This window comes from Alligator mississippiensis, chromosome 7 (assembly GCF_030867095.1).
Source record: "Alligator mississippiensis isolate rAllMis1 chromosome 7, rAllMis1, whole genome shotgun sequence".
Lineage (NCBI taxonomy): Eukaryota > Metazoa > Chordata > Crocodylia > Alligatoridae > Alligator > Alligator mississippiensis.
In genome coordinates, this window is record NC_081830.1 from 31,966,901 (window position 1) to 32,038,989 (window position 72,089).

The following is a 72,089-nucleotide window of genomic DNA, read 5'->3' on the forward strand; positions in this document are numbered from 1 at the left end:
ATTCCACACACGTCAACTGTTTAATATTGACACTGATATGGATGAGGAGGGGGCTCCCACTTGCCTTTCAGACTAATAGATTTGGGCACCTGCCCCAGAAAGGTGTGGTCTGAGTTCTAGGCCCCACTCACTCTGAAAGGGGTTTGAATCCACACGTGTGCAACTTATCAGGCCAGTACTCTGACCTGGGCTAGATAGGAGTGGACTTGCTTTCCGTCTCTGCTGTTGCAGCTGGGCCAGAAGGTGAGCAAGCAAGATGGACTGTAACTCTATGACAGGGGTGGGCAATTATTTCAGCTGGAGAGCCATTTAATGAGATTTGGTGAGCTAACAAGGGCCACAAGGGTAGCCCCATGCCTTGACAGGTGCCGTGCCCCCTGATCACCACCCTGGGACCAGATGTCCTACTCCTAACCACTGAATTTTGCCTCTGGAAGTCCCTCCCCTAGCCCCCAGAAGTAGTCCTTTTGGGAGGGGAGGCAGTGGTTACCATCTTGGAACTAGGAAAAAAATCTAACAAGTCATATATGAAGAATCAAACATCTATTATAACTTATATTAATTTTATTTCAAACAATATTTTTGTCATGATTGGTGTTTGCATAGTTTATATAGAAGTGATTGCATAATAACTCAGAAATAAAGTCTTACTCTTGTATATTGTGTGTTTGTGTGTGTGTGTGGCAGGGGGGTGTGTGGTAGGGGTTGTGAAGGGATGTGGCTGTGTTTGGGGTGGGTGTAGGGTGTGTGTATAAAAGATTCACAGAAGTTTAGGGCTGGAAGGGACCTTGTGAGATCATCAGGTTCAGCCTTCCAGCTCTGGGCAAATAACCCCAGCAAGGTGTATGTCCAGTCTCCTTTTGAATATTTCCAAGGTAGGTGCCTGCACCACACCCACTGGGAGTCTATTCCAGAGTCTTGTCACATGAAACATGAAGTTTTTTCCTTATATCCAGTTTGAAACCTTCTTTTAGGAATTTATGACCATTGCTTCTGGTTTCCTTTGGGGCACTTTGATGAATCTCAAGGGCAGGTGCCTGCACCACCCCTGCTAGGAGTGTATTCCAGAGTCTGGTCACATGAACTGTGAAAAAGATTTTCCTTGTATCCAGACTGAAACCTTCTAGGAGTTTATGACCATTGCTCCTGATTTTCCCCTGGGGCGCTCTGGTGAATAGTTGTTTGCCTAGCCCCTCATGCTTTCCCGTATTATATCTGTAAATTGTCACCAAATCCCACCAAAGTCTTCTCTTTTCTAGGCTGAACAGTCCCATATCTGTCAGCCTTTCCTCATACGGCTTGCTCTTCAGGCCTCTAAGCATACAAGCGGCTCTTCTCTAGACTCTCTCGAGCTTCTCCACAGCCTTCTTGAAGTGCAGCGGCCAGAACTAGATGCAGTACTCCAGCTGCGGCCTCACTAATGCTGAGCAGAGTGGAAGAATGACTTCCTTAATTTTATTGGAGATGCATTGGTTGATTCATGCCAGGGTATTGTTTGCTCTGCTAACTGTAGCATCACACTGGCGGCTCATATTCATTTTATGGTCAGTTATGACCCCCAGGTCCCTTTCAGATGTGGTGCTAGCTAGCATAACATCACCAAGCCTGTAAGTTTGTTGCAGATTTTTCCTCCCCAGATAGAGCACTTTACACTTCTCAGTGTTGAACAGCATCTGGCTCTGCTCCGCCCATCTAATACTAGTGTTATGGTGTTTGTGTATAACTGGCGGCGGGGGGTTGTGGGGGCATGGTGTGGATGTGTGAGGTTTGTGGGGTGTGAGGGAGGGTGGGGGTGTGGGGACCCCCCACACACTGGCCCCTCACACACTCCCCACCATGGATCAAAGCCCTGCAGCCAGCAGCAGGCAGTTGACCCTCAGGGTACTCATTGCCTGTGCAGGTGCTGCTGCCTAGAAGTCTGAGGCTCTAGCCAGTTCCAAGAGCTGTACGTGGCAGCAAAGAGTGCAGCCAGGCTGGTTCTCCTCTAGCGTGCACGGCTCCCTATGGTGCACATGCAGGTCCTGGGACTCTTCCAGGAAGCAGCAAGTGGGGCTCCCCTCCCATTGTGGTAGAGTGCCATAAGCTGCACATGGCAGCCGGGAGTGGGAAGGCAGCTAGCTGCATCACACGTGGATTCCCCCAATGGCGTGAGAATGCCAGGAGCCATACGCGTGAGGCAGGGAGCCTCTCATGATAGGTGTGGGCCAGCCTGGCTCTGCTCTTTGCCACCACATGCAGCTACCGTAACTGACTGGAGTGGCACACTGCTGGGTGGCAGTGCCTGCACAGGTCTTGAGCACCCCAAGGACCTGCCACCTGCTGCTGCTGCCACCGGTGGTGAGGGCTATGCATCATGGGGGGAGTGTGTGGGAGGTCCCCACACCCCCACACCATCCCCCATGCTCCACAAACCCCACACACTCACACCCAGTTCTCCCGAGCTCCACACTCCTGCTGCCCCCTCTGGGCATGGGCTCTGCACTCCTGACAGCCCCAGCTCTATCCTCTGTGCTCTTGCCCTGCTGCAGGTTCCCCACCGGCCCCTGCTGCTTCCCTACCTGCTGCCTGGCACTGCAGCAGAGACAGATGGAGGACCTGCTGGAGGCCAGGGAAGCCAAGTATGTTCCACAGCAGCTGCAGCAGTGGCAGCAGCAGCAGCCCCACCCGGAAGCTTTGTGCTGGCTGGGCCGGGGCCTTCCATGCACAAGGGTGGGACTGAGGCAGGCAGGCGGGGTACAATTAATTGGTGAGTGCCCATAGGCTGGATGAAATTGCCTGGTGGGCCAAATCCGGCCTATGGACTATATTTTGCCCACCCCTGCTCTATGACCTAGTGAGGTAGGCCCTGTCCTTGGATGGAAATAGTCCTGGGTTTTGGCTCCCACTCTTCTAGTCCCCACTGCTAATCATTCTTTTCAAGGTGTAATCCTGAATGTATTAGTAGCTTAGGGGTATGTGCACAAGGAATGTAGCCCAGTCAGTCCCCCATGGCCCAGCTTTCATAGGAGAAGTAGAAGATACTCTCAAAATTGCCTAGTTCATCGTTTGATCATTGGGCCATGTTCCTGCAAAGTAGGATGTGTCAGTTCAGATCCCCTCAGGGTCAGGTGGGACCAGAACCTGGACAGACGCCCTCACCACTAGATCATTGGGCCAAAAGTGCTCTGTCCTCCATTTTTGTAGCAGCGTGACACAGCTGGTAAACAGTTTTGCCATAACACCTGAATCCCAGTGGGACACTTCTCCTCTTTGCAACTCAAGAACAGTCCAAATTGCACCCAATGGAAGTGTATTAGGCTGTCCATAAATCCCCACAGTGAAGAAATGGGAAAGACAGGCATCTTAGTGGTGGAGGAGGATCAGCTGTCCAGAGGGAGGTGCCTAGTTTTAGGCAAGTGCCAAGTTTAGTTAGAAGCACCTTGGAGACACAATAGGACTTGAGCATAGGACTTGTTAAGTGTTCATTAACAATTCAAGATTATTACAGAAATATGCACAATACTTTCTGGTTAGAGAACACGGACTTTTCTTCTAAAGAACCTTTCCAACTGCATACCCAAACAAGGGACTGATCAAAGCAATATCTCGTAATAAGCATAACAAATATCTTTTTAAAAATAATGAGCTCTAAAAAGTACCTGCCCTACTCATGGTGCCTAGTATCTCAAACCTTAAGTTGTTCAAAGGTTTAAGGAACTGCACAGACTGTTTTGGTCATTGTTACTATAGTATCTGAGTATCTCACCATCTTTAATGGATTTATATATATATTCATGGAAATCTTTACAGAAAAGCTAAGCAGAAATTAATCCGTGATTCTTCAGAGATTACTGGACTTTATTAAACATGTTCACAGCTTCTCCGTTTTCTGGGTCAGCCAAGAATGGACACAATAATGCTGAAAATCCATTATTTTGCTGTATTTGCTCTCAGGGCAACACAAAGTTGCCATGGAAATATTTCAGAAACCCTGATGTTGTGAGAGTTCCAGCTCAAAGTTTACATAACTTTGACTACATTTCTATTTCCATGTGAATGGATACTGCTCTTAATATTCAAACGTAAGTATTAAGCAACCATGAATTATAAGCCACAAATCCTCATGAGATTGGCTTTAAAAGAGAGGTTTCAGGACCTTTGAGTTCTTATTCTTTAATGTCTTTGGAACATCCAAGCATTCCTGAGGTCAAGTATTTCTTAATAATCACAACTATTCAAAATTTATTTTTTTCTTCTTTAAACATGATTCTGGTAAAATCCTGATTCCTGCACCCAGGGATTAAATAAAAATAAAAAAGAAACAGCAAAACACTCACCATGATGATTTAGCAATTCTTAATCAAACTATGGCACAGATTATAAGGGAGTGGCCAGAAAGAGGTCATAGAATCATAGAAAGTTAGGGTTGGAAGGGACCTCAGGAGGTCATATCTAGTCCAGCCCCCCACGCAAAGCAGGACCAGCCACAACTAGATCATCCCAGCCAAAGCTTTGTCTAGTCAGGTTTTGAAATCCTCCAAGATTGGAGAGTCCCCAACCTGTCTGGGAAACCTGTTTCAGTGTTTTACTATCCTCCTAGTCAAAATTTTTGTCCTAATATCTAACCTAAACTTCCCTTGCTGCAGCTTGAGCCCATTGCTCCTTGTTCTGATATCTGCCACCACTGCGGACAGTCCAGCTCCGTCCTTTTTTGAACCCCACTTCAGGGAGCTGAAGGCTGCTATTAAATCCCACCTCAGCTTTCTCTTCTCTAGACTAAATCAGCCCAGATCTCTCTGCCTGTCCTCATAAGTCATGTCCCCCAGCCACTGAACCATTTCTGTTGCCCTCTGGTGGACTCTCTCCAATTTGTCCACATCTTTTCTGTAGTGGGAGGCCCAAAACTGAACACAGTACTCCAGAGACAGCCTCACCGGTGCTGAATAGAGGGGAATAATAACTTCCCTTGACCTACTGGCAACATACAGAACAATGAAGCCCAAGATGCTATTAGCTTCCTTGGCAACAAGGGCACACTGTTGTGTCATATTCAGCTTCTTGTCCACTGTAACCCCCATGTCCTTTCCTGCAGAGCTGCTGCCCAGCCAGTCAGCCCCCAGCCTGTGCCGGTATATGGGATTGATCCGTCCTAAACACAGGACTTTACACTTGTTCTCATTGAACCTCATGACAGTCCTTTTGGCCCAATCCTCCAATTTGTCGAAGTCACTCTGAATCCTAGCCCTACCCTCCAGCATATCTACTACTCCCCCCAGCTTGGGGTCATCTGCACACTTGCTAAGGGTGCACTCTATGCCATCTTCCAGGTGGTTGATGAAGACACTGAACAAAAGCTGCCCCAGGACTGATTCCTGGGGCACTCCACTTGAAAGGTCCAACTGTTAAATCAAGTTTTTGGTCACTTGGGACAAAGTCCTTTCTTTGGCACAGAAGTCATAGTTTCATAGTCCTCTGTGTCATTGAACAAGTCACTTTGGCCCAGCTCTTAAAAAGGTATTAGGCATCCAGTTCCCATGGGCTGTGCCTCAGTTCCCATTTGATAATAGCACTTCTCATGTAGTAGGGGTGCTGCGAAGATAAGTCCATTAAAACTACTGAGATATTCAGATACTCTAGTAACCAGGACCAAAGCAGGCTGTGCAATTCCCTAAACCTTTGAACAACTTAAGGATTGAGATACCCAGCACTATGAGTAGGATGGATACTTTTTAGAGCTCATTCTTAAAAATATATATATATATTTGTTATGTTTATTATGATAATGCCTAGTGATCTACTAAGATTAGGACGCCACAGTGTTCAGCATTGCACAATGTCAAGAGCAGTTTTTCCCAATATTCTGTGAAACATGCTTGCTCTTTTCTAGCTTCTGTATAGGGGTTGTTTTGACCAGCTGGCATTAGTGTCCTGTGAAATAGGCATCCCTCTGTACTTCAGAAGCATTTGCTTATTCTGGGTGCCTATACATGTCCACTGATACATGCCAACTAGAATTCAGTTAATTAAGTCTGCTCCGCATTCTAATTAGAATGCTCTAGCATCACCACAGCATCACTTGTATAAGCCACATTGAATGAGCTTTAGTTAAAATATCCCGTGGCCATTTTTAAACATGTAGGTGCTCAATACACATGACACTGTGGTGTTTTAATTAGAGTGATTCTCTGGGAACTGCTCTAATTAAAACATGCCCCCCCCCGCCAAGCACGTGTATAGGTAGCCTGTTTGAGCAAAGGCAAGGTTTTGGAAATCCTCTGAGTTATTCAATCCCTTGTTCCTAAGTACAGTACTTGTGTTTTGTAAATGATATGATAGGTATATGTATTGTTGTCACTTGCCTTCCCTAATTGGGATCTGAAATCAAGAGTGTTGTTTTTAGAATAGTGTGTGCATAACCTCTCAAATTAGCATCATGGAGCATAGATTTGGTGTTCTTATTCCACCGTTGATTAACAGGTTACTGCTTCCATTGGGTTGAGTGCCTTGAATATTAAAGGTTATAACTCACCATGTGATAACATATTGCTCACTTTGATAACCCATTATTATTAGGTTGATTCTAGGAAGTATTATTGCTCTTAAACTAAGCTGGCTTTCATTAGATCATGATAGGAGATGATTGATTTTCAGTTAAGGACATGGCTTGCAAAGTAATCACATTATTCAGTTGCTCCGGGAGGGGAGAAGAAAGGAAAGCAGGGGAGCACAAAGAAAGATGTTGTCAGTCCTAAGAGTCCAGACAGTTGCCTTGTCAGTTCTACCCCAATGTAAGAGACAGACAAAGGAGGAGATGAGAGGAAAGCACAGTTTTACCTTCTATTCGATTAATTATGGTGTGAGATTTAGCAATTCTAAACTCTGCTTCCCTCCTCGGTAGATAGTTCAGCTAGCACTAGATGTGTGATTCTGATTTATACTATGCAAGTGCCTGAGGACTCAGGTAAGATCAAGGAGCTGCTAGGCGGGCTGATAGAGAGGCACATTGTAAGTGACAGTAGCTGTCCCAAAAAAGCCTTCATTCTGAACAGGCAAGACCTGAAAAGGTCTTGGGAGTGGGAGGAACAGAAGTGACTTGCTGAAGGTCACATAGCAAGTTAGTGGCAGGGCCCAGGGGTGTGACACCAGTGCCCTGTTTGCTAACACATGGAGCCTCCTCGCCGCAGGTTTGTTCCTGTGACACGTACCAGCAAGAACTCTGACTTATTTTGTACATAAGCCTTATTTTGACATTTTTTTCACAAATGTGCCATTGTAACAAACACCCTTCCCTCTGCCTGGGCTGTCATCAAGCAGCTATTTGCATCAGAAATCAGGCTGTAAGCTTCAGGTGCTCAAATGTGCCCTCTACAAAGTGGCTCTCTAAAAATACCAGGGAGGGGTTTCACGCTTACCAGGTTTCAGTGATTCCATGTCAAATGTGCTCATATCAAAGACCAAAGCCACTTTCCTCCCACTTTAGCAGCTCCCTGGGCAGTTCAGCCCTTGCCCCTCTAAGGCCATGTCTACAAAGTGAGACTCCTGTGCTCCAGAGCAGTGTTCTCAAGTAGGCAGCATCACTCCAGCAAGGCTCTTATCTAGGCAGGCAGAGGGACATCCACATCCATGCAAGGTTGCAGGCTAATTGGTCTGAGGGGAGGCCAACCAGTGCTATCCTGCAGCAGTGTGCATTCATCTGCCCCATGAGCTGCACAGACACAGCTACACAGCATCTGGTTTAGGAAGCAGCTTGTCAGGCGCAGCACAGGGGGGTTGCAGATGCCATTCTAGAGCACACTGTACTCTATAGACATGACCCAGTTGTCTCCTGGCTCTGTCCTCCAGTTGCAAGCCTTGACTGGCTGCCATGCTTCCTGGGCTTCACTTCATGAGTGAAAGATCACTTGGGTCTTCTTGAAGATGGCTTCCCCTAGGTACCACCCCTCTGTGCTGTGTTCCAAGCAAGGGAAAATGAGGCACTGTCTGCTTTCTCCCATCCTGTGGCACCACAGCTCAGCTAGGAGCCTCTAACAGGAGTAGGGTTACAAACGCAAGAGGAAACATAATGGGAAGCTTTACCAGGGGAGTTGTTTTCAACCTGTGGTCCACAGAGGCCTGGGAGTATGCAGACTATGTCTTAGGGGTCCGTGAAAGATGACAGTGATCAATCAAAAGTATGTGCATACCCACACTTCCCATTCAAAGAGGTCTGCACTGCCATTCAAGAATTCCAAAGGGGTCTGCAAATGAAAAAAAGGTTAAAACCCACTGCATCAGCCATCTATTAATGCTCTGTGGGAGGATAGCAACACGCTCAGGTGGATTTAGGGTTTTGGAAAAGGGAGCGTGAGAGCAGGAATCAGCTCTGTCAGGCTGGCTGCTGCTCCCCCCACCCGATCCCAACTGGGTGTGGGAAGTGGAGACCTGCCTGCTGCTCCTGCCCTGCACCATCCGTGGCAATGGCAAGCAACTATGCAGGCAGCCAGGCTTGGCTGCAGGCAATAGCGGGAAAGTTCCCTCTTTACTCTGCCTGCTCCCAGGATGGGGAAAACACCCAAGAGGACTGGGCAGGGAGGGGAAGCCCACCCATCACCACTGCCATTGTTCCCAACCGAGCCCAATTCCCATGCAGCCCAGCTGGAGTGGGGCAGGAGGAGATCCAGAGCCCCCCTCCCTGCCCCAGGGTCAGCCAGGGACAGTGGGGACAGCAGCAGCAGTGGGCAAGGAGAGAGGAGGTCCCACTGAGCAAGGATAGGAAGTGAGTGGGGAATTCTTCCCTGCTTCAGGAACTTAAAGTCCCCAAAAGTACTGCACCCTCTCTGGATCAGCCTCTGCCAACATGGGAGAAGATGTATGGGCTTGGTTGGGAGAAGAAATAAATCCCTTTCTTTATGAGGCGTCCACCAAGAGAGTATCTGGATTTTGCAGCAGTGCCTGCTTTTGGCAGGCTCCACCTATCACACCTTCTTTCTCTCTGTAATGATAAGGTGTGGTGGTAGGGGGAAGTGATCAACCAGGCCAACACTGAGCACTTCAGGGGAACCCCAATCACTAGCTAAAAAATAAAATATAACAGCTGCACTTCTCATTCTCTTGAATTATTCCAGGGTGAATTATGCAGGCTGTCCAGACTGCAAAGCATCTCCCTTGGGACAGGGTGAATGCTGATGACTGCAGGGGTACTTACTGGCTCAGTATATCTGTTTCTGTAAGTTTCATTAGTTTGCTGCAGAACATAGAGGGAGCAAAGCCTGGGTAGTGAACAACATCTCCTTTAACCCCTGCTTGCTCTCTGCATCTGCCAATATAATCAGGCAGCACAGAACATGCGCATCAAGCTTCCAGCGTCAAACAGAAGTGCTTGTACACGGGGCTGCTTTTGCAAGCTCCTCCACATAAAAAGAGCGGCAGACATTTTCAAGAGGCTCATCAGGAATTCGGAGTACAAGTCTCTCTGAAAGCCAGTGGGATTTGTGCATCTAAATCCCTTAGGGCTTTGAAAATCTCACCCTGTGCGAGAACCCTCTGGGGATGGCATCTAGGGAATTTCTGACCACATGAAAAAGTTTTTAAGCCACAGACTAGTAATAAGCAAAATTATGTGCAAGCAGCTTTAAAACTGGCTACAACAGATTCTGCTGTGACTGGCCTTACTTGGGTCAACAAGGGGATTTTAACTCCAGATCTGCAGAACTGAAAAAAACCTCTACCTATATCAAAGCAAAAGAACTAGACACATCAGGGCACAAAACCAGCCTAAGGGATCTAGGTGCCCAGCAGCATTTTGAGGCATGTTTGAAAATCCCAGCCCAAACCTTAGTTTAAAGCAAGAAGCAGATTTGTAAGCAGTTGTGTGAACCACACATCAGAACGTAACAAATATATGGGTATCTCCTCCCCACGTGGCTTACACCAAGCAAATGAAAGCATTATTAGTCATGCAATGTCTATAAAGGATGCAGGAATCTTAAGAGCAGAAAATGCCCAGGGAACCATGCTAACTCCAACCACTTGAGTCACTAATTCATAAAGCAAAAGCACAGATTCCTGAAATCTTGTTGGAAATACTGACAACCTGTCTATGAACCTCTCCTGACACAAACCCCAATCCCTCTGAGCTGGACTGCGCGTTTTGCTTTCCCAAATAAAAACCCATCTCAAAACTCCTCTGAAAGCCTACTGAAAGATGCTGAATAACTGTGTGTGTTGACAGTCTGGTCTTACATATACAGAACCTGGAAAACCAGTCTGTTCTAAAAGGTAGAAAGCTTCTGGAGTTGCATAGGGACTGAGAGAGAAAGGTGCGAGTCAAGGACACGAAGCTGTGGCAGACTGGCCTGGCTTGGCCTACAAAAGCCTTGCTGATACAGATGGATTTTGGAAACAGGGAAGACAGGGGAGTTTTTTCCTAAATCTCTGCTGGATTGTCTATGCACTTAGGACCAAATCCTAGTACATCTATTAGATAAGTCCACTTTTATTCCACCTGGTTGAGTCCTTGAAGAACCATTACTGCAAAAGACGGGGCTGGAGGCTACTTCTTTCTGCTTTTTGTGGCTTAGTTTTAAGGCTAAGATGATGGTGCCTTACAAAGTAGACACACTAACAGTATTTTGGGCACTCAGGCAGGGTGGAATAGCATGGGTGGTGCCACTGACTAGGGAGCTTAAAAGGTAGAATAAAATCTGGCCCGTAAGTGTCTCTACTGACCCAGGGCACTGTTTGTTCCTGTTTAGCTTGCTATATTTAGTCCCTTTTACCAAAAGTGATTTCTTCAACAGCTGAGTGGAACAGCTGCTAAAGAAAGCTCTGGACTGTCTGCACACTGACATCCCGCCGAGGGTTTTTCCTGCATAACCATTTCCGGCTGCAGGCTGATATTAAAATAGTGAAATCACCAGTTTGCTTCAGCCGTTTATTAAACCTTGAGTCTCTGTGACAAGGTGTTAACCTCAACTTTAAATAAACTCACCAGAGTGATAGTATTACTGTAGGAATAACCAATCGGAGAACAATTAATAAAAAAGCAGGTGACAGGCAAGGCTCAGCATTATGTAGTGGTCATTTGGTGTCGGAGAGAGAGACAATCCCACAGTACACAGTGCTCCTCTTCATTACAGAACCTAATGAGGTCTGGGACTGGAAAGGCCAAGGGAGATAGGAGTGGAGGGGAAGAATTTCATATTAATTATGACACCAGGTGCAAATCAGCTTCCATCCAATGGCTGAAAGGGGCCATGTGGCACTCATAGAGGTCCATGGTGTCCTATTTAAGAGACAGGGTCATGGTCTGAGCTTTTGGTTGAACAGTGGCTTAATTTATTCATTTAGACCCCTCTCCCCACCTACCTCTCCTTCTCCATTTTGATAAGGAGAATTAAATTACCCATGGTAGAGAGCTAACTGCTGTCATGACCGGTGGCTTGGCTTTCTCTGCAGAGTTTAACTACTGTATTTGCAAACACTTGCTATAGATATGGGACTACAGTTACCACAAACACCATTTGTTTCACATTGGCAGTCACTGGAGTCATACAGGTAGTATTCATGTAAGGGGTTCCAGCTGATTCACACCCAAAACACAAAGATATGATTCTCCACATACTGCTTGTATTATCTTGCACTCAGTCAGGGACTGACTAATCCTTCTCAGCATTCAGTAGCATGCTCCTTTAATGAGGGCATAGGTACTCCATCACCCAAATGCCTAGACTCTTATTAAAAATAGGGTTGAAAGGTACCATGAGAGTTCATTTAGTCTGGCCCATGATGAATGCAGCTTCATAAAATCATAGAAAGGTAGGGCTGGAAGGGACTTTGGGAGGTCATTGAGGCCAAACCCTGCTCAAAGCAGAATCACTGTTATCTAAACCACTCTAGACAAGTGCTTGCCTAACCTTTTCCTGAAAAGCTTTTCTAACAGGTAGCTTGCTACCAAGCCCAATGTTCACAACTTCACAAACATGTTAATTTTCCGTAGCTAAAGCTGGGGGACAAGGGCACTGTTAATGCCCTGCTAGTGCAAGGACAGGAACAGATTGTTAAATATGAACAAGAGATTCAAGGAAGAGTACCATATTCCTCCCCCTACTAAAGAGGAAGACAAAACCACCTGTTTTATTATTCTTGGAGTAGTTTATGGCAATCTGGCTGTGGGGTAAAACTTCAAATGTATCATCTGTGTTTAAACCCCATCCATAATTAATTTTGGTCTAGATACCTTTTAATAGACTCCACAATCTTCTTTAGTAATCTTTTCCAGTGCTTAACAACCCTTGCAGTTAAATGGCTTTTCCTAATATCCAACCTATAATTGTCCTTTTTTAGCAACTGTGTAAACTCTTTACCAGTACTTCTTGTCCTGCCCCCTGTGGATGTGGAACAACTGATCGCCATCCCTTATGTAACTTTTCCTTTTCTATATGAAGACTGTTATCAAATCCTCCCTCATTCTACTCCACTACTAATCAAACAATCACTGCTCTTCCTGTTCTTCAAAAGCAATCAAGGATACAGATGAGGAACAAGAATATCCAGCATGACAATGGGAAGTGCCAGGAAAGACACAAGAGCCTTGAAATGACTGTAAACCCTCCCACTTAAATAGAGACACCAACCTCTGACTAATGGCATTTAGAACATGCTTCTTTTGAATCATCTGCTGCTTGTTATGGACTGGGACAGGACACTTGGACTAGACAAAGAGGGGTTCTGAACCATGGCAGGCATTTTACTCAACTGTGTTGTGCCTCAGATCCCCGTGTGTAAAACAGGCTGGGCCAGGGGCTTGTGGGATGGCCCTTCCTGGATTAGATTTCTTTCCATTGATCATCAGCCGTCCCCTTGAGCTCTCTGGACCAGATTTATAATTGATTTAATCAAATTTTATCAATTTATCTTGAGCTTAAGGGCTTCTGCTACTTGCCCCTAGGTAGCAGAAACAATGTTTTCTGCAGTCTGAATGCAGACCCAGAATCTGTTTTCCCTTCAGATTATGCATCACACTTTGGCCACAGATAATGATGAGAGATTAGCCAGGGTTATGTCAGTAGTGGTGGCTCACCTGCTCTTCCCTGTGCAAGCTATAGTACTTTTGAAGCTCTGTTCTTTTGGTTTGGTTTTTGGTTTGTTTTTTTTTACTGGGGGGAGGGTGTTCTGTATTAAGGACCCTAGATTTTTTTTATGGACTAGTAATGGGCATTTTGTGGCTTGTGGTGTTGGTGGCTGGAAATGATGTTTTTGGAAATCCTTTTGGGCTTAGCTTTTATTATTGGTACATGACTGCTGGCAATAGCAAGGACTCAAGGTCAGTTAACCAGCTGGTCTGCATAAGTTCTATGATCAGCTTCAGAATAATATTACCATATATTTCGCCGACCTTGTATTGCTCATTTTGGTTGCAAACTCCTTGAGTTTAGGACTGCTGGAACCAGGCTCACCTTCTTGAGGCATGCTAGGTTTTCAAACTCTATGACTAAGTTATGGCACGTTTTAGCTTCTCTTTGATAGTGCATTACACCTTGTCCTCTGGTATGAATGGCAGTGCTGATGAGTTAGGCTGTCTTGGCCTTCTTACCCACAACAGTGAAGTCTGATTAGTCTGAGTAGTTTGTAGCCTGGGATCAGAGGTCCATTGGGAAAGGTGTGTACAACTATGTACATTGCCACCAAATGTGCTGTGGGAAATGTAAGGGGTCCTTTTGGTTCCATACACAGGCCTCAGGTATGCAAGCTTGTATTCTCTCCAGTGAGTGACTGCAGCAGAGGTCTTGGGTACCTGGTTCTTAGAGCATGGCATGAATGTAAAGAACAATTTATTCTTCAGATGCCACAAGACCCACTTATTTGGATAGTTACCTCAACTCTATAGGGTATATAAAACCAATTGCATACACAGTGGTGTGGGACTGTTCCTACTCATAAAAAAAAAAAAAGATCCATGGACTACCAAGCTGAGAGCTGGTACTGCCTGAGGGTCCCTTCTGAAGTAGTCACTGAACTGAGTGGTTATAAGGAAGTTGTTAGTGCCTGTAGAATGGTTTGAAGATAAAATGCCCATCTACATATCATTTGTACAGTACAAGTGTCAATCTAAGTTATCACTTGTACAGTAGTCTTTTGCATGACAGACTGCTAAGTATACTGCCTAGTAAACTCCTTACCTATAAATGACTAGGCAGGTCATGAAGAGGCCTCCTGGCTGAACTGGCATTTTATTTAGGCAACATAAGGTCAGGCTCTTATCACCAAAGGTCCCTGGTCTAATCTTTGCTGTTCATAATCCATCAAGAAGCATCTTCACACAAGTACCTTACATAGTCCTAGTGAATATTTTCTCTCCAGTTTTTCTGTGCGCTAATCAAATATTTTTCAGTAACATTATCAGACACAAATGTGACATGCAGAGCATAATTCTACTGACATACACCCCAGGTAAACCCACAGGTCCAAATGCAGTCACAAGATAACTCAGTTATTATGATCTATTTATGGTGGTACTCATTATCTACAAAGTGATGTCTAGATATTCAAGAAAGCCAGTCCCTGTTGCTCACAATAAAAAGACAGACATAAGTCAGAGAAAAGGGAAGAGGAACAACTATAAGCAAATTATGTACAATTTCTGTACAAGCCACCTTGATTACCCATTCTATCATTAGGGGAAGTCTAGTGTGGCTAAGTGTTTTGCATTGACTCCTTTGAGACAGCACAGGTTGAGGTAAGAATCAGGGAAGATTTTGGCTCACAAGCTCAATTATGGGATCTCATGTTTGGCTTTTTCTACAAGTCATTATTGCTTTTGCAAACTAATGCCAGGAGTAAAGATGGAAGAGTATGAGATCTACGAGCATCTCTGAGCCTGTTTCAGACCTGATGTGGATGGGTGCAGCTCCAGTGTTTTAAAGCAGTTTCATCTCTTCATCTTGGCTCAAAATTAGGTCCTACATTTACACAATGCAAATACTTTTCATTGCTGCAGAAAAGTATTCATTTTGCCTTGAAGCTTGTTAAAAGATGGCATGAATCCTGGCTTGGTTAAAACTAGCTTCACATCAGAGGCTCCTTAATACACAAGACTGCTGCCACATGCCTGAATAATGGAACAACTATTTGCTGTGGTCCAAGGCAACCCTTATGTTTTATTAAAAACACATGGTCTTGCAGCATATTGGGAACACACATATAGCTGGTGAAAGGTTTACAGCAAGCTCTGGTGTTCTGATGGAATATCAGTTCCCTTTTTTTCTGAACCCATATCTCAAAGGAGGCAGGACTATGTGAGCATAAGCCAGAGCCTTCAGAATCAGCAAGTCTGTGAATGATCTATTGGATTCCTAATAACTCTTTTGAAATTTCAGGTCCACAGTTTTCCTTTGGATCATTGTTCTTACTGGACTGGACTCACTAACCATTTAAGCTGCTTCTGGGGATGCCTCTAGCTTGCACCAATACTGCTGATGTGCTGGAATGAAAACTAATGAGCTGTCAGCAGCTGGTTTTATTGCAGGTTCCACCCATTTGTCTCTAAGTAGACACTTAGGCTTATTGGATGATGGAATTTCAGAAGGCTTTGAAACACGTTGTTCGCCGTGACCCTTTTTTGTCTCATTTCACCCCATCTCATTCTATAATAAGCGCTTTTTCAGCTTTCATTTCTCTGTCAGTTTAATCAGATCCGCAGAGAATTAAGACTGAGGCATAAATGTTTAAAATGAGAGACTGACAATTTAGCTTTCCAACTGACTACACAGGATTTGGAAGGAAACTTCTGCCAGTTGGTTTCCCAGAAGTGGGAGGGTGTTTTAATCCCTGGATTGTCTTCAATTTACTCCATCTGATGGAAGAGCCTCTTTGTCCGGGTCCAGCCTTTAGTAGAGGAAAGGAGATTAGGGCATGTGTGTAGCAGGGGTGGACAAAATGAGAATAGAGGGATAGTACCTCCTTGTGTTTTGGGTGGCAGACTAGGAAAATAATGGAGTGAGACCTAATCACTAACAGAAGGATCCTCAGTAATTCTGAAGTCAGTGAACTTCAGGAATGCACTCTCCTGTTTGCTAAGTCTACCTGTGCAGTATAAACAGTGCAAAGTGGACTGGACATACTCCGAGATGGCCAATGGAGATTCTCCCTCCCCTCACTGGGGGCTCCTGGCTGGCAGACCTCTGACATCACTAATCTTCTGATATATCCCAGAGTGCTGCTTTGCCTCTCCAGCTTGGACAGGGCTGGGTGGCTTGTGCTCATGGAACCAGCTTCCTGATGGCCCTCTGTAGTGATAACAGTTATAATGTAGAGAATCTTCCTAATTTAGAAGAGTTGGGAACTCGGAGATGGACACTCATGTATTAGCTAGCTAGTTAGAGGGAGACAAAGGAAGGCAAGGGCTCTGAGATAAGATCCTGTCTATCCTCCAGTGTGTGATATGATTGGCAGAGTTGGGTATCAGGACAGGACTGACTGTGTGTGACCTCAGGCTGACTACAAGCTGAGACCAATGTCCTACTCCATACGTTTTAGGGCCTTGGCATGTAACATCAGCCACTGAGATTACTCAGCAAAGATCTCTTTGCTACAGCTCTGCCTGCAGCATCACCAATTTCTAGTGAAGAGCTGTGTAGGTAGAGAGTGATGTGATAAAGAGACAGAGGCTAAAAATCCAGCCATCGATCCAGTTGAATGATGAGCTTTCATGAGATACTGCTGTCTCACTTCAGAGAGGTAGCAGGAGCCTAGAGAATGTGCTGAAATGGTTTGAATCTTTCCAGGTGGGATGTACCCACTGAGTGGGGATGGGGAATGGCGCCATCCCCCTTCGGCCCCTGATTGGTGGAGTTCCACAGGGATCAATCCTCTTTCCATCCCACTTCAACATCTATGAGCAGCTGGTAGGAGAACTGGTCAGATGACAGATGCCTTGCCACATGTGACCACATCACTGCCACCAAGATGGCCCCATGCTTGGGGAAAAAAAAAAAAGCATGGATGAAAAGCAGCAGGCTAAAGCTGAACTAGAAGCTGAAGCTGAGCAAGATTGAAGTGACTCTGACAGGTGGAAGGAAGCATTTAGAAGAGCCTTGGTGCATAATAGTTATTTACTTGATTTATATTATGCCCTATCCAAAAAGCTCAGTGACATACAGTAAGCAGCCTACAGACAGCATTACCCAAAAACACTCCAAAACTTAAGAACCCTCCAAAAACTTCTCCCCTCCCTGTCCAAACCCCCACACAAGAAAACCCTCTTGCCAATCCCAACCCTGCCTCCCAACTGTCGCTCAGATCCATTTACAAGAAACCTTTTCCCATCTACCCCCACTCTATGCCCACCCCCTCCCACCACCCCACCTCAACTCCAGAAGAAATCCTCCAATCCTCCCCCAATGTCACCTCCAAGCCTACAACCCCACTTCTACAGAGTTCTCACTCCCTTGCCCCTAAAATACATCTAACTCCTCCCCCTGCCTCCAACACACACAGTACAAATTCACAAGACTCCTAACAAAAAGTTAAAAGAAAGACCTTAAGTCACTGCTGAAGGGCAATGCCAAAGGATGCCTTCAAGCACTGCCCTTCAGTGGTGTCCAGGCAGGCAAGCTTACTGGTACTGTAGAGCCTGCAAGCTGGCCGGGTCTTTCTCTCCTTCTTTAGGAGGCTGAGCTAGTGCTTGGGCAGGGCTATAACGAGTCCATTCAGTCTCCAGTGCAGCATTCCTCACTGTGATAATAGACTCTCACATAAAAACATCTGTGAGTATGGCTTCCTACATTCTCAGACTGGTTGGGATACTGTCCCATCTTAAATGCTGATGACCTGTCCTTGGTTATTAATGTTTTCATCACCTTTTAGCTGGACTACAATAATGCGTTATACCTTGTCACAAAGCCTGCAGTATTTACAAAACCACAGACCAGAGGGATGCATCACATCTCACCAGCCACACAGGAACATATCAGATGCCATGTCACCTCTCTGCATTGGTTTTCCATGAATTTGTGAACCAAGCTCCTAGTTTCAGTTCTTATCTTCAAGACACTCAGTGGCATGAACCCAGGACATCTAGCTAAATCCTCTGGAGTGAAGTCATGATCAACAGCTTCACTCCATTGGCACAATGGATTCTCCTCAAGGATATCCCTTGTGTATGCAAGAGGTAGAGTTTTCTCAGAGGCTAGTGCCAGCATTGGAATGAGGTCCCCCAGGATCTAAGGACCATCACAAATTTCCTAAACTTCTGCTGAAAGACAAATACTGTACAAATGTCTTTGATTCTGCTCTAACAGAAATATAAACTATTGTGAACACCATAAAAAAGAAAATGAAATAAACACTCCCTATCCCTGGGTTGGGGGCAGAAGATGCTGCTTCTTTGTCTAGCTCCATGGAGCTTACCCTCCCTGCAGCAATGTATGCTTAATACAGATCCTTGCTTTAAGTCTAGCGGATGCCCTGTGATTGTCTCGCTCACTGCACTCAATTTTCTTTTTGGCATAGAAAGCAAGAACAGATCTTACATAACAGAAGTTGCTAAGTCAAGTTGCATAATACACTGTTGAAAACATTAAGATGCTATGGGGTTATTTAGGATAAAAGAACCTATTTGACTGGACTGGACAGGACAAGATGAATGAAAAAAAAATTTGTAATGAGATTAATTCCATAAACCATTGGGAAAGCTGAGGCATGGTCCACTTCCTGGGCTCATCTGTCATTAATTCACCAAACTTATTTCCTACCACTACAGACTCAAGGCATTAGCAAAGCCCTTGGTGGTTCTCTTAGCTCTTTTCAGATGGCACGCTGTAAATAAATGGCTCAGGTCTTATGTTCCTATAAGAAACATTCACAGTGAATAAATCATCCCACTGTATTTAATTCCCTTTGGGGAGTGGTTACTACAGGGAGTGAAATCTGAACCAAGAGACAGGTTGTTTCCCCCCGCAACACCCATACTCAACCTTGCATGGAAGGGGAGGGTAAAATGTCTGCAGCTCCATCACCCCTTCTTTGGACCTTGGAAATAGTTTTGTGCAGGGGTGAAAATCAAGGAAGGAAGAAGGAGCAGGCACATCAAGTAGTTAGTCCTGCAGTGTATGCAGGCAGAACCAGAGGTGGAGACATTGCCCCCTCCTCTAGTTCCATGACTTTTATCCAACCTGTAGAGCCATATTTTCAATACAGATTTAAATCTGGTGGATGCCCTGGGGTGATCAGATCCAAGAAGTTCTTGATATCATGATCCATTGGAACTATGCTGTTAAATACATAAGACATGGCTACCAGGCACATGTCCCCTACACAACTCTCTAGCTTCCTGTAGATCTCCTGGGGTTTGTGCACTTTCTTCAAGAGCCTGCTGATTTGTCAACACTGGCTTTTCCAGTACAATATCCGAGATGAAAATTTGTGAAGAAAGCCTTGTGGAGACCTCTTCCTTCTTAGCCGACTTCCATGGACTCTTCTGCAGTAGTTGAGGTCCCAGCAGCAAGTCATGGACAGCTATTCTTGGGATGGGCTGCTGACAAGCTGCTGAGGCCCTCTTTCACATATCCTACTTTTTGACTATTTTTCAGCTGCTTATAACTTTACCAACCCTAGCTCTTCCTGCTGAAATTTTCCAAGCTGAGAGCCTGCCTCAGGCTGATTTAATATTGTTGATGATTTTTGCAAAAACAGATCATCCATGTTGAAGAATGCAACCAGTGAAAAATAAAGTTTTGCCAGTGTTAACCATTTTTTTTAAACCATTTAAAAATAATACTAGCAGGTTATACATTCGGAGCAGGGCCTTGACCATTAGAGCAGAGGGATACTCCTGAGGGCATTTTGCTATTACCATAAAAATAATTTACATTTAACTAAGTTATAAGCACATTCAAATTATTTGCATGTGCTGTGTGCAGCTGGTTGGAAGTGCTTCAATTCTCTAAGCATTTCATTTGCACTGGGCATGCCCATCTGCCTCGGTGAGTCTCTTGTGTTTTTCTGAAAGAAGCCAAAGAAACAAGAATGTCTGAGAGAGTCACAAAAGAAAGCAGGCCTTCTTGCACCAGATATTCTTTGTCATAGGAAAGTGCACTGGACTGGCAGCCAGGAGACCTTGAATGTACCTCCCCACTTCCCACTCACTGTTGTTAGTAACTCTAAAGCTTACAGTCCTTATTGCTTTGAATGGCTCAAATCCTGACAAGAGAAGGCATGTAAGTAGCAGTCATTCACTGTGCAGAAGGGGGATATGAAATACAAAATTTCACTTCTGGTAGAATAGACACAGGAGAGAAACATTTAAATGCGGCAGACCCATGATTCAGCCATTTAGGTGAACCACTTAGTTTTCAAAGTCCTTGAAGACTTTGTCAAAACTATTTATTTGACTATTTGGTATATTAAACAGGGGTACTGCACCATTGTTACAGGTGGTTGGCATGGTGGTGTTGGTAGTAACCCCTTAAGTTCACACAGCAGTAGCCTTTGCAGCTCAAAGACACTGGGTTTAAACCCAATGGATGGCCAATGCAATTTTATTTTGTTCTTTAAAACAGCATTTCTCAACCTGTGGGCCACGACCCAAAAGTGGGGTGCAAGAATGTATGAAAGGGTCACAAACAAATTTTAAATATGGCTCAACAAACTTAAAAAAAACGAAAGTATGTTGGAGTCAAGTCATGAGAACTTCCACTTCAGTAGTAGAAATCTTAGTGTTCAGCCACTATAAATAGGAATAGATGCACTCTATGCTTGCTCCAAATAGGTGAACATGAAGAAATGTTGAAATTATACCAACTAATAAAGCTTCTTGTTCAGGTTTCTCCTTTAAAAGGAGAAAAAACATGGGAAACTGTTGCATTTCCCTTGCAGGCTGGCAGAGTTCCAGCCTGCAAAGGGCTGCTTGGGGCCCCCCCATGCCCCACACCCCCCCTGCCCCACACACTGTGGGGCTGGGGGCAGGGGCAGTGGGTCAGGAGTGAGAGCCACTGGGTCAGGACTGGCCATTGATGTTTACAAATGGGTCCTGGTACAAAAAAGGTTGAGAACCAGTGCCTTAATACACTTTGAAATACACTAAAAAATAAATACATTTTAGAGTACAGTTTTTTCCTACCCTTACATTGTCTGACTAGATAGAGAAACTTCTTGAAAGTGGCCAACACTTGCTGATGGAGACTTTCCCTTGCACTGACTTTCTGTCCAGAGAACCCAGGATCTGAGATGGAAGGATGGTGTCGCTGATTTGCTGCAAAGCAAAACACTCAAAAGTTAAGAAATACCAAGCTGAATGTTGGCTTTGTCACCCTACCTCTGCCCCCCCCTTAAGCCTATGCAATAGAATGTAGTTTCTAATTTAATGAACACACAACTTTTTTCCCCAAAATTCTTTTTTCTCAATGCAGTGGGTTCTCCGGTCCAAGAAAGGTTGCCATAATTTCTTGCACAAGACACTGAACAGCTGCTGTCAACATTAGTGCTCTCTGAAATGCCTTATTTGCTACCTTTAAGTATGAAAGATTGCTGAATCACAGAGTTATAAGGGACCTCAATGGCCATCTAGTCCATACCTCCGTATAAATGCAGGGATGCTACTCCTAACCTATCCTTTTGAAATGCTTATCCAGCCTCCTCTTCAAAAACTCTAATGCAAGAGATGCTATAACTTTCCTGGGCAGTCTGTTCTATTGCCTTACTTTACTACCAGGAAGGAAGATTTTTTTTATTGAGATTTAATCTAAACCTGCTTTAGTGCGATTTAAAACCATTTCTGTGCATCATGTCCTCTGTGGCAAGGGAGAACTGTCGTTCCCCTTCTTTATGGCAGCCTTTCAGATATTTGAAAACTTCTATCTTGTCTGCCCTTAGGCTTCTTTTCTCCAAGCTAAGCATACCTAGCTCTCTCAGTCTTGCCTCTTACAGCTTGAAACCTCCTCCCATTCTGAGACTGATCCATTTGTAATTATCTTTTGCTTGCGGTTCTTGAGCCAATTAGATAGTCACCCAATAGCAATTTTACCTAGCCTGAATTTCTCCAGTTTACTTAGGAAATAAGGCATGGAGTATTGTGTATATAGTGTTACAATGAAATCACTTGTGTTATTTATTTATCTGTCTCATCTCACTCAGCCTCTCTCATCTCTCCAAACTGTCATCTTGCCCAGAAAACTTACTTCTGAAAGACAGGGGGCACCAAGACCTGCACCAAGCTCAATAGATATGGTTTGGCCAATCAGCTCTTTTCTCTGCCTGATAACGCCCCCTGTACAAGCAGCACTCTCCAGTGCTGTCCCTTTCCATCACTAATGAAGTTGATGGCAAGTGAGGAGTAATTGCATTTGCAGGTGACAGATCTGGACCTGTGTTGCTGGGAAGCGCATACTTGGCAAAAGCTCCCCGTGCAGAGATGAGTAGGGGCAACCAAGTATGAAATCCCTGGCAAAATCATCCTGTCAAAACAGCTTTGCTCTGCTTGGTCCAGGTGCACAAAGGACATCAATAAAGTACAGGGCAGTGGGTTTTCTGGGGTGTCAGTGTTTTTCAGTGGTGTCAGCAGGAAATCTTGAAGGCCTGGCTCTTATTTACAGCTTTGCCCTTGAACTCCTGTCACTGGTAAGAAGATAGGTGACATGCTGGCTATCAGGAAAACCTTCTTCATGTTCGAATAGTGACGCTGGTTTGTGGGGGGGGAGGGGGGTGTTAAGCTCAAAGGCATTAGTTGTTAGCCGCCCAAGGCTGGGAATTGGGACTGGGCTGTATCAGTGCTCCTGCTGGGACTTAAACCTGGAGGTTTCTGGCTAGAGGGGCTTGCCCCTCCACTCAGTGTCAGACTAGTCACCACATGTGGGGTCAGGAAAGAATTTTAACCAATGGTCAGATCGGTACAGACTGTGGGGGTTTGCCTTCCTCTGTAGTTGGGGGCATGGTCCTCTACCTGGGATCTCTTGAGTCTATATTAACAACCTTTTACAGAAGCAGGATGTTGGCTGCTGTGTTCCCCCTGCTTCAGGTGTGGCAGGTTCAGGTGTCATGTCTTGTGTTGTGTCAGGGTTGATGGTAGTTTTACTAAGAGGTTAGACAATGGATTTGTATAGGATGACTTGGATGGTGCTTATCCTGCCTCAGGCAGGGGTTGGACTAGATGACTTCTGGAGATCCCTTCCAGCCAAAATTCTCTATGATTCTATTTGTGACCCTGTGTTTTCTAGTGATAAAATGGGAGATATGCATGCCCACCTTCATATCTACAGCCTTGGAGATCTATGTCAGTGGCCACAGGGCAGCTGTGACATCCACTGGTGGACACGCAATCCCTGCCTGGCTCAGGCTTGGCTGCGGCCCTTCCCTTAGGTATCACCTGCCATGCTTTGGTCTTAAAGATTATAAAAGGGACGCTGCCTGTGGGCTCTACATGAGCCTGAGCCTATGTCAATCCCCACTGGGGTCCCCAAGTCCCCTCAATAATAATCCTGTGCCCCCTAACCAGCAGGGCCTCTCAGCCTACCTGTGCCCCTGCTGGGCACTGATCACCTTAGGGGCTCCTTGTGCAACTCCTTAACCTTCCCAAAGACTTGCAGGTGTTATCATCTGATATTTGGCCCTTTTGGGCACTGGGCCCCTAGCCGTCTCTGTCTAGCTCCTGTGGCTTTACATTCTGCCCACTCCAGGCTCTAATGGGACCTCGGTAACCACCCCTTATAGTCCCAGGCCAAACCACTGTTTAAGCTGTAACAAACCCTGAGCCCCTGCTCTACATAAACAAAGGGATAACCATCTTTTGCCTCTTTAAGAGTGGAAACCTTCAGTCCCTAATACAGCCTACCTCCCAGCCTGGGCTCCTTATGAGCTCCCCGAGCCTCACTGTTCCTGCAGGCAGCAAAGCGGTTGGCTTACCATGCCCAGGTAGCTCTCCTGAGCGGGAGCTCCTTCACCTACAGCTGCCAGGGAGAACCCCCTAATGGGCTTAGGCCCTAGGCTTATATAGCGCCAGTCTGAGCCCTCTTCTCATCATGTGCCTCATTAGTGCCGTGTCCCACCTGAAAGCAGGCTGGTCGCTCCCTTGAGGGAGCGGGCACACCCCAGTTAACTACTACAAGCTAATATTCCTCATCAGGAATGCATTTTTGTAAATACTAATGCTTTGCAAGCATGCCTTCCTCTGCATCTATCTACCTGAACTTCTTTTCCTTTTCCTGTAATGTAAATAGGTTCTCTGAGCACCTGTCAAACCCAAGGCACCTCCTTTTTCCCTGCCATTCTGTCCCTTGAAGCTATATTTCATGTGTCCTTCCCAAGGTTTCATACTTGCCACTGAAGGAGACGTGTATTTGAACATAGGACATATATTACCATACACATATTAGCTGCATAATAGCTCTACCATTAGTACATCATAGTTAATGTTCTGATGTGTGTACTCCACAAAAATCCAATAAAATGAAGGTGAAATAATTGGCTGATTTACTTGTAGTTGGTTCTAGAATTTGGCACTTAAAATTATTGTTACAGCAGGAGTCACTGTTATGCCTATTCCTCCAGGCTCATTTCTAGGCACAGGAGCAAAATTTTAGCCTGTGAAGAACACTGCCTTGTTGCTTCTGCTAAGCAGTAATCCTCAAAAAGAAGCTTGGGCAGGTGGTCCATTGCTGCTTCTCTGCTGTCCTGTTTATCTTTTGAGGCAGGTGTAAGGACAGTGCACCTTGCACTGGGACCTTGACATTGGGGGTAGACTGAAGTTGCTGAACGGATGCATCAATCGCATGCTCTTTGGGCCTGCCAGACATAACTCAGGGTGGTAGGTGGACTGAGAAGCCACCAGCTGGCCCTGATTGACTGTGTGGGACTGGCTGCCAGCTGTTTGAGGGTCCTGAGCCAGCCCTAGTTGAAGTGCTTGGGGGTGGCTGCTATATATAAGCAGCAGTCCTTGCAGTGCTCAACAAGATAGATGTTTCCATGTTCCTATCACCCTTCTGGCTCCCTGAACCCCTTCCCAAGCTCTTGCCTGTATCTCTGGCTCCTTTGTGCCCTTATCAGTGACCCCCGATCTCCAATGACACTGCCTCTGTCCCAGGACTGGCATACATATGTAGTAGTTAGATTCCATGTCACTTATTTTTCCTTTACTGGGAAACAGACCTGCAGGGCTAGTGATGGAAATAGTGGGAGCTGCAAGACTTTAATATCAGAAGAATGTGCACACCGGTATTTGCATTATGTTAGTGTGGCAGCCTTGCTGGCGGCAGCCCAGTGTGCCAATTTTCAAGAAGGTTTAAAGTGATTGGTGGTGGCATTTCTTCCATCCCCACCAATCAGGTGCTGGATGGGAGGAGGCTTGCCCCACCCCTACCCAGGGTAAAGGTGAAGACCCAGACCAGAGAGGGGACTAACACCCCCCTCTCTCTGATTGGTCCATTTCCAATCCGGGGAAGAGCCTCTGAAGAGGATAAAAAGGCAGCATGCCCGGCTCATGGGCAGCTGCCATGAGGTATGAAGAAGAGGATCACAGCTGTTAAGCCACACGGAGAGGGATTCCCTCCCCACTTTGGCCTGGTCTGAGGCTGCAGTCATGGCACTCTCAGGCAGAGAATAAGTGATTTTAGCCTCTTGACTGCTGGTCACTGACATACCCATTATCCACCTCCTCCCTCTACTTCCCTTGAGCACTGGATTTGGAGTCTTTGCCACTCAGTAGTGGTACTCTCTATGTCATTCCCCACAAGCACATCACCAACATGAAAGTATTTGGCTATCCCTGCCTCTAAGGGGATTTCTGTCCCCTCCCATTCTAGCAAAACACAGACAGCAAGGAGCAATTATCTTCTTTCCAGGGATAACATGCTTTTCACCTACCAATCCTTTCCAGATTATAAAAATCTTGGTTCCTGAAACCTCCTCCCCCATCCCAAAACATAGCAACGTTATGAGTAGAGACATATAGCCACTGGGCATAGTTGTGCAACTGATTAGAATAGATTTATCACAAGTCCATCACTGAACTTGGGATTCAGCCTGCAGTGTAATACAATCATGTGAAAAGAATGTGTGTTTCTGGAATGATATTACTACCCTATTTACTGCATCAGAAAGGAGGCTCTGCATAGCTACAGCTCTCTGAATCAGTGGGAAGTTTATTCACACATTTCCAAAAACTCAAAAGCTGGTGTTGATTCTATCTATTTGTTTGACCTTCCTCTGCACACATGGTTCAAGTTGACTGTAATGCTTTTAGGCTCACAGTCAACATAAAGGGTGCTAGGATTTAGCTTGCTACTTTCTCTAGGGGGTACAAATAGTATGGCCAAGTTGATCACCAACAACCAAGTGAGGCTGTCAAGAGGATTTCCTCAGTTTTGGGTGCCTGTAACTGGTGCCTGCTCTGGGCTGATCTAAACGTGGCCCACACACCTGTTCCTGGGCCAACCGCCCACCTTCTTTCCTGCCATGCCTTGTTGTTAATTGATGTTAATTAGCAGGAGGCTGCCCTTTTACTGCCCCGATGCCAGGGGGCTCTATCTGTGGCTCCGTTTCCTCCCCTACACAACAGCCCACGCCTTACCGATGGTACCACCGTTGTTGTCAGGAACTTGTTGTAACCTGGCCCCCTTGTCCTCACTGGGTCCTCTGCAGCCCTGCCTCACTCTGCACCTTCACTGGCGCTTGGGCTTTCCGCAGCCCTGTCTGACACTGTCCCCTCTCTCTGGGGCTGGGGGTCGGTACACCCTGAATGCTATGCCCATGCTGCCGCTGGGGTCTCCACACTACCACGAGTCCCCTTCTGAGGCCTCCTCCATCCCCATATAGCCTCTCCCCAGCTACCGGTAACAAACAGCAAAACAAAACACAAGCCCCTGGGCTATAACATAAAATCTAAGTCATCTGGCTCCAACCTCGTCTCACCATACCAGAGTTGCTTCAGCTGTCCCCAAATCTCAGGCCATACCTGCAGTCTGGCCCCTTCTCTTTTGCTCATTCCAGCAGGGATCCTTCCCCCTCGGCTGCCAGCAGGGAACTGCCTCCTGGCCTCCAGCCTGTAGTTTATATAGGCACCAGGCCCTGCCCTTCTGGTCAGCTGACCAGGCAGATGTGAGTCACTAGCTCCCTCCAGTTACCCTAGCAACCAGCACCTGCGTAGTTACTCTGGCTCTACAAGTAGCAGGCACCTTAGTGCCCTGAGACTGCTCTCAGAAGGAAACAATGTTGGAGGATACTTGAACAACCAGCATAATTTTTACTAGATTTAAAAAAAACAAACAACCCAACAATCTGAGGAAGAGTCCCTGAAGAGCCCAGAAGCTTTTCTAACAGCTCTCCCAGCTATACAGCTGGGTCAATCAAAGATATCATAAATTATCCCTGCCCTTTAAAAAAAATGTATACAAAGATGCCTAGATAAACATACAACTGATTTGCAAATGCAAACACCACAACCACACAGCCAGCCAGGCAAGCCCAAAGAATGGTTGGAACAATATCTCACTGCTCATTTGCAAATTTTCCATTTAAACAAATGACAAAGATGACTGTGGATATGAATTGTGTACAGTATTTGAAAAACAGGCCCTTCATATGCACTGTCCTCAAGCATTGTGAGAACATGGGAGTGGGAGGGGAATGTACCACTGATTTGATGGAGAATCATTCATTATTTAACCATGCTATACTTTTAGGCCATTTCTTTCATTGAGTTATTCCCTGATTATTGATTTCTAAGTACTATTGAGGGTACATTGCCATAACTGTTTCCACTTTGTTAATTCTCCTATATCCTTTATATAACTTGAGTTTGAGTCATCACTACATGGCACAATCATGAAGAAGAAATGGAAAAATAACCCAAGGCCCAATATATCTCCTTGCAGCTACTTAGATTCCCTATCTTGAATACTTGGTATTTAACCTCATCATACTGTGTGTGTTAGGGGTTGCTGAAAGGGCAGGGATATTGTAACCTCTTAGTGGCAGGGGTGTTGTTTTCTGTAAAATGCCATGCACGTTCATGGTTGTGCAGAAACAATAAATATAATACTAAGTCATCAAAGAAGTGCCCCTTGGGGAGGGAACACATCATATACTGCAATAAGAAGTTTTCATTAAGGGCATTTCTATTACACATAAGTAGGTTATTGCAGTACAATTTCCTCTGAGTGGATATAGCCTGAACCCTCTATTAAAATGAATGCTTTGATTGTAATTCATGAGTTTATCAACAAAGGGCTAAACTCTGTTCTTAGGTACACAGGTGCAAATGTGGAACAACACTATTGGCTTCAAGGCCACAATAATTTAAACTCCAGGAGTTTAAAAAAAAGAGGATTATACATCTGCATAAAATCATCCTCATGTAGTGTCAAAAAGCCATTTTGCCCTGAATCCTGCTGAAATCAATGGAGATTCTCTAGAAAATGAAGGCCATGTACACACAAAGAGAAAGAATAAATCTAATTAGTGGGGTAGGCAGGGTAAAATGCAGTTGCACAACAGGGTCTATCCACCTTGTGCCAGATCTATCAATACAATGAAATATATGAAATGGTTCCTTTCTGCCTTATTTTGCTTCCCCTCGGTCTGCATGAGCATACATTAATGAGATTCCACATCCCTAGGAAAAGCCACTCATTTGATCATGAGGCTTGACTGCCAGACCTGACCTTCGAACAATGAGGAATATTTTATTAATTGATGTCTTTTAAATTTAAAGAGCGTAAGTTTCAAGCCAAGGAGACCTTTCTGCCTTCCCCCTGCTTTCACAAGCCTGGTGGGCAAGACACACCAATTAAAACCACCTTGAAAAGATTAACAGTGTTTTAAACAGCTATGGGAGCCAGGGTTGTTGGGGCTTTGAGACCCAGGGTGAAAAAAGGAGGTGGGGATGGGGCAGCTCCATTCATTAGTAGTTGTGCAGAGCTGACTGCTTCCACCTGCTGCTTAACAAATGCACCATGAGAAAGTAATGCTAAAGAGGTGAGCAAAAGAAAGACCTCTCCTCAGCAACCCCGTCTTGAAGGAGAAGTTTTCCTGATACTCCTGACGTAGTAACCTTTAGGGGCACTGAAAACTTAATGTTCCAGCTAATGATCTAGAATGACATCTTTGTAAGATGGGGCAAGCTCTGGGGATGTCCAGCTCACTAAACCTGCAGGCTGAAAAATCTCAGTTGTTCCTTTGTAGTTACCTGCCTTAGGAGTCAGACTCTGGTGCTAGAATGATGTGCTATCCCTTTCCCCGTTGTCAGCATTGCAGTGTTGCTGGCTGCAGTAGAAAACCATTTACCTAGGAATTTCCACAAGTGAAGGTGGATAACCATGCTGGGTGTCATTGGGAGGGATATAATACTTGAAAAAATTGACTAAAACATGCAAATGATTTTAAGTACCTCAGTTTGTGCAGGGGGCTGTTTGAAGAAGCTGAGAGAGAGCAGATTTTTATAAAGAGGAGAAATGTCTGAGTTTGGCACTTGAAAATCACTAGGGATATTTGAAAGCATAGGCCTTAGCTGCAATAGTTTACTCTGGGCATTGTGAATATAGGGCTGGGTTCTGAGCTGATGTAAGTCAGTATAGATCACATGAAGTCAGGTGGACCGTTGCAATGGACGATGCAGGACCAAGATGAGTGTTAATGCCCTTCAGATAGCACACTGGGTTCAGGTGGTGTTGCTGCAAAGTAAGGACTGGTGCCAAGGCTAAATATTTTTCTCCCCTCATCATTGGTCTGGGTGCTAGAGCTGAGGAATGTGTACTGGTTTTCAATTCATTTGCACATGTCCTGCCGGTGTTCCTCCATCCTGGAAAGTCATGAACCATAATCCCTTAATGTGTGGGTGTTATGTGGAACTTGTTCAAAACCCAATGACCACAGAATATCACTGGCTGGCCCCTGGTTCTCTTGTTGATTAGAATGGGAAGTCATCTTTGCCAGCCCCAAACTGAATATCCTTGCCAGAATAGCAGTTCCCCAACCACCCAAGGGAGAATAGGGGTTCCTTGGAAACTGCCTTCTTTCTTGTGCCATGATCCACAGTATAGTTTATCTATAATGTAGTCTTTAATATATATGACTATATATAGCTAGTCTAATAATATACATGACTTCTGAGGAGAGGCTGAGGGAACTGGGCTTGTTTAGTTTGCAGAACAGAAGACTGAGAGGGGATTTAATTGCAGTCTTTAACTACCTGAAGGTGTTTCCAAAGAGTATGGAGCTGGACTGTTCTCAGCAGTGGCAGATGACAGAACAAGGAGCAATCATCTCAAGTTTCAGCAAAAGAGGTTAAGGTTAGATATAAGGAAAAACTCTCTCATGAGGAGGGTAGTAAAGCACTGAAACAGATTACCCAGAGAGGTGGTGGACTATCTAACCTTAGAGGTTTTTAAGACCTGGCTAGACAACATCTTGGCTGGGATGATCTAGTTGTGGCTGGTCCTGCTTTGAGCAGGGGTTTGGACTAGATGTGACCTCCTGAGGTCCCTTCAAGCCCCCATCTTCTATTATTCTAAGCCAGCCAAAGGAAAGTAGGGATGCACTATAGAGAATCTGGACCCATTTTATTTTCACTGAGCAGCACGGTAGGACTAAAATGGACCAATAGCGTTATTGAGTTCAGACCCCTGCTGATGTAGATAACCATGTAATGGTCATTAATCCCAGAAGGGCCCACAAGAATGTCTACTTGAAATATGACCTGAATGCTTTATATGGATTAAAAAACTGGACATTTTCAGCTGGCACAGAACATAGCTTCTATCTGTAACAGCTCTCAAAAGAGAGACTATTAAAATTGGGTCATAACTGAAGGTGGAGAGACCAAATGGTAATGAGAACAATGAGATTTTTCAAGTCCAGCATCTCATCAGCCACAAGAGCTCTGTAAAGCTGGTTCAGTTCACTCCAGAGCTTTGAGAATTAGTGAGAGATTGCCATATTTCCTAAGCAGCTGGAAGCCCAATGTAATGCGTTAACCAATTGAAATCATCATGGAAAAAAAAAAATCAAATTCCTTGTCAATGTTAGAAAAAAAATCAGGAGTGCTGCTAGTGGGTCTAGGCTTTGAGAAGGGATTTAGCCATGAGGGATACATCTTCAGTAAAGACAATTTAATGAAGATGCTTTTAACAATAAATAAAATGAAATGTGATTGTAAAGCATGAGAGGCCTGTTATGAAACCCTTTGAAGTCAGCGCAAAATCTTCCACTAGCTTTAGTGGGCTTTAGGATAGGCCTTAGCTTAAATGCATATGTAGATTGAGATACTACAAACAAATCCAGTGTAGGAAAATATTGTCAGTGTTTATTGGCATAATAATCCATGCTCTTTTCAGAAAAAATGATAATCCTTTCTCCTTCTTTTCTTATTAACATTGTGCAGAGGGCCATTTTATAATCCCAACGTGATAATGGCACTGCCAGGGCATGGAGCTGCCCAGTATACACATTGCCTGCTGTGGCTTATTGCTGAAGCATTGTGTAACAAGAGATAAGTGGATTCTCTCTCATTTCTTCTTAGATGCTTTAAAAGAAAAAGAAAGCGCAACACGGCAAACAAATGAAAAACATTTTTCTTCTCAGCAGCTGGAAGCAAGGCAGATAAGTGAGAGCTGGCTCCTGTCCAGTGTAAGATTTTCCCCAAATGAGGAGCATGTGGGACTGGAAACAGTTTTCCAGCCTAACCTTATGCCTCAGCAAAAACGGTGAGGTGGAACAATCCATTTTGAAGGTGATTAATGGCGTACCATTCCCTAGGGGGAATTGAACTGTATCTCACACTGCCATGAGGAATGGAAGGAACAGTATTTACATTCCAACAAATCTAAGATGATTTTTCCTGGGTTTGTTTTGTTAACAAATGGATATCTGTACATTGAAGGGATTTCTTCCAAGTTTACTGGAGTAAGTCTCACAAACTTTATATCCATTGCCATTTGCAAGGGGATTGGACTGTGGAGTCGAGTTGCTGTGGGGCTGAAACTTAAAACAAAATTTTGTTGGCTAAGATTTCTTATCAGGTCCAGCAGTCACTCTTTGTAGTGCCCGCTGGAGACAAAGCCCGAATGGAGGGTGGGATTTTCTAAGCCACTTCATATTGGCTGATGTCTACTCTACTGAAATAAATGCAGTTCACCTCAATGGTGGCAGAGCCAGGCCAAAGGTGAGCCCATTAGAAAGCCTTACCTTTACATATGTCCATGCGGCTGTGGCAGCAGTCCCTTGATATGAAGATGACAGACCTCCAGTAAATAAAGAAGTCACTGGAGAATCTGGAGATGACTTATAAGGCTGATCTGAGATCTGTACATATGATTGTGGACATAGCAAATAGTTCCAGGAGGAATGAGGGGATCCTGGTGATGTTGGGTCACAGTTCTGTCCATTTATCTTTCTCATTTGAGGACAAATTCAGTGTTTGAGTCTCCTAGGTATTGACATTTATATCTCCTTTGTTCAGAATGGCCTTTAAGTTGGCCTTGAATCTCTTCTTTTGCCTACCTCTAAAGCTGTGGCCATTGGTGAGTTGGGAGTAAAGGACCTATTTTGGGAGCTGGTCATCAGGTATCCTTATGACCTGTCCAAACCAATGTAGCTGGTGCTGTATAAACATGGGTTCAATGTTGATGGAGTTTGCTTGAACCAGAACACTGGTGTTCGCTGTTCTGTCCTTCCAGTTGATATGGATGTTTGTTCTTTCTTCTTTCCAGTTGATGTAGATTATACACACACAGCTGTATCTAGGCTTTTAACACCTGCAGAATTCAAAGTTGAACAGAAGACTCTGTGTGTGTGTATGTGTGTGTGTGTACTGTATACATGTGTGTGAGGGAGAGAATCCAGTAGTTCTAACTTCTTCAAAAATCTCTAGTGGGTTTATGATTGTATAAAGCTATAGTTTTTGTTCAGGAATATCTGTACATTTTTCTACATGACCTCTACATTTCTATGTTATGTCTACATGTTTGTCCTCCTTTCCCTCTCCTTGTGCTCTCCATTTCCTGTTGTCTTTTCTGTTGAACAATTAACATCCCCAGTTCTTAGATAACACTGTCCCTACGGAAGCCAAAGAAAGGTTGTATGGAGTATACCAGGAATTGGTTTTCTAAATGAGCAGAAACCCATCACAAGTTCACTACAGCACAGTAAGAGTTCACCTGTTCCGCTGTACTATTGACTATTGCCCAGTCTGATTTGCCAAGCAGTGTTTTCCTTGGGCCTAGTCCTAAAGGCTAGGGAAAGTATCTCCCATTGATTTCTAATGAAGTTTTGCCTAAGTAAAGACTTAAGAAATAAACCTGTTCAATCTAAGAATGTAAGGCCAAATCAAAGGTCACTCAAATCAATGGAGGGACTTAATTTGGATCTAGAAAAGAAGATAAAAATATTGTTTTAGTCATATTTCAAAAGTCTGTGTTATTTGGAAATTCCATTTGCGGAAAATTTTTTATAGTACTTGTTTTTGTTGGGATTCAACTTGAAAACAAATTTTAAAGTATCAAAATGTCTCCTGATACCAAAATTCCCAATTCTTGTTCCTAGCATAGTCGTTCTCCTCTAATCAAGACTTTGCTAGCATTTTCATGGCAGAACTTGACAAACACCACGTCACTTTCTCTCCTAACCAGCCCTCACTCATTCTTCCTTAATATGAGTTCCAGGTTTCCTACCTGGTCTTCTCCATCACACCATCCACTTTTACCTCAGCCCCATGCTCTTGTGCCTTCTGACCTCTCTTGTTTCCATTACTTCTCTTCCCCCCATTTCACTTCTTTCTGTCTTCTGAATCTTTCCCTTCACAGTTGAACCATGCTCTAATTTCCCATCATTCACAAAAATATATCCACCCCTGGTTTCCCAACAATTGTCTCTGTAACAACGTAGGGTACCTAGGGGTGGCCGTATTACCCCCAGGTCCTTAACTGTGTCAATCTTGCCCTACAAGCACCCTCGTTCTCACCTGCCACATCTTGTTGATATGATGAATATAAGGAGGCTGCCCTTGAGCTCTAGGTCTGGACACAGTCTGGCTAGATCCTAATCCCTGTTGCCACTAGACCCCTTGATATCCTGCTTCTCTGTGGATGGTTCCTGAGTCTCCCAGCTTTATGGGCCATATGCGTGGCTCCAACCACCCCTCTACCACGCCCCAAGCCTCTCAGATGATACTGGCATTGTCCTGCCTAGGCCTCATTATAATTCAGCCCCTTGTTCTCACAGAGCTGTCCACAGCTCTTGTCGCTGTGCCCCTTAGCACGGGGCTCTCTGCACCGCAAAATGCTGCGCCCTCCCTAGCATTGGGGTCCGTGCCCCCAAATGCTGCACCCTCTCCGGTGCCGGGGTCCAGAGTAGGCCCCCCAATGAGGCCTCCTCCTTCCCCAAATAGCCTCACCCAAACCACCAGTTGTTATCAGACAGCACACACACAACCGCCAACCATCATGAGTCCCTGGGCTGTAATGTAATGCAGAACTCGGGTCACACTCTGCCCCTTTAAAAGAGTAAAATTACCTCGCTGAGGCTTGGTGCCTAATAGGCAAGGATACTTTATGGGCTTCTGGTATCCCCTTTGTTCTAAGAGTAGCGTATCTGCTGGCTACCACATCTCTGGGCCCTTCCACCCTGGTGGCTCCTTCCCCTTCGACTGCTGGTAAGGAACTAACTCCCTGGTCCCAGCCCTGGGGTTTATATGGGCCCAGGGCCCTGCCTCCTCCGGCCAGCTGACCAGGTGCAAGTGCAGCCAATTCCCTCATTAACCGGTTGTCATGGCAACCTGCACCTGGGTTCTTATCTCTGCTCTAAGAGGAGCAGGCACCTTAGTGTCCTGAGACAGTCTCAGAGGGATGTAGTGGATTGTTAGCAACCAGCTTCAATCTCATCCTGAATCCAACCCAGAAGCACCTCTTAAAACCATTGTGATGGGTTCTGTATGACATATATGGCTTCTGACTTATCTACTCTGCTGAAACGGTTCATATTAAAATGTCACGTCTTCCTCTACACCAGCATCAGGGCCCATTGAGATGACCACTGCTTTTGATATTTTTGGCCCCTCCCTCAGGCTGGACAGCTTTTCCTCTCTTGATTGTCATGCTGGGGATCTGTCTACTTTTTCTATCCCTCTCTTTAGCATCCTATAGAAGGGCCTCACTCCTAAGAACTTTGCATAAGACCCTGGTCTTAGGTTCTTTCTCTCCCTCTCTCTCTCTGAAAAAATGTTTATCTGCTTGCAGATCTTCAGGTAACATTTCTATTCATGCAGCTCTCATTGGAACCCATGTCACATCTCATACAAGTGATCCCCCAAGTAAAAGGAAACAAAATACCCCCTTCCCCTGCCTGGAAAATAACTTCATCAAGAACTTCCACTTCACAATGTAGGTGCTACTATGAGCTACACTTGCGAGGTGACATCTTCTTCTTCCCTGGTCATCTAAGTGGCCTTTGCTGGTCATCTATAGGGCATTTTTGGCACTTACATGCCCAGAGGAATTCTGTTCCTGTGCGTATGAGCAACTCTGCATGACTATGTAGTTGTATAGACTAAGCACATGCAACAGCAGCCAAACCATGTATACACATCCCTTCTGTATGTATAGCAACCTTAGTAACTTGATAACCAATAACTACCAGACTTAGGGTGAAGAAAAGAAAAGGGCCGTGTGTGTGTCTCCCCTCTCTTTCACTCTCCAACAGCACCATAGCTTAATGGCACAATGATTCAGTGAACCAAGGGAACTGGAGTTCCTGGTTTTTAGGCCCCACTCATGCAAAGGGATTTGAATCTAGATATCCCTGTCTTTCCAGTGTAGCACTCCAAGCATCACACAACAGGTCAGGCATTACTCATAACTTTCTACAGCTCTCCACTGGAAGTTGAGCCCATAACAGAGTCCTTGGAAAAGATAGATGTTGGGTAGTACAAGGGAAAGTTTCCATCTTCCTTGGAGCAATGTCCCAGGGAGGAATCCAGGGCCCCTTCACTAAGCCGCACACCCCTTGATCTCTCCCTTCTGGCCAACCAGACTTTACATGGGTCCCCTCTTGTGCCTTCCCTGTAAGCCAATTTCAAAAAGAGTGCAAGAAAAGGGATTGAATGGTAGTTGACCTGTGGGATGGGTATTCCTATTTAGAGTGCTGTGTGGAAGAAGATGAGAGACTGAGGTTCAAATCCTCTCAGGCAGAACCCAGGTCCTCTGGGTTTTCAGGTGAAGGCTCTATCATTCAGCTTTTTGAAGTAAAGGTGGAAGGGCACTTACTTTCTGTTGGCATTATATTGAGAGTGTAAGTAATCACCCATGTGCACAGGGCTATCACCTAAGTGCAAACATCCAAGAAAAAGAATGGGTGCCTAAATGCCCCAAATGCCCTGTACATGACCATAATTGGCCACTTGGAGGACCCAGAAAGAAGAGAATGTCACCTTTGTGGCACAGGGTCCTTTGGGAGTTGATGATGGGATCCTGAGGTTCACTGCAAGTCAGAGGAGCTAGGCAAGGAATACTACTGAGAAGGAAAAAAGCTGTTAGGGCTTTTACAAAGCCTGTTCATATTTTGTCATTTAGGATCTTACAGACTGCTCCCTAGTGCATCAAGCCTGCTGTATAGGCCAAAAGCTATGGGCTTAGCTCAGTTTTCTTCTTCTTACAGCTTGCAGTACTCCATTCACTCGCATACCGCGTATATCTTTTCCCCCAAAAATCAGCCTTCCCTCCAAAACTGGGGTGTGTATCTTCAGTAAGGAAAGTTGATGTTTCTTCACTGGAATAGAAACCAGGAAGAATAGTAGTATGCAGGTGCCGTGCTCTACTGGCTCCCAGAATGGCTGGCACTTCTCTTGGCCCAGCAAGCAGAAGGGGTGGAATCCTGTGTTAACCCTCTGGGGCCAAGCCTTGCTGCTGCCCTGCCACACCAGGATTTTCCCAATGCTTCATCCAGACTGCACACATCTACACGAGATGATTACTGTGCATTAGCTTAATAACGGTGCACAATAGTATAGTGCTTATTAACCATAGCTAATAGTTTATTGAGTAGTGTTATTAGGCTAATGCACAGTGTGTGTCACTAAAAAACCATGTGCCAGTGCTACTGAGTGTAACTCTAGTTACTGTGCATTTAGTTAGTACCTTTTATTAGAGGTACTAAACTAAATGCCCAGTAACTAAGGTGCATTAATGAACATGTAGACATGCCCACTGTCTCCAGGGATGCTACACTTGGGTGTTCTGTATTTCCAGGAGGATTTACTTTATATTACAGTTGGCCATGACTCTGGAAGTCTATTTTTCTTCATTCTGCCTTCCAAAACCCAGGTGCATGTTTTAGTTGGGGATGCGTGGTACGTGAGAAATTATGGTAATTTATTCTTTTAGGTTCTTACCCCAAAATACTCAGTTGAGGCTGCATCTGTGTTGTACCCTTCTAATTATCTCTGCCTTTTGTGGGGGGTAGAGTATGTTGCTCTAGTTCCTTTATTGTCTTTCTAGTAGTGCACAAGAAAAAGGGATGATCTGGTCCCATAATATTCAATGATTTTCATTTGAGGTTGGTATGCTATTTATCCCCCTCCCAGTCACCACCCTGAATCAGTCTGTAGAAGATTTTAATAGAAATCCTCTCAACATACACGTTCTCTTTGCTCAGCCTGCTAAAGGTCATACAGTAGTGAGAAGTGGCCCAGAGGCTGAAAGGCTGAATCAAAGGGAGAATGAATGTGGCTTGTTGGCAAGGTGAAACACAGGGTCATTTAGCCAATATGGAAATGACAAAATAATTGATTTAAAGAGTGGGGAAAAAGGGGGATGGCTCATTTTAATTTTTTATTCTTTAGGCTCTGTGGCTGCTTGACCAGACAGGGCTCCCAAAAATATGGAGGATAGCACAATATTGCGCTTGGCTTCAGTTCTAGGCCTCATGTCATGCATACTGCATAACAGTTGATCAGGCAGGTGAACTCTTTCCCTGCCTTTCCCTTTCTTTTTCAACCAAAGAAGCATGGACACACTGTATGGCTGGGGCAGTTCTACTAGGGTCCAAGATTGGAGTAGATCACAAAGATGCAGAACACACCTGTGTTACGCTGCTTTATACCAGTTGAAGTCATTGCCCTGTGATGGTTTTTCATCTGAGAGCCTGGGCAGGCAAACACGTTTACACCAGTGAAATTGGCCTACGTGCCAGTGTCAAAAAGGAGTAGACAGAAAACATACAGCTCTACACCAGGGTCACCTACTCAAACCTGGTATAGAATTACCCTGTTAAATTGGGCATAAAAGTACGCTGCTGTATGTGTTGTGTGTCCTCGGTTTATCCCATGGTACTCATCTGCTCAAGACAGACAAACATTACATACACTCCTACCATCTAGTGGCATCTACTGTTATAGCCTACGTACAGCTCCCAAAACAGACGTATGTCTGTCCAGTCTGGATACCAGTGTAATTTGCCTCAATACATGGAAAGAGTGTTAGCTATGTTGGCCTACATATGTGTCCAGGCTCTCAGACCTCTGTGAGTTTTGTATTTTTCCTCATTAAATGGTTGAGTTGTGAGTAGGCTAAAACGTTCGGCTGCTGCCGGGTAGATGCATCTATCAAATGAAAACTCCCTGGACTTTACAGGAAAAAAACAAATATGCATTTCAAAGGGTTAAAACAGGACTAGCAGCCACGGTCACTGTGGGGAAATTCTCAGAGCTCCCTCCATCTCAGCCAAGTCACTTAGGAAAAAAAATGGATAAAAGGGGAAAAGAATCGGTGTGTGTTTCTGAGCCAAGCTCTCCCGAGGAGTCAAATTCTAAGGAAGGAAAATTAAAAGATGCTGGAAAGATATCTACATTCCTGCACTTCACTTTTAGGAGATGCATGCTTTCAGGTGTTCTGGAGGCTGACTGATTACATGGCACCCAGAAGAAAGGGGAGCTCAGGGCCTCTGCATGATGTAAGAGCACTTGCTGGCTTCTATACTGCTTCATGGGACGCAGCAGTGCTTTGAAGACTTGACCTCAGGAAGTGTGGCAGGAGTAGCAGTGAGTACACACTGAAAGGAAAAATTACATCTCTGAACGCTGGTTAGAATAAAGGCTACTGTTTGGTTTTGTCTGCACTTCAGGAGGCATGTCTACATGTGAGTATTTACTGTGCAGTAACTGAAATTCCTGCACAATATGAGCACACATATACACATGCATGCCACAACTGTGCAGTAAATATGGTGACTTATGCTGACTTGTGCATAAATTTGATACCTGTGCATCATGTACGTATCAAATTTGCGTCCAATTAGTTACTGCATAGTACTGCACATGTAGACATCTTACTGCACAGTAACACTGTGTGTATGGATTAACCTGGAACTAACTTGAGTCCCAAGTCAGTCCCCACACAGCATTAAAGCACTTTAATGCCTGCATATGTAGATGCTGTCCTATTTCCACTTCCTGTGTAATAACTTTCTGCACAGTAAATTTCTGCTAGTGTAAATGCATGTGTAGACATGCCCAGTGAGTTTGTAAATGCCCAAGTAGGAGACTGATTTGAGCAAAGGAAAATAAAAAATTTAAAAAATCTGTGTACAGGAAGTGCCTCCTGATTGGAAGGGACAATGGCTCCTGTGGACCATAGGTTGCTGACTCTGGGCCTAAGTGAATATCCTAACAACCAAGTTGTTGGTTATCCTGGGGTGAGCTTCTTTTTCTCTCATTCTTTTGTGGAATAGTTTGTGAGGTTTAGCTTTTTGTTCCAATGCAGAAAAACAGTAAATGACAAAGCCTCCAAATATTTTGCAAAATGGAACTGTTGGTTTTCATCTAGTCTTCCTGCAAGGTGCCCACAGCTTACTGGGACACCTTGGTGGTGTTCCTGTGGAGTGTACAAGTAGCCTAAAGATGTATTAGACCACACTTGACTAGAAAGCTCCCTGTTTTCTGCCTATTCAGATCCCAAGGGTATGCATGGGAAGCACAGGGACATAGGACTTGAAGAAACCGCCTTGGTCATCACGCTCAGTTCCTGCCTCTCACAGGCAAGCATGTCATAGTACTGCCCTGTTCTTTTCTATGGTGAACTGTGATACATGAAGTGTTGTGTCCCAAGGCTTTGCATTTTCCAGGATTTCCCCCACTCTTGCCTGTACATTTTATTCTCATCTAAGAATCTGATGCCAAGCACAGGCTGTATGGAAACCAGTTGGCCTTGGGGAAGAGATGCATCAAAGGAAGGAATCTCTCTACCAAGGGACAATGCAACATCAGCCATCTGCAGTTTTGGGAAGTGATTTTTTTAGAATAAAAAGGAATGCAGAAAATAATGAGAAATCAATGGCAGCAACTCAATTGCCTTGCTGGTTGGCATGGTGACAGTGTGCTGATATGCTGGGGGGTACCTGGGTTAAGGAGCTGTCATTTCAGGCAAAGTCAGGCAGAGTTGCAGAACGAGGGCAGCTGAGGGGTTCAGTCATGGAGATGGAGCCCTTTCACTCCAAGAGCTCTTTAGTATTCTCCATGGATGCTTAAAAAGAAGGTCATTGTCTAACATGTCAGGTAGAAATCCTTCCCTTCCCCCCCCCTTTCTCTTATGCCAGCGGTTCAGCAATCTGTAGATAAAGTTAATATAATGCAGGAGCTGCCGGAGGGAGGAAGGCTGTCGTAAACCATTACCATTGACTTTGCCAACATGATAATATTGTCCTTCATCAGCAAGAGGATTAGGTCCGTGGAGGACCGCTTGGTGCTATAGATTAATGCTTTTACTTTCCAAGGTCAAACACTGAGTTTTATTGGGCTGCAACTGATAATTTAGAGGGCTTCTACTCCCAATGTGCAAATCTGCAACCACTTGGGGTAATCAAATGGGACACACACCCTTCAATTTAGTACTAGCATTTTGACATTCCCTTCCATGCATCTTGCAAGACTCATACATCTCCTCTCCTAGTTTCTCTTCAGTTTTTTTTTTACTTGTGCCTACAAAACACTGGGTTGCAATGGAAATGCAAGATCTAGCTAGGAAATGCTAATACTCTTCCTCTTGTCACAACCCAAAGTTGTGATTTTTGTTTTGTGTGTGCTTCAGCACTGCTAAATTATTTTCCCGCTAAATTGCAGCTTCTTTGCACGGTGGAGTTTTCTGCTGCAGAAGAGAACCCCGATACAACGGAGAATTTCCTGCCAATTTGTAGCTTTCTTTGCATGGTGCATTTCTTTTGCATCTAAGAAATGCTCGGTGCAAAGAGTTCCCGCCATTTGTATGAAAATTCGAGCCACATTATTGGCTAGTTCTAAAATATGCACACGTGACGGCTAGCGATTGGCTTGCTAGCCGTATAAAGAGCTTGGGTGGTTTCCGCCCAAGTTGGAGAGAAATCGGAGTGAGAGAAATCGGAGAGAGAGAGAAACCTTCGCCTTGCATGAAGATCTCTAAGCGCTGCGGATCCTTATGGACCCAACGTATTTCTTAAAAGGCAACAGGGGCCTAACCAGCCTCTAGCCTCTCCCCATCGCCGATAGATTCCTAGACGTATCCCTTCCTGCACGAGAAACAGACGAACCCACGGAGCTTCAACAACTGCGTGGGAGAAAGCGAACTTGTCGTAGTCCTGTAACGAGGATTTAAGCGGAGCTGTACCTGGAAAACTGTCCAGCCTACACCCCGACCACCTTTGGTGTAAGTAAACAATCTTTAAATCAACCATTACGCGTCCGTGACTAATTTGCGTGCACAAAAGGGCCCGGATCACTCCCGGCCCACACACCTCTGAGTAATGTTTTAAAAATATTTTTTTATTAATATTGTCTGGAATATTTTTAATGGACTCTTCCAAGTTGAAAAATAAACCAGTCTTTTGGTTTTCTTGGGTTGGGAGAAAAAAGTAAAATCCTGTTTTTCAAAACCTGAAGATATTGACTAAAATGTTAAAAAGGTATAGGTTTCACAAGCTACCTTTTCATTAAAAAGCTGGAAAAATTCCACCCCAATGGAAATGAATCCATAAAAGTGATGTTTGTTTGATGCACCATTCTTCTTTAAAAATATATTTCAAGGAGTATATTTCCATGGGTGCAGATAATAGCTGTACCCGGAAAGGATCTTTCTGTTGGAAACTCGCCAACATTTCCTGCTGAGGTCTAGTCAGTCCAGTAGGTCTTGGGTGACTATGTAGAAGTACCCATTGATGGATCAAGATAAATACCATATGGTTTAATCCTTTCTGAACAAAGCTGAGCCAGAGGTGCTGTACCAAGAACATAGGACTGGAAGGAATTGCCTGGGACCAGGTTCTATTTTACTTATTAGGCAGTTAAATAGACTTAGGCACCCAAGTGCAATTCTGTTCCACTCTGTTGGAGTCCCTCTTAAAGATGCATGGTACTTCCTGCTCTTGTTTTCTGATTATTTTTTTACTCCCACTTAAGTGTCAGATGATCACATCTTTCAAAAGTACCTGTCTAATAGCATTTTCAGGGGCTTGAACATTGTGGAAATAGAATCAGACTTAAATTCACTTAGAGGCCCAATAGGTTAAATAGACTCTGCCTGCCGCCCCCCCGGTCAAGTTCTTTGAGTCCAGCTTCCTTGCCATGGTAGGAAACAAGGTCAAATAATCCCCATGTACCAACACTGGTATGTTTTTTTATACTAATTCACTGTGCAGGGAAATGAGATTCATAAGAGAAAAGATTTAACCAAAAGAGCCAGGCATCCACTGGAAAAAAAAATGAATGAAAAATATTATGAAATTAATTGAATCCTGTATTCATTCCTGAATACGTACAGATTATTCACTTGGCTGTAAAAGCCAGTGGATAATGGGGAAAAGAAATCAACAAATAATGTATTCAAACTATAATGGGAAGTTTTCAGTATAAATTATGAAATGGAAATTATTTGAGCCTGATACATTTAATGGTAATTCTAGTTAACCCTTGCTCTGGTGAAATAAAAATGCATACCTGCTTTTAGGCCTGAGGGATGAGATCCATACAAATGCCTCTAACAAAGTACTATCTTTCTTTTTTTTCCCCCTGTAACATTTGATTACGGGTAAGAGGTAAACATGCATGCATAATTCGAAAGGGCGAGTGAAATCTTACAGATGAAACCCTATGAAATGCAAATGTTTGTTTGCATTTACACAGAATATATATTCATGACGCCCAATAGTTGCATGAATAAAAAATCCTCCCCCCACCCCCTTGTACAAATAAAACATATTTGTACAAACTTCGTGGAAAAGTGAACAGAAAGGGCACTGATGTAACTGGATTGGATTGTGAGTCAGATTGGGCAAATATGCTTTTGAATTCTTTATTTTCACTCTTCAGCCAGTACAACCATGAAGCTCTCAGTGCTGCAGTGTCAGGGTACCCTGAGAATTTACATCTTTTTTGAGTCTTGATCTTGACCTCGGAATATTATTTTTATAGGATTCCTTGAGTGTTGCTGATATGTATAATACAGTCATAACAATAATATCCCCAATTTATATAGCACCATTCATCCAAAAGTTCCAAGGCACTTTACAGATTTTTTATGTACAGGAATCACTTCACCCACGCTATAGATAATCATTAGAGATATGAATGGTAAGTGTATAGATAAAGGAAAGGCACCATTTGTCTGGAAGAAACACAGTATTTTTCAATAATGATACCTAGTTAGGCCATTTTTCCTGGGAGAGGGAAAAAAATCCCTTTCATAGATTCCTAGTCTTGTTTGCTAATAAACCCAGAAGACAGCCCATTTGTTGTTGCTCTGATAGTCTTCGATGTGACAACACTGCCTTTGCTTTGGTAGTGTCCATCAACAGCAAGATTTTAGATAACATTTTGAAATAAGAAGCAATCTCTTCTTTCTCTGCCTGTCATGTAAATACCTATAGTATCAATGACATGAGTATTCTATAGAAATAGGAGAGAGGTCAGTACTGATAATCATTTCCTCAACTTTCTTTGATGTAAAATTGGGGAGGAAGAGGGACACTTTTCTTAAGTGTTGTGTCTCCAACTTTTGATGAATATGCTGCAGTCCTTGACAGGCAACCGATAGGAATAAAAAAAACAAATGATAGGGAGTTTCTAGTTTTTAAGCATGCTATTAGCTGACTGGACCTGTTAAGTCATGAACCTTATCAGGTCTTAGAATCATATCATTCAGATTACCACCTTGGGTTTTTTTTTTTCCATTTCAAGTTCTGACCTGATTTTAGTGGCCTTGCATGGTATAATCTAATTCTGGTACCAAATGAAAGTGTATAATTTCCATTTCTGGATCCAGGAATTTGGCACAGTAGTGATTGCTGAAATGACATGGGAATTGAAATGCAATGGAAAAGTGGGAGAGAAATAAGAATGACTTATTTTTAAAGTATGGATGTTTTCTAATTTTGCAATGCGCTAGATTCACCAATGTATTTTGCCTTACCCCATTCCAGAGACACAAAACAAATATGAAAAGAAGTTGAGGTTATGACTGCATTTTGTCACTGTAGTGGTAAAAACCAAAAAAGATTATGGGTAGGTACAGACATTCAAGAAGCCCAAGTCAGAATTTATCTAAGTTAAGCAGTTTTCTGTAAGTGGCATAGTTTATATCAGTAGCGAACAGAACACATATTCGCCCTTTGGTGGCCAGGGGAGGGCAGTTTTAAACCTGGTTCCACCATTTTTAAACCAGGTTACATGTGCCAAACTTCTGTTCTGAGTATAGACTGGTTTCTGATCACTTACACCAGTAATAGTATAATGTCTGTACCTGGCCTATAGGTATATATGTCTCTGTTTTTTAGCTCTTCTTGCAGTTCTTTGAGGTCATTTCCTCTATATAACCACTGGGTTATTTGAATTTGATAATGCCTAGTATACCTGCAGTGATTCAAGCCCTGGATGGCAGCTAATTAAAACCTTCCAGTAGTTTTACAAAATGAAAAGGAACATTAACATTCCCTCCAGTGTACCTCCCAATTCCAGTAAAGAATGAAAATTCATTCAAGTCCCATGCAGATGCTGAAAGCAGGAGCATTTTCTGTATGTATAGGCAAGAGGCAATGTTACAGTCAAGTGAAGATATGAAAGAAAATATCAAACTTTCTAGGGGGAAAAAAGAGCAACAGCAGAAAGGTCTGAGATTGATCTCCATTTGACATCATTAGGATGTTGTGGCACCAGAACCAATTAACCAAGTCCAGGAGGGAAATATTCCAGTTCATTTTACATGTCTAAATGGTGCATATCTGCATAAGTATGTAGATCTACATAAGTGCATTTTTTATACTTATGCACAGTTTGGGATTCTGTTTCCCTCTGTGATGAAAAAGAACTGCTCTGTACCCATTAGCAGTGAAAAGGAAGGCTCATGCCTTTTAGCCATGTAGTTAGGGCACTAGATCAGTGAGCAAACCCCTCAAAAGGATTTAAACCTGTTTTTTTGTTTCCTATCAAAGTGCTCTAACCACCAAGCAATAGGCTAGACAATGTCCAAACATGCCTCCTTGAAGCCCTGTCCTTGGGCAGCTAAGAGGGGAGATATATGGGTCCAGGAAAAAAACTAACAGGGGAGAAGCTATTCTATTGCTGTTTATCATTATTCTCGTATTATACTTGGCCTTGGTGAGGCCGCAGCTGGAGTAGTCCATCCAGTTTTGGGCTCCACAATTCAAAAAGGATGTGAAGAAGCTTGAGAGGGTGCAGAGGAGAGCCACGTGCATGATCAGGGGTCAGGAAAACAGACCTTATGACGAGAGGCTGAGAGCTACGGGACTCTTCAGCCTGGAAAAGCGCAGGCTCAGGGGTGATATGGTGGCCTTCTATACGTTTATCAGGGGTGCTCATCAGGATCTGGGGGAACGTCTGTTCACCAGAGCGCCCCAAGGGATGACAAGATCGATCGGTCACAAACTCCACCGCTACTGATTCAGGCTGGACATAAGAAAGAACTTCTTCACTGTCCGAGCCCCCAAGGTTTGGAATAGACTGCCACCAGAGGCGGTTCAAGCACCCACTTTGAATGCCTTCAAGACACATTTGCATGCTTATCTTGCTGGGATCCTATGATCCCTGCTGACTTCCTGCCCCTGGGACAGGGGGCTGGACTTGATGATCCTCTGGGGTCCCTTCCAGTTCAAGTGCCTGTGAAATCTATGAAATCCAGTAAATACACAGTGCAATGGGTCAGCTTCAAGTGGAGGGTTAGAGATGAGACCTGAGTAATGCATAGAGCACTGTGTCAGGTAGTAAGAGCTACAGCACTGTGTATGGCTAGGAAAGTGAGGGAAGATTGAACTCTGGGACAATACCTTAACCTTATGATTTGGGGCTAAAAGGTTGGAGGGTCCATACTCCTTCTTCTGCAGCATTTAACACCTGCTATTAATTTTATGCAATGAATTTTTAAACATACCTGGGTGTTTTTCTTTATACCAGCCTTGCTGGTGTGCAGCCATACTAAGTGTGCTCAGTAACCTAGCATGGGCAACACTGAATCATAAAATTTGCCTAAGTACTAAAAGCTGCAGTGATGTGGCAGTGTGTGCTATGTAGGTGTGTAAAGTGAAATAGGATGTAGCTTAGGGTCTCTATCACCATCAGCTGGCTGCAACCACCACCACCCAAGCATGCTGTCCTTCAGCACTCAAGGGATGGATACACTTGAGTGTGAAGAAGAGGAAGAATAGATTTCCTTTGGACTGGAGTTGGGGGTAGTGGTGGGGGAAAAGCTATATATCCAGGCCATGCACATGCTTGCTATTACTCCAATCCATCTCCCCCTGCCCCTCCTAACCCATTCTCACATTTGTGATCACCTGCCTTAGGATACTTGTGCTAATGTTGATACCAGGCCAGACTATTGGTCTTTCCACTTAAAGTCCAGCTGTGGAGAAGGCTTAGAAAAGAGCTGTAATAGACTTGTCCTTAGAGTAGCAATGGCCACAAAAATATAGGTTTTGTCATTTCCTGCTGCTGATCTTAAGGAGAGCATTCCTCTTGAATAAGAATAATGCTTGAATATTAGTAACACAAGTAGGTGGAACAAGAATGTGACAAAAGAAATTCAGCACCTGCCTATAGAAATATAGCCTTAGCATGGGCTCCCATTCACATCACTGGGGTCAGTTCTTCTTCCATGTAATCAGAATTCAAACCACTTGCAGAGATTATATTTTTAAATAAACCAAAAGGCACTTTCAGTTGCTATGCAGCAGTAAGTTGCCTCTGGTGGCCACAGCAGCTTGGTACAGCTCTTGGCAAAATTAATTAGAGACTTGATTTTGCTTAATACACTATAATTTCTCACATACCACTCACACCAGGTAAGATACCAACCCTGTTACTGGAAAGGTAGAATGAAGAAAAAAAGATATTTTCCAGAGCTATGGACATGGGGATAGAGTTTAATCTTCAGCTCATTCACCCTCCCTTTCCTATTCACTCTTTTAATTTTCAAAGCTGAATCGTCAGCATCTCTTAGCTGCTCTGTCAAATGCTGAAGCTGCAGCTGATGCTGAAGACTGGATTCCATGGGCAGATCTAGGATTTTGAAAAGAGCTAAAAATTGTCTGCTGGGTTGTGAAATAGGAGAAAAGAGACCAGGGGTAGCCAAATTGCAAATTCTGCAGCAATATTAGCGGGACATCAAGACCATTGAAGAAGAGCAGGTCACTAATGCCTGTTGAATGAAGAGCTATTAGAAGAAATCAAATAGATTCTAATGAGCTATGTAGTCAATTGACTCCCTGAGTGCTGCCTGAATAGAAATGCCACAGTTGCTGTTCTGGGCAGAAAATCAGCTTTCCTCCTTAAGTCATGCCCGCCCCCTCCTCCCTTCCCCTCCCTCCCATTTTGGCAAGTTAATTTTGGGAGGAAAGGTACATAGGGTATGTAAATAAATGGGTAACTATTGGAAATGGACAGTGAGAAGAAAACAACCCCATGCAGACAGAAAAGTGTTAGAGTAGTGGTTTGTCCCAAACAACACGGACCACGAAACTAGAAGTTTATGAGCTTGCTGTTGCCTCTACTGTAATGGGCCAGAGTCATTAGCTGAAGCATCAGAGGTTCATGCTTTTACTTCTAGATTTACTCCCTTAGGATGGTTGAACTGGGGGTGTCATTACATAGGGAAGGAAACATTATGTGTGTCTGTGTGGAGTCCTCCTCACCTCATTGCAAAGGGGGAGAAGTGTTCCCATTCTGAAGGGAATAAGCAGGATGTTCTGCCACCAAGCATGTTAGGTCTTGAAGTCCATGCAGGTAAACAGAGACATCCCTTTGAACACCTGACACCTGGCATACTTATGCCATTTATACTCCAGGCTCACCTAGCTCTCTGGCTATATGCTCCACTACAGCCAGACTCACAGAACTGCTTCTGTTTGCTTGCAGTTGATACCAAGATGCCCACATCTCCTCCACCAAACAGTAACCCTCCATCATAGTAGGGACATGCAAAAAAGGTAGTGCAGCTCCAGACTTTGTTACTGCTCCAGAGCACCTGGAAGGGGGACACTGTGGAGCATATCAGCTTCACTCAGGGCAGTACTACCCTTTACCATCAGACACACTCCAGCATGTTCTGCACAGATCAGGAACTTGGGTGGTACGGGGTTCATGGGCATGCCTTGCAGTCCTGATCCACCTCATTAGTAATAGATTATTCATAGATTCATTTCACCCATAGATCTTGAAGTCCTTCCAAAGGTGGGTAGTGTTGTGATCCCCATTTTACACATGGGGAACCTGAATTAATGTGAGGTACTGTGACAAACAGCTTGGTGCTAAAGCTAGTAGTAGAACCCCATGGACCATGTAACAGGAACAACCTGCAGCTAATGCTAGCATAACAAAGCTAGCAGTCTATCTCCTGCTATTCGGTATTGTCCCAGTGCTAGATTATATACATGAATGACCTATTTCATGCAAATCACAAATAGTGAGCAGAGATTTTCAACTACTCCCTGGATGAAGATTAGTCCTTTAGAAGTAACTCTGTCAATTCCCATAGAAGCTCCCTGAGCCATCCAGTCTTGTGAAATGTTTTCTTTTTCTTTTTAAATTGGGCACAGGAAAATATATATTACACTGCAAGTTATTTTAGCTGATAGGAGAACACCTGGACATACCGCAAAAGAAGTTCTTTTATTTATTTGAATTCCCTGAGCCACATTGCAGTTTCTATGCATTCGTGTGACCAAGAGAATCTGTATTTCAAAACACATATTAGAAAAAAAATATAATTGAAGCAAAGCAGCCAAGATTAATTTGTGTTATCAGGTGTGGTTACCAAAGCAGTAAATCATTGTTGCAGCATAAGCACTTATCCATATTTCCATATTAACAAGAACTTGAACAGTCTATACTGGCTCTATTAAACTTAAGGGTGTCACTGTGCACTAGCTTTCTCTGTTTTAGCAGTAAGGGTGAAGGGGCATCAGAATTATTTGTGGGGAGAACTGAGCAAGCCATTGGGGTTTTGAGTTTCCTTTGTGGGAGATAGAAGGCAGAGCCTTTCCTTTCAGTACATGTTTTCTCTCCTAATTTTTCATCAGGTTGAAATGGTCCTAGCCCTTCCCCACAATAATTATGCTACTACTTGTTAAGAGGGACAGGATAGTCACTTCCCTCTTGCTCTGATACTTTAGTTGGGTAACTCAGAATTGACCATTACCTACACATTGATTGTCCATTAAGTTAAACAGAATTCTGCCCCATGTCTATTGCTTCTGCATAGGCTGGCTATAGTCCAGTATCTCTACTGGTTCAGCACACCAGCCTGGTAGTGAAACTTTTTGGACTACTTCCTAATTGGTTAATACACATTGTGGTCTTTTATACAACTCTTGTTTCAGAGTCCATGCAAATGATCATTTGCTGGAAATCAGTCATCAACAGCTTACCTGAAGACTCTAGATTAGCACTGACTCTCTTTAACCCATACATCAGTGAGACTGTCCCATAATTTCATGTTGACATGACATCGATGGCATCTGCATGGGAGCTCAGTCTTAAGCATTTTCTGACCTTGAGGACACCTTGATTTCTGTCCTGGCACTTTTATCCAGTTAATGTCCCATCCAGCACATGCACCACAGCCCTCCAGAATTACTTTTGGGTGCTTTCCACCTCCATAATGCCTCAGCAGCTGAATGTCTCCCTCAGTGGCCACCTACTGAAATATAGTCCACATTCAGGCCATATCAACATTACTCTTGCTAGGAGTCTGATTTAACTATGATGGTCTGATAAATGTTAAGATCCATTGCTACCTAGTTGGAATGCTAGCTGGATTTAACTGGGAATTTAACACTCATGGTGCTTGGACAGGTGCCTTTGCTCCCTGCTATTAAGCCCCAGGATATTGTGTTGCTCTCTGGGTCCACGTGCCCCACTCTAGATGTGGTTGATGTTATTGTTCACCCCATGTTATTACATGCATTGTAGCAGGGGCTCTACAGCTCATTTGTTCACGCTAACAGTGCTGAGTAGCATCACTTCACCCAACATTACTTGTGAAGGCCTATCAGCCAAAAGTACAGCAAAGTTCAAGGGCTCACATGACCTCACATCTCTTTAGTCCCCTCCCAGCTTGCCAAAATCTTGACATCCTATATGCTCAGCATTGCCATTCCATGGCTTCCCAGAGGTACCATGCTGGGTGAAAGAATTGCCCTTATTTTCAATGAGGTCTAGGCTTAGCTCTAACTTACCACAGGGTAAGAGTGGGCAGATGGACAGTCAGTACGGAACAGCTAACCTGCAGTAGATCCCCCTTGTATTTTACTTCCCCTTTTATCTCATAGTAGGCTATTCATTTGTTCATATAGGTGCTCTTACTTGTGATTCTGTGCCCTTTCTTTGACCGGAAGGATTTATCTGCGATTTATGTTGTTTTCTACATTTTTCTATCACAGCTCACAAGGGAAACAGAAAATGCTAAAAGTGAAAGGCCTCCACTATGGCTTGCTCATGCATACTACATTTCTGTGTGTTTGTAAAATGTTGGTGCCAGATACTTTTCATTCATTGCAATGAGAAACAATTATACATTTAAAAAGGAAAAATTGGTTTGTTGTAATGAATTTTTCATAGTAATTAATTTGGTTTAAATGAGATCAACTGAGCAGTATTTGCTATGGGCTGTTGGTTGGGACATGGAAATATTGTCATCGCACTGAAATTTTTATTTAAATGGACTTCCGTATAGTGAAATTGTGCCCAGGCAGCAGAAGTGTGAGACTGCTGTTGGGGTGATAGCTTGACTCCGCTGAAACAACTATGACTCTATTTTATACAAAGCTCATTTCAGGGGGATAAAGTTAAAAAACGTCTTTTTTTTTACAGTGGACATTACAAGCCCAGGACGGTGACAACTCAACCAAAACTTTTCACAGCACAGCAAACACAGCTTATTAGCTTTATTTATCTTAAATGGGTTACATTGAGTCCAGAGGACTTTTCTGTTTACCTACACCTTCTCATGCTGAATCCAATCCATCCATTACCCCTTTCCCTTCCCTTTGACTCTTTTAGAATTTATTCTCCTATTTCCTGCCTGAGCAGAAAAAGCAAAAGGGAAAGTTGCTGATTGATTTCACTCTGGAAAGTCCCTGTCATCGTGTTTGATGACTTCATTGCAAAAATGAAATAGGCAGGGGAGAAGCAATGTTTTCAAAACAATTTGGAGCAGGAGGAGGAAGGTGGTAGGAGTCAGTGGAGGAGGGGAACCCTGGGAAGTTGATGGCCTTTATTCTTCAATTCCCATGTTGTGTCGGGCTTGCTGCAGGCTACAGACAGAAAACTAAATTGTTATGATTCTTATTAGTTTTTATTTTATAAAGCCTGAACTACACTCTGTAGGGGTTTCAGACCAGAGCTGCAAATCATACACATGCCTGACTGCCTGCCCTGGCATCTCATCTTTACACTAATGTACTACCTGTCTGCAGGACAGAAAACGTCTGTCTTTTTACCAGTCACAAGCAAAAAGGCAAGTTAGTCCTAAGGTTCTGCCCTGGCATATGGGGCCTGGCACTTCTGTGCGAGTGATTCTAATATGCTCCACATCAGAAGCGGTTGTTACTGGTTCACCACCCTTTGTGAATGAAGGTGATCCCAATTTGGTTTCACTTAACAAGCACCAACCTCACAAAAAATAAAGCGTAAGAATGATCATCCCAGAGGAGACCACAAGGATTTGCTATTAGACAGAAGATCTGCTACGTGTCACTGCGTCCTCAGCTGGTATTTCCCATAGGTTTCCTATCTGAATAGCTAAAAAAGAGCACCTTGGGCCCTTGGGTGTAGGATTTCTCCCCTTCCAATGTACTACAGCTAGAAAAGGAGGGTGAGAAACCTGAATCTCTGACATCCCTATCTTTCCCAGTGTGCTGCTCTGAGAATTGCCATGTGATCATTTCAATTGGAAATAGTTTAGTGCAACATATTTTATTCAAATATGCAGAATCATCAAAATAAAATGTGTTTTACTGGGCAAGTCTACACGTGCAATTAATCTGACTGAATAAACTCTAGTTCAGTTCACAGCAGAGTTTATTGCTCCCAGGCAGGGTGTTTACACATTTGCTTGGGACCGCAACACATTGAGCTGAGTCAGAACAGCCCTGGCTGGCAGGGGGCCTAGGGGTTCATCCTGCCAGCCCAGGGCTGCTATGACCTGGTTCAATGTGTGAGGGGCTGGCTGGGGTACCAGGGTGCTTCGGTGTGGGGCTAGCCAACAGGGGGCCCCCCACACTCAAGCATCTTTGTGTCCCAGCCAGCCCTGCCAGCATCTAAGCATTCACTGAAGAGTACCAAATAATGCTGCTGTAAGATAGCACTAGTGTTGACAAGTACTAACCTACAGAGGCATTTTTAGTTTACTGCGGCCTAATAGGGCTGCACATATAAACGCTGAGACTTTACTGTGGAGCTAATTAGGCAGGCAGTAAATGTGTCATGTAGAGATGCCCACTGAGGTCTTGATTTTGAGAAAGTGCTGACCAAACTCAGCTAGGGTTCCACCAGAAACCTGCCTGGTTTCCTGCCACCGCAGCCACCTGACTTTCTAGCAGTCCATCTCCTAGGCTCACAGCTTCTTGATTTCCTCTGGTCCTAAACTCCAGGAGAGCTCACCGCTGTGCAGACCGCTCTGGAATCAGGAGTCCTACAACAGTTTCCTTATGCAGAGCACTCCTGAATCAGGAAGCCCCAGGCTTCCAGGGTCTGCTGCTTCCAGACTGAACTGCAGCCAGGGCTCCATATCCCTTGAGCCCTTGAGCAGAGAATAGCGCTGTTTTTGGTCATTTGCTTCAAATCTTAATGAAAACAAGTTTCCAACTGCCAATCAAAATTCACGGCAAAATGGAAAGCTCCTGACCCACACCTCATTGTAATCTGCTTTGGGAACTGAAAAAATGCCATTCTTCTGAGCATTCCTCAACATTGGTTGCATAGCTAGAGCCTAATAACTTGTGGTTAAGCTACATTTTATTTTCTGGAAAGATGTCCAGTCTCCGCAGAATGACATTGAGCAATGGAGACTCCACCATGTAAATGTAAATGTAAATGTATCAAATTTCAGGGGTGGAGGTTGTAGCCGTGTTGGTTTAAGGACATAGGCAGACAAGGTTCTTTGGGTAGATCCAATATCTTTTATTAGACAAACTAAATAATAATACTGGTCTAATAATAATAATGGTTTAATAAAAGAAGGTATAAAGTCATAGTTTTGTAGAGGATATGACATGACCCTCTCTCATACAAAAACAGGGACCTTTTATCCAAGAAGCTATGTGATGCTTTTGAGACCTAGACTCTTTTTAAACAGATGTAAGACTCTTTGTGGCCAATTTTTGTATTGAGGAGGGGGACAAAGTCAAATTAGTAAGTCAAAGTAAATGCAAACTATGGGTTAAATACAGTATTCGGACACTTTCAGCATTTTTGACAATGTATGTACTGAATATTTCTTGGCAGCATGTTACCATCTCTAGCTGCTTCTGTGAGTAATCTTCCTTGACTAAACTATTTGGTGAATGAGTGGTCAAAGTAACTGACTACATCACTGAATATTATTTATGAAATCACTCATACCAGCTTCAAATGACATCAGGTCCCCATTGAAGGAGTCTTTGTATGCATGCAAGGGATAAGAGAGATAAATGGTGATAGGAGAAACAGAGATGCCGAGAAGGGAAGTAATTTACTGGGGCTCACCTCTACTGTCTGGTCTATCACTTCCATCAGCACCCTTAAAGTCCCTGGCAGGTTTCTCTGTACATGTGTGTCAAGAGCTCTCCATCACTTCACTGTGGCAGTGCTAAAAGAACAGGGTTTAGTCCTTTCGGTGGGTTATAGAACCACAGCCAAATTCCAGGAGATCTTTTCTTCCTCATTGCTTGGTAGGATGCATCTCTGGGGATTGTTCCCTTTGTAATGATAATGGAGACTCATGAACTACAATCTGGGCAAACAAGCTAGGGAAGGATGTTAAAATGCTCAGTGATCAACTGCTTTCATCTCTGTTGAAGTTAAAAGGGGAATTTTACTCATTGACTTTAATGACAACACAGTTTGGTTAAGGCTGAGCACTGATGGAAATCCAAACCTCTATCTCATTTTTTGGAACTAGTGCAAAGCCCAGATTCTTGTATTTTGCTTTTGAATGAAAAATGAAGCCTGTAGATCTATGGAATTAATGAGTCCTTTTTCCAAGCAGCATAGTAAAAGAAGCTAAACGTGATGTATAAATATTACAATATTCTCCTTCACTCTTGAAAAAATAAACAGGAAAAAAATCTTCTGAGAAGACACATTTTTAATATTCATTATGGCTCAGAAGATTTAAGGAAGATTATGGTAATTGTTAACACAAGCATAATTGATGCTTTTACTCCCAAGTCTGCCCCTGTGAATGTCAATACACCCTCAAAAGCATTGCCACTCTGTTTTCCAGTTCCTTTTGAGAGGATTTTGACAAAATAGGTGAACATTTTTCAGAGGATGCTTCAACTTTGATTATAAATAAGGTGCCAAGAGAACAGCCTGGCTTATACACTATGTATATATGATAATAGGACACAATATCTTTCTAAAAGAGAAATACAACAAGACAATTTTATTTTTATTGAGATCCAGTTTTATTGGAAGGCTGACAGAGAGAACCTATTTCTCAGGTATGAGGCAAACTCTTTCAAAAGTGCTGAGAGTCAGTAGCAACACATCTCCAAATAATGCCACCAGGCAAGGTCTTTGTTCTCCTAAGCCACTGCAGAAGAAAATGGATAATGCATGTGGCTGAATTTACTTAGATCTTATTTGTGTACTAAGCTACCAGTAGATAGACAAGACCAGCATGGATGAAGTATTCGATCACTGTAGAATATGTTGTATTGGTACATGGAGAGGAGCAGCTTAGCTCTAAGGTTGCAAGTGTCTATTTTGCATAAAAATAGTGAAATAACTTGAAAAGCATTGGGAATTATGAAAACTACTCTAGACACTATGAAACCCAATTGAATGCCATCCCCATGCAAGTCCAGAACAAAGACTGATGCTAACAATTGCAACAGGCTACCCAGAGAGGTGGTGGAATCTCTATCCTTCAAGGCTTTTAGACCTGGATAGACAAAGCCTTGGCTGGGATGATCTAGTTGGGGCTGGTCCTGCTTTGAGCAGGGGGTTGCACTAGTTGTGACCTCCTGAGGTCCCCTTCCAATCTTCAGTTTCTATGATACTATGAGGGAAGGAGGAGGAAACCTGCATACTGGTGCTAATGTAGCGGTGGCTGTGTTTGCTGCATAGTTATGATGTTCCAACTAGTTCTTTCCTTCCTTGGTCCATCAAGTTGTTAATACTTTTCTTCAAGGATATTATTGAATTTGATGGGACTCATAGGCCTACGTTAGAAATGTTGAGTATGTTCACACCCAAAATTCTTTTGTAGTGATGGAACCTTTCCTGGGACTGGCAGAGCTACACCACCCCTGCCACGAAGCATATGGCTTCTGCTGCCATTTTGCAGCAGGAAGAAAGCACTCCTAGTTTCTGCTATGACTTCTGCTGGCTGTTGTGGTTCTTTAAGAAGCTGCTGTCTTCCCAGCTTCATGTTCCAGCAGCCCAGCTTGAATGGAGATACCCTGGACCTCCAGAAGCACATGGATCTACATATGCTATGGAGGCATTCTGGGGGCAGAGGCAGGTTATCATCAACAAGGCCATTATGTGTTCTCCAGGCAAAGCAATCATCCACCCTCAGTCCTTGAGCTTTCATCTCTGAAGGAGGTAGTGGCCTATCCAGGTTACGAGGCTAGATTTTTCTATTCTCAGTAAACACTTTTAATCTGAAAATAAGGCCTGGTCATGCTCAGTTATGTAAACATGACAAGATATTACTAGAGTGGACAGTTTTAATAGGAAGTTTTGGAACATAGCATCAGATGTACTTCTCATTTGCAATGGATGATGTGGTCTCTCAACAGATATTTTGGGATGTTGTGATCAAAGGAGCCAGCCACTCTATCATATCCTGCAGGAATCCTTTGGTGCCAGCAGAGAGGTAGCTGAGCAGCTCCACGCTTGGTATAGCAGCAACTCATGGGGTAGCACTGTCTGCTGCAGTGTCAATGGTCATGGTATAGTCAGCAGCCACTGCAGTGGTAGTGATTTTTAACCTCTGTGCTCTCCAAAGGCAGCTGCTGTGGCTGGTCTTCCCCTCTCTCCCATCAGTCTGGAGGCCTGATGCCATGTGGATTTTTACTGCTGTCCCATAAAATAAAAGGATATATCCAAATGACCTTGTGGCCCCTTGGTTGTGTATTTAAGCCTAGAAGATTAAGAAGCATGCTTTCCTTATGTCTAGACAAGTAGAAAAGAGCTAGAAAAAAAAACTCCAGAGAAGAAATACACCTTGCTGTGGATTAGGGACACCATTGTTGGAAATACAATCACTGTATAAGGAGGTGAATATAGAAGCTGTGGTATCTCTTCCATCAGATACACTGCATAGAAGAAAACTCGCCTCACTTCCTTGGACATATTCCAGGCTTTGTGGACATTCCTGGTGGAGCCAATGCCTAGTTGGGGCCTGCCAGATAGCTTACTCTTCTCTACAGTAAAGGTTAGATGTTAGTTTAATCTCTGTTCATTGATGCATGAAAGGATCTGGCTGAACTGGCTATAAATCCCCACGATGGCACAAGGTGAAATCAGCCTAACTGTAGAATTATGCTTCCTTTTTCCTGGGAGCCTGAAGAATATCACTGTAAAGTCATCCATTAAACACATCAGGCAGGCAGTTCAAACAATGTAAGGTGAGGCAGTGCCATAAATAGCTATGCCAACGATCAAAGCAGATCTGGGACATGTAGTCAATGCAGAAGGTCTTTAGTCTGTCACACATAACTAACAGCCAACACTTCCTAAGCAAGGATGAGTGAAAGGCACCCCCAAGGGAATATCCCAAATGCAAGGTTTATTTGTTGGGAATACATGGGCACCGGAGGACTGTGAAAAGTATTTGAGTAGAACCTAGGAAAACAGTGCAGTCAAAAAGGCATTTCATGAGTGCCACACCTGGACCACAATATGCTGTTGAGTGCAGCCACTAGAATCCCCATAGCCTGGCCTGATTCCACACCTACAGATGATCAATCCTGAGAAGATAATCTTCCTATCATGTTGCACAGGGAGGTTTTGCACCAGCCCATTCTCACCAGAGCCTCATACTGCTGTTCCCTAGCGCTGCATGGGATAGGGTTGGGGGGGCAGGCTGGAGAAGAAAATCAAAGGAGAGACAGCATGTGGGTACCCTGCTACCTACAGGTGTGACTTTCAGATCCATTCCATGGTCTATTCATCCTACAGTTGTCTTCAAGGTCAGAAAGTGGGAAATTTGTCCCACACAGATTTGCTTGGGAGTCTCCTCCCTCTGAGTAGTCAATGGTCCCGTGCCCTGTGCATACAGCAGTACATACACGGGCATGAACAATCTGTTCCTCAGGCTTGTGCCTTCTCATTGAAGACACCATGATGTTGATGCACATAAAAAGGAAAGCCAAGACTTTCCAAAAGAGGTAAGGGATTGAAGTGCATGGCTGCCACTGACTTAATGGAGAATTCTTCATCCAAATCCCCAAGGCAGCTTTGAACGTCTTTCTTACAAAATAAAAGATGGCTTTGTAAATATTAAAGCCTGTTTGCAGATAATTCACAAAAGGGGCTTAAACATTTGCAAGAAATAATCTGTCCAGCCCTCATTACTTTCATATATGTCATCCAGGAAGATTGAGTATTATACACAGAGTAGACACAAAGTGGTCTCATGCAGTGGTGTTGATAAGCTTTTAACAGGGCTGACAACTGCATTTTTGACTGAATCAATTGGAAATTTAAACCTTTTGGATCTGGATCACGTGGGTGAACTTTGGGTCAGAATTTGTCCATGCCGTGGCCATCTGCATTATAAGCTCGACACCTGCTTTGCCTGTCACACAATGCAGTGAGATGAAAATGCCAGCAGCCTACCACACAGACAGATACCGACTAGAGCCAGGAGACCACCCCATCATTTGAATAGAAAGTCATTAGTGTCCCCTCCTCCCTCCCCTCAACCTGGAGGCAGGGTCACACAAGTCTAAGGCATAATTCTGGATTTACAGATTCAGCATTATGCATGTGAGAAGGCTGGTTACAATTTACATATGTCAGATACCCAGACACAGCGAAGTGCATCATTAACCAAGTGTAACACTTCAAAGCCAGACTCTGTTCTTTCACAGCATTACAATAAACTTCCCTTATCTACTCCTGTTGCAATGGGCCCAGTAGTCACATCTCTCTGTAGAACCTGCCTAGCTTACTGCTAATCTATCTACCATCAGCAAAGTAACAAAAAATCGCTTCCTTGTAATCCCTTGATTCCACTTCTGCTCAGACGTACAGAAACCACAAAAATCAGACTTTAACGTGCAGTGCAACCAGGATATTTTTATTGATGCTAATACATCAATTTCAAACCTGTTCAAAACTGCTCCCTGTTTGTCTTGGGGCTCTGTTGTTCCTAGTCAGGCTTTCCAGCTCTTGCTAATAGTTAATAATATTAAATTGCACTATTTTTTAAAGTGAAAAAAATGGTGATATCCCAAACATTAGGAGAAGTCTCCCATCAAACTACCTGTTCTGTGTTATTAAAAGGAAATTGCCAATTTGCCTTCACTGTGGATGGGGATCTTGGGAGTGATATTATATATTAGAGACAGTTGAGAAAAGGTTATTGAGAGCAAGAGGTCAAGGAATTGCTCCCATTATGAAGCTTCAGGTCTACTTTTTTGGAAGGTGCCCTTTTTTGCAGGCCAAGCTTTGCATATGCACTCATCTCTAGGTATACAATATGTGCTTGTATGGACAAAGATGCGTACTCAACAGAGAAGAGTGCTGGGCCTGGGGGAAAACTTTGAAAAATCAAGCCCTTGCTATTAATGACAATAGAAAAATGCAGTATTCATATTAATTTAGGAAGGAGAAACCAGAGGTGGTGAATATTCACCATCTAATATTCACCATACATAGAATAGTGGGAAATGTTTTGTTTACAGGAAGTCACTATCTGGGCTACAATCCAGGGCCTCTCCAATGCAAGGCCACATCCACCTCGCTAGCCCACACACCAAATCCCCTAGGCATGCACACAGGGCACAATGCATTGAACCTGGCAGCACTGAATTTAGTGAAAATCCCTGCCCCTACAGCAGCTCCCACCTGTGAGCATGGCTGTTGGTGATACAGCTGCTTGCCTTTTTCACAATAGCATAGTATGGGCCTGATGAATGGCGAGGGGCTGGTCCACAGGCTAAAACAGGCCCCATGCCTCCCCCACCCAGCTGGGATCAGGCTCTGGGGCCCCATGCTACTGCCATCAGCTGGTATCAGTCTTCAGGGACCCCATGTTACCTCCATCCAGCCAACTTGAATCAAGCACCATGCTGCCCTGACTACCTGATCTATTGAGCAGGACCATGGGCTGTGGGATGCCCCACAGGATCTGTAGGGAGTCCTGTGGACTGGATTACATGGTGCTGGGGCTGGATCAGGCTTTCAGGCCAGGGGTTGAGCACCCCCTGACTTGGTAGTTAAAGCTTCTGATCAAGAACTGAGATCCATGTTATGAGCCTAAGGAGAGTCAAACTCACATTTCCCACTTCCCAAGAGTGCTCCAACCACCAGGCTATAGAGGAAGCTAGTTAACAGCACCCTCCTGTTACAACTAGATCGCTGGGTAGCCAAGTTTGCAAGATTCATGGGGCCACAAGGAGAACAGGCAAAAGGGAGCATGTCTCTGTAGCCCAGTGAAGCAGGCACTCTCTTGTTCTAGGAAAATCCTGGTGTCTGGTCCACAAGGGTCACAAAGGAAACAGGCTGCACCAGTGAGCACACTAAGAAGCATTCATAGGCAGATCTGAGGATCAAAAATCCCCTGAGTTGTGGCAGTCTTTTCTGCAGAATCCCTGTATCCATCATACCAGATTATAATGAGTTGATTCCCATATAACATAGAATCTGAAAATTTCCTTACCCACCACTGGCTGTGCAAAAACAGGAGATGCTTTTTTACCTATCAAGCACCTTTCCATATGCATGGAGACCTGATCCTCAGTCTCTTTTTGCTGTTCTTCATAAACAAGCAGATTAGGCAAAGATATGATAAAAAGATGAAAGTACTCAACAAGGACAGGTTAGCTTTGGGTAACTATTCAACGACTGAGTATGTACAAACAGTATAGTTTGTGGGCTCAGTGCACAATGGCAATTATTTAAAAGTGAATTTTAGAAGCAGCAAAGCCTGTGCAGTAGGATCAAAGACCATCCTCTTTTACCCCATCTTTGCATTAGTAGGAGAGATTTATGTTAAGTGATTGTGCATGATGCAAGAATCACTGTCTGAATGAAATTCTGTCCCGTGTTATGGAGGTCAGACTAGATGATAACGGATTCATCTAGGCTCAAATGTACAAATCTATGAACTTCTACTAAATGGTGTTTAACCTAGGGACCCAGACTTGAGGAAGAGATACTATAGGATAGCAAAAGACAAGATCTAACAACCCATATTCTGTATGAAGGGGCATTCCACTTTTTAGAGTTGCTGCAGCGAGGGGTAAAGGAATTGTATATTCTCTTTCATGATTTTCATGAGTACTTATTTATTTGAACAGTGCTTTAGTACACTGCACTGGCACATCATGCTCAGCTAAAAAGATGTTGAAAAGACATTTATATAATCACCATAATTTAATGTCAGTTTGGAGAGAACTCCAATTAAGTCTGTGGCATTTCAGATTTCGGCAGGGGAACAGAAACTCTCATTTTAGGAGACCTCTTTGTATTAGAGATCACCCTAAAGCGAAGCAGCTGATTTTAGATTTGAGTCGCATAGATTTGTGCCTTGAATTTGTACTACTGAATGTACAGTTAAGATCATCTTTGAGACCATGACTAAAATATGATGTAAAATGGGAATGGACTTTAGTCTGTCTAATAGCAGTGGATGATTCAAATGGACCAAAGTTACTTAGGAAACAAATTTCCATGTGTAATGGAAGGCCAGGGTTGAGTGGCATGGTATTGTCCTCTGGCAGCCACCAGCCTCCTGCCTATTAGGACTCCTAAGCCTTTCCATCTCCTTCACCTGCCACACCTTTTGAAGTTTTTGAAAAGTAAGAGATTAAGAGGCTGCCCAAGGCCTTCATAGAACCATTTGTCCAGTTTCTCACTATCTTGCAACATCTTTCAATACCAGGTGCCTTAAAGGCTTCATGGTCTCTGACCACCCATGCCCATGACTTACAGGTGTTACCAGTTATCATTTCAGGCCTCCTCTGGCCTCTATACCCTTGCTAGGGTTTCAGCCTTCATAGCCTTAGCTCCTATTTTCTGGCTGGGCATTTACTAGCCTAGATCCACTACATCAGATTGCAGCTTGTGCTCCATCCCACTGTCTCACTTACTTTGACTCTGGGCCCAACCATCAAGGAGAAATGCTTTGAAGCTATACAGTTAAACAGTATAAAGCTAGACAGAACTGCCAGCAAGGTGTGCAATCCAGGAAAGATCAAGAAGCCATACTGTGAAGGCTGCAAGACTGGACCAGCTTCCCTGCCTGCATTGGTGAGAAGAGACTGCCGCAGCTAAATATGTACTGGGACTTCCTGTAATAGCCCATTTTATGTTAAGAAAGAGTCTTTTTCTGCTATTTAGTTTTGTAGCTTGTTGGCAGTTATTAAAGGATGCCTTTCTGTAATTAATCAACTGAGTGTTGTGTCACTTCTTAGAGCATTAGGTTTAAAAATGCATTTTTAAGTGCAACAGCCTCAACCCAAACCACAGGTAATAATGCACTAAATAAAGACAGGCTAGCTCCAGTTCCAGGAGCCTGGCCTTAATTAAACCCTCCCTATACTGGGTAAGCCAATGTTATGAAGAGAAAGCCCCCCTATCCTTTTAGCACAGACAGCCCCACTTGAGCAGCCCTATAAACAGCAAAATAAAAAAAAAAAAAAACCCAAAGTTTTCATTTTAAACAAGCAGAATCTTTCCCCACTGAGCAAATGAGTCTCTCTCCCTGCAGTCCACAAACCCCAGGTAAAGCAGCAGTCCCTTTTCCTCTCCCTGGAGAGGAACAAACCTGGCTCCCTGCTGTACTGAGCTTTCCTTAGTTGCTGAAACAACACCCCCTTACAAAAATTCTCCCTATCACATCTGCCTTGGAGCATGCTCTTATTTAGCCCTGTCCATTAGCACACCTGAGGCTGGTGAGTCACTGGCCCCAGGTGTTTGTGCTTCTGAGTTAGGCAGCCACAGGGAGGGTGGAGTGAATCATTAAGTTTATGCTCTGCAATCCTTATATTAGCTGCTTGTTTGCCTACACAGTGGCTGTCCTTTTTCCCTTTTCTGTAATGGGAGTTTCTGTCTTCCTGTTCCTCCTGCTTTTGACAACCTTATTCTGGGTCTGTGTTTTTCAGAAATCTCCCAAACAGGGATGTACTTGGGGGCAAAAGAGAAGTTTGGACCTATTACACAGCAGCCTGGTATCACAATTTCAAAGCAGCCACCTGAGTTTCTACAAGGACCCCTTTGCTACAAAGGAATTATGGTGCAAAGTGGAAATGGCCCCATTCTGTCTAAGAACCAAATTCTGCTCTCTTGCACCCACTTATTTCTCTTAAGGCTACTTCTGAACCAGAAACAAATCGCTATGAGTAAAAGTAGCCAGATACAACTCAGAATAAGCCTCTTGTACAGTGTATTTGGCATTACCAAGCAAACATGTACAGCTAAATTCAAGATTTAACTGTTATATTTTCCTGGGATGAAGAGGAATTATAGAATCATAGGATATACCCCAAGTACATCATAGGAAAGTAGGGCTGGAAGGAATCTCATGTCGGGGGGGGGGGGGGCAAAATACTGCCTGTGGACTGGATCTGGCCCACCAAGTCATTCCATCTGGCCCATGGGGCCCCTAAAAAAATTAGAAAATTAATATTTATTTGCCCCTGGCTGCCTATCAAACATGACAGGAACCAGGAGCAGTAGGACCCAAGGGGAGCCAGCAGCAGAACTAAGTAGCAGCAGCAGCAGCAAGTCCAGCTCAGTACCACCCCCAAGCCCCACTCCCCAGCCTGAAGCCTTGCCTAGCAGGGGGTTCTGAGGCAGGGGCTTCTGGCCTGGGACTGTTCCTGCCTCTCTGCGCTGGACAGAATTTCAGATAAGGGGGTGGGGGAGGGAGGAAGGCAGGGGAGGACCACAGGCGATCACCCTAGTTCTCAGGTCTGGGCTGGGCTGGCTCCTGCAGTCTGGGCACTGCAGCTGGGAACCACATGGTGCCAGAGTGTTCGGTGGCCAGGCAGGCAGAATGGGGAAATGGCTACGGCAGATGGGGAGAAGGGGCAGTGAGCGGGCACATGGTGCAGTGCAACAGCTGGGTGCACTGCCTTCACCAGTGCACTGGGGCCAGAACTAACAGGACCCAAAGCAGGGCAGCAGGAGTACTGGGTCTGGGCTGGCAGGGGCTCTATGAAGCCAGGCTGGCTCCCCCATCTTCATCCAGGTACAGCACAGCCTGGCTCCACAGAGCCCCTGCCAGCCCAGATCCCACACTCCTGGTGCCCTACTCTGGACCCTGCTGGTGCTGGCCCCAGTGCACCAGGGCAAGCCCTTCGTTCCCACCCAGCTGTTGCTGTACACCACATAACTGCTTGCTGCCCCTTCCCCACCACCTGCCACAGCCATTTCCTTGCTCTGCATGGCCGGCCACTAGCCACTTTGGCACCATGTGTTTCTTGGCTGCAGTGGCCAGACTGCAGGAGCAGCTGGGACATGGTGCCACAGTGGCAAGAGGTGGGGGATGGGGAAGTGGCAAAAGAAGGGCAGTGGTGGCAGATGTGAGGGAAGTGGCAGCGAGCGGGAGTATGGGGCCCACTCCGGTGCCTCAGGGCCAGGAGTGACAGGAGCACAGAGCCCAGGGTCTGTGCCTGCCGGGGGGAGGGGGTGGGCTGTGGGCAAACTCTCCCCCTCCACACAAGCCACAACTATCCCCAGCCGCCCTCCCCCCACATGCTCACAGCTCCCCACAAACCCTATACCCACCCAACACCTATCCATGCTCCCACAAATCCCCCCCACACATACCCCACATACCCATACCCACCTAGCTACACCCCCCCCACACAATATACAAGATTAAGATTTCATGTTAAACTATTATACTATCACTTCTATGTACAGTACACAAACACATGTAAATCAGGAAAAAAAATTAATGAAATTAATGAATGTTGTAGTATATGTTTGATTTTTAGAATATAATTTGGTATTTTTCTGGTTCCAAGATGGCAAAGCCCCTTGATGAAAGAAATATTTCTGGGGGACAAGGGGATGGACTTCTAGTGGCAAAGGTCAGGTGTAAAGGGGTGGGACTTCTAGTCCCAAGATGGTAACCAGGGAGCAGGGCACCTGTCAAGGGGTGGGGCTACCCATGCAGCCCTCGATGGCTTGCTAAAACTTGGTAAGCGGACCTCCGCCCAAAATTATTGCCCAAACCGACCTAGTCCAATTCTGCTGATGACGGCGGGATCATCGCTGACTAACCCACCTAGCCAAAATGTCAGTCTAACCTGCCTTTGAAAGGTTTCAAGGATGGGGATTACACAAGGTCTATAGGTAACCTCATAGTCAATGCTTGACCACCTTCACAGTCAGAAATTTTCTAATAGTCTCCAACCTAAATTTCCCCAGCTGCAGCTTGAGGTATTTGAAGAGTGTTGTTAAATCCCACCTCAGTCTTCTCTTTTTCAGACTAAATAAGCCCAGTTCCCTCAGCCTTTCTTCCTGGCTATGGACAGAAGTTACATACAAACTGGTTTAAAGTGATCAGAAACTGGTTTAAACCTGTAATGGAACAGAAGCTCAGTGCACATAAACCAGTTTCAAAATGGCTGAAGCTGGTTTAAGATAAACCTGGTTGAATGTAGTATCAGACATAACTGATTTAGTCAAACCAGTTTATGGAAATTCTGTCCCTGATCCCTTCCTGGTTTAAGTTAAATCAGAGTCCCCCAACATGTTTTTCAGCCCTGGGTTAGGCTGGACTATGCTGTCTGCTCCAGAGAGCAGGGCTGGCCCTGCCCATAGCCAGAGCATTGAGGACTGGCTCACTGCCCCCTCACCCCCCGGGAAACCCCAGCTGGGGTCTGGGGTCTGGGGCCAGGGGCTGGGGGGGCAGGGGGTTAGATTCAGTTTCCCCTGGGTATAGAGCTTCCCTACCCTGCTGATTTACTTAGTGCTGGCTGTGAGTGAGGACTACAAATCCCAGAGGCACCTGGAAGCAGGGAGAGGAAGTGATGAGCAATCCTGCAGAGTCCTGCTGTTGTGACCGTGGACCACAAATTTCAGACCTCAGAGGTAGCAGGAAGAGGAAGTGAGTACACAGCCTATGCTGGCTGTGTGCCAGAGAGTCATGCTGTAGCACCCCTGGCTGCTGGCTTGAGCCACTGCAGGTATGTGGCTGCATTTTCTGAATGAGAAGTAATTGTCTGTTCATTTGCTTATTGGTTCAATCTTTGCCACTTAGACTAACCTGCAAACACTGAATCAATTCAACCTCGGGCTTGTTGACTGTCTGTACTTCGCCCCTAACTCTTGTCCCCCCAGGTTCTTGACCATTTTTGTTGCTCTGTGCTGGACTCTTTCCAAATGGTCCACATCTTTCTTGAAGTGTGGGGAACACAACTGGACACAGTACTGCAGGGGAGGCCTCACCAGTGCTGAATAGAGTGGAAGAATCACTTCCCTTTGCAAGTGAAACTCCTGTTAATACATCCTGGTATGCCATTAGCTTTTTTGCAAGAAAAGCCGTGCTATTGGCTGTCACCCCCCGGTCCTTCTCTGCAGTACTACAGCTTAGCAATAATTCCCTAGTCTGTAATTGTTATTATTCCATCCCCAGTCCAAGACTTTGCACCTGTCCTTATTGAATCTCCTCTGACTGAGGACCAGTTTCCCAATCTGCCCAGGTTATTCTAAATCTTAGCCTGTCCTCCAGAGTGACTGAAATTGCACTCAGCTTGGAGTCATCCACAGATTTGCTAAGTGGGCACTCGATCCCATCACCCAAATCTTTAATGAAGATATTAAGCAATACTGAACCCAGGAAAGACCCTATGGTGAGCCCCATTTGATACCTTTTCTCAATTAGACATTGAGCCATTGAGGACTAGTCTGTGAGTATAATGATCTGACCAGTTGTGTATCCATCTTACAGTATTTTTGTCTAGTCTGCATTTCCTTAGCTTGTTCAATGAGATTGCATATAATTTTAAGTAAAAAGGCTTGGAATTTCCATTACCTGCTTTTAGACCACTTCCTTCTAAGAAAAAATAAAAATATCTCAGTTCTCCTCTTCTATTCTTTTTTAAGTAGAAAAACTAATTCATAACTTTGCCCAATAATTTCCTTTATTTGATGCAGCAGGTATATTATGAAATGCTAAACTGAGAGAAGTGGAGCTAGTGGTAGCCATTACACAGGAAAGAAATGTAAATGGAAACCTGACCTAACGAGCAATGCAGCATATTCTTGGGGAAGTGGTCAAGAAGGTGACTGATGTTACCCAAAAAGGAAGTGCAAGCCACTTGAAAGGACTGTACTCTGTGCATTATGCCACTGCCTTTACAAAAGGTGGAGGGATGACAAGATGTCAGAGGTGAATATGTTGAATCTGCATTTATGAATCTAAAGTTATTTTTCTGTTGAATCTGCTAATGCTAATGAATATATAGTTTTACATCAGGCAGACAAGATTCCTTCGGTGAATTTGATATCTTTTATTAGACCAACCCAAATAGTTGGAGAAAAGTTATTAAGCAAGCTTTCGGGTTCAAAAACCCTTCGTCAGGCTAAGGAAGTGTCAGCAGTTGGTGTGTGCTCTTCCTGGATGGAACATTGTAATGTAGTTATACATCATGTTCACAAGATATTCTGTGCCTGCCAATCTGACAGCACTTTTCCCCATACTTGTCTCTGGAGTCATTTCTTTATGAAGGCCCTGGGACAAACATAATAGAGTTGTTAAAAAGCTTGACCTTCCCCTCTTCAACAAAATGGATCTGCATTGGGTGGTGGTGATAATTTGGTTCCTGGAAAGGAAAAGGTTAAGGTTAGTAAATGACCTTTTGTTTAATTGCTCCCTGTATTCATTTGAAAACCTAGAAAGACAAAATAGGCAGTCTCAAAGCATCATTCAGAGCCTGCAGTTCTGTATAATTGTATCAAAATTATTGTGATTAGCAACCCAAGAAGAAAGAACATCCCTTCAGAAAAGATTATGGTTAAAAGTTAACTGCAATCAAATCCATTTTTAATCTAAAATTTACTAAATTTCTGGCATGTTGGTAATAAGGTAAATGCAAACTGATTGCAAGCTGGCAGGCAAGTTCAGATGGTCATATTGTGCTAAATAATAAGGAATATATGTGTATATAATAAGGAATTAAACTCAGTTGTGCCATTTAGGGTGGTGCTGAGTTAAAATGCGAGCAAAAGCACGTTCAAAGTTGCTCCCTTTCAGGCAAAGATTATCTCTAGGTTGCATCAGGTAATGTGTCTCCTGACACGTACTAATGTTAATACATTACAATGTTCCAGTGATTTGCAACTACTGCAAGTGAACATATGACTACTACACCCTTAGACATAGACTAGTTCTAGAAGGGGCCTCTAGAGTGCACAGTCTAGCATCCCATCCGGTACAGAGCTATGGATGTTTTTATTTTAATTCACTTTTCTTACTAACCAAAACACCTCTCTTGCATTTACACAAGGTTCCAGGGAAGGAGCTTATTGTGCTCCCATCTCCTATTCTACCACAACATAGCATATTTAAACTATTTCATAGTGGGTCACTGTTCACATGATCACTGAATTTGGAGAAGGGATTTGAAGGAAGATAATGTATTGTGTAGCATGTAGGATTCTGTAAGACATTACTGGCATAGCAGCCATTGTGGCAGAAGGCATACAGACACTTGGTCTAAATTTCCTGCCATAAATGTGTAATGTATTAGAAAATGCCATTTAATCTGATCCAAATTATCTACAGAAAATATGTTGATTTCAATGAGATTTCATTTAGGGTTAAAAAAAAAGGAGCAAAGAATGTTGATAACATCTTATGGGACGTTATGGAAATGGCAAATTGCAGTTTTATTTCAAAATTTATCATGCATAGTTAATTCTATTTTTTTTTAAGTTGCCCTTGTTTCAGGTTTATCAAAGCCGAATGTGTCAACTGATGCTAAGTGTTTGTTTCCCACAAAATCTGTAGCTTGACAGGAAGTGTTAGCATGTTTTGTGTGATTCAGTTCAGTTCTTAGGTGACATGATGGGAAGTGGAGCTGTCGGAGCACGGGCTCTATTTAGGAGTGCAGTTGGCCATTAGCGAGACACAGGCAGAAGCAAAGCTGCTCTGAGCCTGGAGGGTGAGGACAAGATGTTTGAAAGTGATGTGGAAAGGGATGCAGAGCCAGCAAAGGGGCTCATAAAGGAGCCAGATATGACTGGAGCTGAAGTGGAGTTTGGTGGCAGCATTTTTGATAGACGATAGTTGCTGTTGCCCGCGAACTCCATTTAGTAGCCCCTTCTGACTGAACAGCAGGCCATAATATCATAGCTCCCAGAGCCTCTAATGTCTTTGCATGTTTTACTCCCTTTGCCTTATTGCTTCTGAAATGCCACTTTGTCCCCGTATGTCTGTTGAATAACTATAGTGTCGCTTTGAATTCCCCGTGCGACTCTGCCCTGTAGGCTTGTTGCAGCTGTTCTACACAATCCCCTATTCTGGTGAACAATTATCTGCCGTACATATGCAGAAGTCGCAACCTGCTTATAATTCCTGAGCATGCATGTATGATTACCTCACCTCTGTAGGGTGCAGATAGCATACTATACATAGGAAGCTTAGATTTCTGTAGTTTAAGCTCTCTCCTTAACAAACCAGTTTAAAGGATGAATTGGAGATCCAGGAATATCTAAACATTACTACATCATTCAATAAAAAAGAGAATGGTTTTAACAGGCTTTCTGGGCTAGAGTTTCTTACATCCCTGCTGTGGAACAAGGAAGAGACAGATTTTCAGTGACACCTGCCCCAGACATATATGCTCAGTTTTGCCGTGGGGAACATTTCCTACTCCCTCACTTGCTTGCATTTGGAGTTACCAGTTGCAAGAGCTGGAGGGCAAAAATATTTAAGGAGGAAGCAAGGAAGTTATTAAAGCCTTGTGTCTCCATCTCCCCAACACAATGCCTCTTTTATTACGCCGGGATTATAAACCACTCCAGTTAATACTTTGGATTACATCGTAAAGGATGGAAACAAAGGGAAGCAGAGGGCTCAGGTAGGAGATGAGTTTTGAGATGTGCTGCTTGCAGGTTTCTGTCTCTTGCCGGTTGTTTTGTTGAGTTCTAGTAAAACATCAAAGTCCATTAACTTTAAGGCTCTCTCCCCCGGCCCTTCAGTTCACAGCACAGCGTAAAATTAATTTGGTTTATTTCAGAGCATGCGATAGCCGGCTATCTTCACTGACTCCCCATCTAGGAGGAAACAAATTTCCTCCTTAAGCGCTTTTCACTTGACCTGCTCTTTTCTCCACAGAGAAAATTGAGGTCAGTGAGCTGGTGTTGCCCAGTGACGACCATTTTCAGAGTGCCTTGGGTGTGATTGCAAATGTTACACGTGTGGCCCAGGATTCCTGCCTGGCCTTCTACACTTTATCAGTTCACAGTTCTCCTGACTGTGGCTAACGCCTGTGTCTTGGTCCCAGAAGACGTGAGGGATTTAGGGAGGAGGAGGCTGCATTCCCACTTGGTCCAATTATTTTCCAAGCCTCTTATATGTTGTTTGAGAGGTTATGTCTGATGAGCCCAATAAATAAAACTAGGCCAGTGCACTGTGGTCAGGGGGAGGGGGCGGGGGGGTTACTAAGAAGTGTTTGAGAGAGAGAGGCACGGGGCCAGAGTTATTAACCCCAACCTTCCCTTTAGCATTTGTGGGAAAAGCACTGGGCTGTACCAGCCTGGCTGTGCAGGAAACAAACCAGTTGGAAACTATTTCTAAGTGATAATAAGCATAATTTTCTGCATAAACTCTATTCAGGCAGTGCGGTCAGACTCCTATTTCACTTGATGAGCGTAAATGGCGGTACGCAGCAATGTCACTGCGGGTTTTGGCACATATGCACAGTTTGGGACTCAGTTGTGCCCTGAAGAAAAACAGGATCACTCCACAGGCGGACTTCAACCTGTAGCGTGATCATTTGAGCACTGGGCTGGGGAGCAGGAGGTGCAGGTTGGATTCTTATCTAGATGAAGGCAGGGGCTAGACTTGTATTGTAAATCAGCCAGGGCAATTGCACAGTCCCAGCTGTAAATTGGAGCAACTTCAGAGTCACTCCATTTTACACAGTAACCCCTAAGGATCTTGGACAACAGCGAACAGCCAGAGCTCATGCACTCCAGCCAGTCCCCCACCAAGCCCCAGGGCTGGCGAAGGGCCGTCCTATCAGCTCACAAACCTTGGGGAGGTCCCATTGCAGATTCAGTTCTAAAGGAAAGCCTCCAGACTTGTAAGATCTCTTTACGCGGTCACTGCATGTCTAACCAGGTCCCAGGTGGGTATATAGCTTTTGGTCTCTGCTGCTGCCATTTTCAAAGCTGCAGAATACTTAATAGCCTGGAATTTGCTAGTCACTGTATGCAAATCCCTTCAGCGCTCCACAGCTGATGTATTAGTGCCATCTTCATTCCATTATTATTGCTGCTATGCTAACTTCACTCGGTGCTCATATGATTTATTAGGATTTTTTTTTTTTTTTTTTTTTTTTTTACTGCTGCACCTTGAGAGCCAAGACATGACCATGGCCTCACTGTGATGGAAACTGAACAAACATATAGGGCACATCTACACATGCACATTAATGTGCATTAGCCAATTTAGTGCACATTAAAGTGTCACTGAAAAATCATGCTATTTAGTTAATGTGCACTAAGGTATGCTACTATGCATTATGTGTCACTTAAAAAACGTGGTCTTTAGTTAATGCGCATTAAGACAGGCTAATGCACATTTTCCTAGTACCTCACAATGAATGTACTAGATTCAGTGCACATTCATTAAAGCATGGTAATGCATGTGTAGATGTGCCCATAGTGAGTACCAGCTCCAAAGATTTTATAATCTAGGGGCTTGGGCACATGGCACATTTATACTGGTACAATCAGGATTTACACTGACGTAAGCAAGAACCAGACACATGCCACACAGTTTTACAAGTTGCAGAATTAGCTCCAAAAAAAAAGAGATAAAACTGCACTGATGTGTCCTGTGTCTGCAGCTGCCTTACTTGTTTCCTGCCATCTAATGGAATGGGCCTATAACCGCTAGTAGCTACCCAGAAATAGTTGCTGGTCTGTCCACTCTGGATCCCACTGTGTTTCTATCAGTATATGAACCTGATCATAAATAAGATATCTTAAAAAAATAAGACAGACAATAGGTAGGAGCTGAAAGGGAGATGAGATAATTTGCTGATGTTAGGATAGTAAT

The 72,089-nt window shown here is 44.1% G+C and overlaps 1 long non-coding RNA gene across 1 annotated transcript; it reads right to left on the minus strand.

Annotated features, from left to right (window-relative positions):
• Positions 1-17,385: 17,385 nt before the first annotated feature.
• On the minus strand, positions 17,386-26,963 carry LOC132251713 (uncharacterized). The gene is made up of 3 exons (XR_009463650.1): positions 26,900-26,963; positions 21,083-21,208; positions 17,386-19,959 (listed from the first exon to the last, which is right to left on the minus strand). It is a non-coding gene; the product is annotated as an uncharacterized LOC132251713 (long non-coding RNA).
• Positions 26,964-72,089: the final 45,126 nt, after the last annotated feature.